Here is a 72,089-nt window from a genome sequence, read left to right as displayed (position 1 = left end):
CCCAAAAAAAAAAAACAACGAACATAAAATAATGCGCCTCTGCCCGTGCCACTAGGTATAATGGGCTTGTAGCACATTCACAGTGAAATCGTACTGTGCGTCATTAAAAAGTACCCCATGCCATATGTCCATTGCTGCCATCAACACGCACAGCACGTGTTACCGCGCCACATCGCTAATACACTGCGGCAGGCAAATGTCAATATGTCAACTTTGGTATTAGAATCAAATTTCAATTCTCTGTTTTGTATTCCGGCTTTCTCATTTAACTAATGTTACTTCTTTCACAATTCCTCCTGCAAGCTAACTGCATGTTAGTCACTGGTAGGCAAGCTGTTCATGCTAGGAAAAAACCCCGAGATCTCATGCTATCTGCAAGAGTGGAGGCGTGGGCGAGTTGGTGATGGTTCGATTGGTGCATAGCGCTAAAAAGACAAGGACACAGCAAGACACACAGGACGTGTGTCTGTGTGTCTGTGCCTGTGTGTCTCGCTGTGTCCTTGTCTTTTTAGCGCTATGCACCAATCGACCCATGCTATCTCCGAGTTATTGATGCATTCGTCGAAAATATGAATTCGCCAAACAAATACAGGAAACTTGTTCTCTCAAATGTGCACCGCCGACAAATGTAAAGTCTAAACTCTATTGAGTAGCTATACCGGAAGCACCTTTACCTCCCGGAATGACACCATTTTTTAAAAATCGAATAGTTACATATGCAGAACTAAATGTTTTGAAGGTCGAGTTTTAAGTTCGTCTTGAAAAAAAAGTTTTTTGAGATTTTCGCCGCGCGATGTAAAGCAATTTATTTGAACGCTTAATCGATTACTACTTTTGGAGCATGAAGTTAGGAACCAAGGATGATGCTAATGTCTTTATAGATGATTTAGGCAAACTACGGTGAATGAAAGTCAATTTCAGCGGTTTTCCAAGAATAATACCAGAATTTCGTAAAGACAGAGGCTCCTCCAAACTGCAAGCTTAAGGTCTAGTTGATATATGATCAGCAGAGCTAATAATAAAAAGAATTCTAGTGCATATACTACAGAAAATTGATTTTCGTTTGCAGTTATTTCGTAGTCATGTCTCTTCCCGTATTTACTCTTGATTATTATAACTATTTTTTCTCTTTTTAATGAATTCCTCTGCAATGCAGAATATTTTAACTGTTCAGGACACATAAATAAATAAAAGCGGGGAAACGCAGGGCGAATATTAGAGACACATTACGGGAGTTCATTTTTCTCTTGTCGGTCGGAAGATGTTTAACGTGGTTAACTTCCACAAACCTTGCTGAAAGGAGTCCTCTAAAAAATGTTTAAACAGATGCTTAAAAAAATATACTCAACATCTTTAAATCGATTGCTATATGTGCGTGGTTGGGAACGTTTGGAATTTTCTGATAGCATGTTTTGTTTTGTAATTTTCAGACTGATGGTGTCCGGAATAACAACCCTACTCATTGACCTCTTCGTCGAGCTCGCCTGGATAGTTGCTTTTAAGTTTCATGCCTTCGACGACCGGTTGAAACGTTACTGGACCTTACCCTTCAAGTTACCCAGCCCTGAACAACTGCGACAAATAAGGTACATTGGCGACCTGCATTTCACTTTGAAATAGTTGCGAAACAGGAATATAAGAAGTAAGATTTGAATGCGGACATCTCTTAAACGAATTTGAAATATTTTCAGTGTAAAGAGATAAGGGATGTCGCCGAAATAACAGCACAGATCTGGTGTATCCATGAAGAGACATTTTTTTCTCAAGATGCCGCGTCATAGCTTGAGAAAGTGCTATCACTGTAACAAATACCAAAACACAGGGGTAAGTACAGTAAGTTCGACAAACCGGTGCGATAGTAGCCATGCTAGGGGGGATTGGTGAGGAGCATGGATATTTGGGAGTGGCTGAGGGGTGATGAGGAGACCGAAGGGACAGTTTTGTGCGTTCTTGTTACATTTTGCAAGCGTGGCACAGTTGTTCGTTGCACTGTTTCGTGTGCTTTTTGATTCTTCATGTTTCCACTTTATTTGTTACGCGATAGAAGGAGAGCCCAGGTTAAGGAACTGGCGCATTTCATCTGTTGAGGGGATCTAATAACTCACGGACATCAATATTTTAAAACTGTTTCATTTCTGTGGCAGCAGCAGCATCCCGTTGGCATCGACGTGGCCATCACGCTGTAACCGGCCTACGTGTCCGTGGATGATGAAAAATCAATTAGTTGTGCTTAAACTAAAGGAAAAATGATATCACAAACGGATGCAATTAAGATCCAACGAATGCTACCAATGCAGTTTAAGCTCTGCCGGAACTTGATGTGAAACAGGGGCATAGAAATACAAAAGAAAAGAAGTTGGGTTCTAGTAAACGACTCAATTGGCCTGCCATCTAATGCCGCTACACTTCCTGAGACAGTTGACGAAATACTGCTGAATCATTTGGTGCGTATTTTGCCTTCATAGGCCTGCAGTTGCTGGGCAGGTATGTGCGTGCTGATGCACCAAAGGCCAAGATGCCGGCGAGTGTTAACACTTTTGCGTTGCGTACAAATCGGAGAAATAATCACAGCAGTCAGCATCCTTTCAGCTGACAAGGCATCATTACTTGATGCAATACTTGAAAAGCTTTTATATTAGGAATCCGTTTGCTATATATTGTGAGCCTTCCGTGGATGTTCTTTATTATGTACATGCCATGATCTTCCTCTTTCATTTGTGCATACCATCATCATCGTCCCGCGGCGCCGGCACGCCCCTCGGTTTTGTCATCGGATTAAAACCCTAGACAAGGCATCGCTGGCCTTGCCGTCACGACCTTGCCGTCTCAACCTAACCTTTTTTCACAAGTGGTGAAGTTGAAATTTGATCTCCTTGCTGCCTTGGATCCTGCCTCTCGCTGGAGCTACGTTACGGTCGCCGTTTGGCAGCTGCCACCATAATCATGTCCACCGAGAGCAGTCCGGACCCGGCTGGACCCTCTACCTTGGCTGCACCGACGCCTCCGACTCTGCCCACACGTCAACGCGACCCACCGCTGTTCGCTGGTCGTCGCGACGAAGACGTGAATGACTGGCTCGACACATATGAACGCTGCAGTGCCTATAATGGGTAGGACGATGCTTTAAAATTTCTCAACGTTTCCTTCTATCTTATTGAGGTCGCCAGAAACTGGTTCATTAATCGCGAACCTCACACTACTAACTAACAAGCTTGCTTCCCGCCTTCAAGATCCCAATGAATCATAAGCGTCTTACATAGAGGCTGTTCTTGCACTTTGCCGGCACATTAGTCCCACCATGACGGAACCTGAACCTGTGCACCACGCCTTAAAAGGGATCAATTCTAAGGCTTATCACACCTTAGTTGCCCAGAACCCTTCAAGTGTTGATTCAATTATTACGACCTGCCAACGCTTCGACCAGCTGCAGTCCTCTCGATTACAGCCTGGCTTCGCAACTGGTCCGACCTCCGCTGACCTTGATCTGCTGGCAATGATTCGAGCAATAATCTGCAAGAAGCTCCAAACCCTCAATCCTTTCTTTCGACATGGGTGCGATGGTTCGTCCGCACCTTCTAATGATGCCGTTATCCGCAACATGATTAAAGAAGAGTTAGCAACCATCAACCGCCCTATGACATCCGAACCTACTGCAACCCGCTCTGCGCCGACCTACGCGCACGTCGCTGCATCCCCCCCTTCTTTGGTTCCTCCGCCCTGACCGGCACCAACCTGCAATCACGTCAGTGCAATGGCGATGGCTCCCCCTACACGACCCTATTACGCAGCTTGGCGTCCCTCCCGACCAGTCTGCTATTACTGTGGTATTAGAGAACATATATCCCGCTTCTGTCGTCGCCGCCGTCAGAACGAGCGCCGTGGTTACGACACCTTCAAAAGTGACATGACTTCAACCTCATATTATTAACGCCGGTCTATTCTAAGCCCACCTCGACGATCCTCTCCACCATCTTTGTCTGAGCCTCGTGGGAGCCATGTATCCCGACGCCGGTCCCCATCCTCATACCGCCGCTCAGTTTCCCCTCTTCGCCCAGCAACCGCTCTCCCTGGCCGCCATCCGGAAAACTGTGTTGCAGTTTCCGGAGGTCAAACTGCACTCTGGGAACTTACAGTCCTCCTGATTGTCCGTATAACGTGATTGCTGTTATCGTTGAAGGTTTACCAGTCGAAGCTTTGATTGAAACAGGGGCTGCAATTTCTGTAATTCACGCTGATTTGTGCTACCGTTTGCGAAAAGTGACAACACCATATGATGGGCCTGAACTCCGTGGAGCCAGTGCCATCCCATCCCTTTGCGTCTTTCAGCGAAGCGCACCGTACGAGTTGTTATCGACGGCATCCGCCATCATGTACAGTTTGCTGTGCTCTCATCTTGTGCGCATCTGATAATTTTTGGATGGGATTTTTTGTCAACCGCTTCAGCGTTAATTTCTTGTGGTGACCGTGTTATCTATATGACAGACAGCGATACTTTTCTGAACGACATCATCCCCTCGTTTCCGCCGCTGATACTGTTTTGCCTCCTCAGTGCGAAAAACTGCTTACTGTTGTTTTCTGACCACATCACTGACGGGATGTACTCATAGCACTGTCATATAGTCATCTTGCACGCGGCATCGCCTTCTCGTTAGTCTTGTCCGGTTCCACAACGGCTCAGCGACAGTAGCGGCCACTAACACTTCACGTGAATCCCTCGTGCTCCCAAAAGAAACTTCTCTACATTGCATGGTGGATGTTCAACCTTTTTCCCTGATGGCGCTCACCGCCCCTCAGCCCCAGGAGCGTGTTTCGTCCGACGTCTCTCTTTCTGTTCTCTAACAGACTATTAATCCTAAACTCACGTCGAACCAACGCCAAGAACTGCTGACATTGCTTCAACACCACCAAGCCATTTTTGATGCCACTTCCCCACCACTGGGACGGACTAGTGTTGCGCACCATCGCATTATTACTGAAGGTAACTCTATCGTTCGCAGACGGCCTTACCGGGTTTCCCTCTCTGAACGAAAGTAATTGAAGAAAATATAAATGACATGCTCCATCGCAATATTATTCGTCCCTCAACAAGCCCATGGTCCTCTCCAGTAGTGCTAGTTAAAAAAAAAAGGACGGCTCAGTACGTATTGTGTTGATTACCGCGCACTCACACAAAATTACCCCCAAAGATGTATATCCGATGCCGCGAATTGATGACGCCCTTGACTCTCTCCAAGGCACCGAATATTTCTCGACCTTGGACCTCCGCTCAGGTTATTGGCACAAGGACGACAAAGAAAGAACCGCTTTCGCAACACCCGATGGCCTTTACGAATTTAATGTTAAGCCTTTCGACTTTGTAACGCACCAGCGACATTTGAAAGAATGATCGGCACTGTAGTTCCTGGTCTACACTGGAGAACCTGTTTGTGTTACTTGGACGACATTGTTATCTTTTCGGCAACATTTAATGACCATCTCACGCTCCTGAATGAAGGCCTCACCGATCTCGCTCGGCAGGCCTTCAGCTCAACACCAAGAAGCGCCACTTTGCACAGAAGGAAATTAGAATATTGGGACATCTGGTCAGCCATGACGGCATTCGCCCAGATCCTGAAAAAGCATCGCGGTCTTGAACTTTTCTCGTCCACAACGGACCACAGATTTGCGCAGTTTTCTCAGCCTCGCTTCTTATTTCCGTCGTTTTATAAGGCATTTTGCAACTATTGCTGCACCACTTCATGAGCTTCTTAAAGCACGCAGCCCTTTCGTGGGGACTGAAGAGTTATAAACTGCTTTTAATGACCTAAAGCACGCCCTCACGCGTCTTCAGTGACAGCGCTCCAACTATCCGGCACACTGATGCCAGTGGTCACGGTCTTGGCGCTGTACTTCTGCAGCGTGATTAAAATCGCGTGAGAAAGTGATTGCCTTTGCCAGTCGCACTCTGACTCCAGCTGAGAAAAACTACACCATTACCGAACAGGAGTCTCTTGCCGTCATCTGGGCTGTCCAAAAGTTTCACCCTTACCTATACGGTCGGCACTTCACTGTTGTGACCGACCACCATGCTTTTTGCTCGTTGTCTTCACTAAAACATTTGACAGGAAGACTTGGCCGCTGGATTCTACGCCTGCAAGAATACCATTTCGACGTCACTTATACATCTGGTCGCCAATACCAAGACGCCGACGCTCTTTCTCGCTGTCCACTTTCGGAATCAGCTTGCTGTTTTTCTTCCCAATCCATTTCCACCTCTGAACTCAGGCGACCATCTCTTTGCCCGACGTGTATCACAACAGTTTGTTTTGACGACTCTGAGAACAAGCACGCTCTCCGCTCACAGCAATTAGCCGATGCCTACTGCCGTCCTATCATCAACCGCCTTATCGGCGCTTTGGACCCGCCCATTGCTAGGCTTCGTCGACAGCTTCGCAATTTCAAGCTCGAAGATGGCATCCTACCCCGCTAAGTGTATTGCCCTGATGGAACTCGCTGGATCCCAGTCGTGCCGCGTGTGCTTCGGTCACGTGTACTGCCGGCTCTCCACGATGACGCTACTGCAGGTCACCTTCGTTTTGACAAAACCTACGACCGAGTGAGAAAACGATTATTTTGGCCTGGCTTATCTTATACCGTTGCCGAGTACATCGCATCCTGCCCTCTGTGCCAACGTCGCAAACGGCTGACTTCTTCGCCCTCTGGGCTTCTACAACCTCTTCCTTGTCCCGCCACGCCACTCGACGTAGTCGGCATCGACTTACACGGTCCCCTACCTCTCTCCGATGGGGGTAACCATTGGATTATAACAGCTGTCGACCACCTCACACGCGACGCTGAGACAGCACCTGTACCGACTGGTTCCGCTGAATAAGTAGCAAATTTGTTTTTGCAATCAATTGTATTGCGTCATGGCGCTCCTCGGGTGCTCCTAAGTGACCGCGGTACAGCCTTGTTATCGAAAGTCGTTGCCGAAGTTCTTCACGCGTCATCCACCCTTCATAAAACGATCTCAAGCTACCATCCCCAGACTGACGGTCTGACTGAGCGATTTCATCGCACCTTGTTCGATATGATATCCATGTACACCACGCCAGATCATCGAATTGGGACACTATTCTACCATTCGTCACATTCGCCTATAATACAGCAGTACAGCGAACTACCGGTTACTCGTCATTTTTTCTTGCTTATGGCCGTCCTCCCACTACAATTCTCGACACTTCCTTCTTCTTTACGCTCGACTACTCCACATCAGTACCTACCCATTTTTTATCTTGTGTGGCCAGATGCCGTCATCTTGCCCGCCTCAACACAGCAGCGTGCCAGGAAGACCGCAAGACTCGTTATGATTCTACACATCGCGTGGTCTCTTTTCGTCCTGGTGACGAAGTACTGCTTTATACACCATTGCGCACCCCTTACCTTAGTGACAAATTCCACCAGCGCTACGAAGTCCCTATGAGATCATCAGCCAAACTTCCCCAGTGAGCTACAAAGTGACGCCTGTTGATCCCCCAGCTGATCGACGCCACCGTGGAACTGTAATTGTTCATGTGTCTCGCTTGGACCGTTTGTGAGTCGCGATGCATCGGTTAGTTAGGAGCGGCCAGGCTGGCCGCTTCCGACCTCCCTGGCAGATTGTGTGAGCCTTCCGCGGATGCTCTTTAATTTGTACATGCCATGATCATTCTCTTTCATTTGTACATACCATCGTCATCGTCCCGCGGCGCCGGCTCCGGCACGCGCCTGGATTTTGTCATCGTATAAAACGCTAGACAAGGCATCACTGGCCCTGCCGTAATGACCTTGCCGTCTCAACCTAGCCTTCTTTCACAATATTTTTAACCATTTAATTAACCGTTTTAACAATTCAATCAACATTAACCGTTCTTTCCACTGACGATAAATGAGTGGAACAGACTGCCTGCTGGCATCACTGAGTGCTGCACAGAAAATTTATTTCGGGCTTTTTTATTAGATGTGTGACGTGGCACGCAGTTCTCTTGCGTGTGTTCTCTTCGTCACTTTGTCGTTGTTTACATCACTTTATTCGTAGTGCAGTTACCCCCTTTCCATGGATGTTTTTCATTCTGCATTGTCACTTTTGTCGTGTTTTCTTTTTTTATGTAGCACTTTTATTATACTTCCGGCCTTTCTAGCAATGTTATTTGTCATCTCACCCCCCCCCCCCCCCCAACCCCCCTGCAATAATGACTTTGGGCGCTGCAGGACTCTGTAAAAAACGCAAATGGAATATGTCCTGACGAGCTGAATCCTGCGAAGGTTACAGCTACTTAGAAAGGCAGTGAGCGATCTGTCCTGCGAAGCTATAGACCGATATCGGTATTCAATGAAATTAATAAAGTTTTAGAAAAGGTGTTTTGCAAACGTATACAGAATTTTCTAACTCAATATAACATCTGTCACAATCAGCACGGATTCAGGACCCAAAAGTCAGCGTCAACTGCATTTCTTGTTCTTTCATTGCTCCTAAATACTGCACCGCATAATAACATAGCCATAGTAGTATACTGAGATACATCCAAAGTACCAAAGCATGCGGTTGATCACACAAGACTACGGCAGAAATTAGCGACCTACGGTCTAACAAGAAAATCTTATTTATTTATATACCCTAAATGCCCTTTCAGGAATTGCATAGGGGGGGGGGGATTACGCAGGCACAACCGAGGGCTTTTTCCGTCGCTGACATCGTTCACAAGAAGCCACGTAACGACGAATAGAGCGTTAGAGCCCTGGCCGAAAGAAGAGCCGGCGGGCGCTGTCGTACATACGAGACACACCAAGACGGCCCGCAAAGAGGGCGTCCTGCAGCTTCTGAAGCATGGTCGGGAACTACGAGCAGAAGCTTGGCGCCATCTGGTCGCATATCCCGCCGATATAAAGTGCCGTTGTGGAGCTCAAACGAAGCAAGGGTAGCGTCAGGGTGATCAGTGCTGAGGCGGTTGATAATGCCGCAAAGCTTGGGATCTACGCGCTGCTCATGACAAATATTTAAAAGGTCAGAGATGGACAGCACACTGGTGTCATCGTCACACTCGCTGTCAGGCGGCGGATCTACTGGGTTGCGGGACAGGCAATCGGCATCGGTGTGTAGCCGGCCGCACTTGTTGACGACAGAAAAGTGTATTCCTGAAGACGCAAGGCCCAACAACCCAGGCGACCAGTACGGTCCTTTAGCGTAGAAAGCCAACATTAGGCGTGGTGGTCGACGATGACGGAGAACGGGCGGGCAAAGAAAAAAGGACAAAACCTTGTATTTGCATGCCCACACGAGGGCTAAACACTCACGTTCTGTGATCGAATAATTCCGCTCAACCGTAGAAAGGAGGCGGCTGATATAAGCAATGACGCGAGTGCGAACCGTCTGCTGTTGGGCGAGGGATGGTACCAATACCGTGGCCACTGGCGTCAGTGCGCACCTCCATTGGGGCTGAGGGGTTGATGTGTGCCAGGTTGGGCTGGCTGCTGAGGGCTGGAATGAGCACAGAAAAAGGCTTGAGATCGCTCTTCGTCCCAGCAAAACGAAACGTTATTCAGAAGAATAGTTAGTGGACGAGCCGTCTCCGCAAAGTTGGGGGCAAACCGCCAAAAATAAGAACAGAGGCCAAGAAAACTACGCACGTCCCTGATACAGCGGGATGTAGGAAATGCACGCACACCACGAATTTTGTCGGGGTAGGGTTGAATGCCATGGGCGTCGACCAAGTGTCCGAGCACTTTGAGTTCACGTCGGCCGAAGCTACACTTCTTCGAGTTCAGCTGAAGGCCAGCTCTTCAGAAGACTCCAAGAATGGAACAAGATGATGAACATAGCTCTCAAAGGTCGAAGAAACCACAGTGACGTCATCGAGATAGCATAAGCATGTCGTTCATTTGAATATTACGGACGAGGAAGAAGGACGAAGCGGGTAGTGGCGCGGGCAGCCAACAATTCATTAAAACGTCGGCTCACTGTCATCGAACACCATCTCTCAGTCCTCTTTCTCCTGTGTTCACCGGCTTGCCGCCACGTAACATTTGGTTAGAGGTGCGGGATACTTCATAATCACCTCCTCATCCTGGTTTGGAGCTTCGGCGCCCTGCTGCTTCTTGCGCCGTCGGCTGAAGGTTAACAGGCATCGCATGGCTGGTCCCCAGCCTGCCGTACCCAACAAGGCCTTGCCGTTCTTCCGCCCCGACCTCAGCCCCAACCAAAAGACCCAACGAAGGAGACTGACCCGAGACGCCACCCACACGACCACAAGACACAGAGAGAGAGCAGAAGGCTATGTGACCCTACTGAACCGATCTGCCGACCTGAGACCCCAAAGACCCAAGATGCCACCTCACATTAACACATGACCCGTGCCCATGCCATGCGGTGCGTGCCTGGGCCCCGGCCTTCGGATCTTGCAGACCAGTGGTTGGAACGCATATTGATCCGGACTTCATCAGCGGATAATCACGGCTTCAAGAAGTTGTCTTCTTCCTCTTCTTCTTCATCCATCCAGACACGCCCATCGTCATGCCGTGGACTCATCAACATCGGCAAACGTCCTCGTCCACGATCGGGAACGTCACTCGGTGGCCCCGGGTAATGTTACGGAGGAGGACGGAGGAAGAAGCGGTCAGTGGCGCGGACAGGAGCGCTCGTGCTAGGCCGGCCAATATTTCCTTAAAACGTCGTCTCACTGTCATTGAACATCATCTCTCAGTTCTCTTTCTCCTGTGTTAACCGGCTTGCCGCCACGCCCAGGATGTACTGAATATAACTGAATAATATCTGCACTAAATGAGGCTACGGCTGCCATGTTTTACAGGACCAGGGACTGCTTTGGTCTTCCAATTTTACGCATTTTGTACTTTGCTTTTGTTTACGTGCACCCAATAAACATTTTTCTTGAAAAATGGGGCAGTATATATAAAACGTATCTACATCCCGCGTTTCATCTTCAAAGCCGTGCTATTCGAATAATAAATGAATTCAAACAATACCTACTCCAAAAGGTCACTTTGTCAACAGCTTCGCATCCTGCCTCTATAAACGGCATCTATATTTAAGATAGAGGAACCCTTTGTCCCTTAGTTTGTTGAGATTACCAGGTAAAGAAACAAGGGCTGCAACTAACAATTTATTTAATTTATCCCCTTCTTATAATATGTACGGTGAAAGACTCCAAAACTAAAGTGCGAAAAGAAGTAAAAGAAAAAAACAATAACTTCTTGGTATTTCTAAAACATAATCTACTAATTTTCATGGCAATGCCGGAATGAAGAATGTTGTGTGAGTTGATTTAAAAGTATTTTTTACGACTGGCTATTTTGTGAACAAACCGAATATTCCCATAGATTTGTAATTCAGCTTTCCAGATTTTTGTTTATAACTGAAGTGTGCTGTGATTGTGTCCTGTCATTATACGGTCTGCCAGTAGTACCGTGCTTGTTTAGCATTTGGACCCATCACTAGCACCAAATGCTAGGGGTCTAACCAGATGTGTGTACTAGTTCTTAAATATAACAAAAGATTCAAAAATGTGCTGCCGAAATCTAGCACCCAGCTTTCCAGCAAAGCAAACAAAATTATTGTACCTTCATCTGCCAGAGGGTCAAAACACGCTTCAAGAAAGTGCGAATTCTTTCCAATTCTTTGCAAAAGTGTACCATGAGCATTGAGCTTTTTTCGTTTTTTTTTTTTTTTGGTGGCATGAATACTTTATCGTAAGGCACACTGTAGGCAGTGTTAAAGCATTCCCACGGCCGTGTTTACAGAAAATAATTAGATGCAGGTCTAAGTGGGTATTCTATTTGATGTATTTGTAAAGCAAAGCAGTTGTAGAACATGTTTCAAGGAGTCGAGCTAACCTCTAAAATGTTCTTCTGAAGAAAGTACTTGCGGAACATCGAGCGTTCGGAAAGGCCTCATAGCTTGCAGTCTTCCAAATAATATTATGCAGCCGAGAACACTAGCGCGATGACAGTCCACATCGGCAACGTTCAAAACATATGGGCTAAATATTTTTTCAAGCTGTTTTGCATGTTCACACTGCTCAGTGTTAGCTGTTCACTTCGGCTTGCCGGTCGAACGAGGTGCCAGCAGGATGGGAGCTGCAGCAGTAGTCGCACTAGTTATTAGTAGCTCCTTTCCTGGTTACTCTGCTCCTTGTGACCCGTTGCTCCGTGCTTAAAATCAACTCTAAGAAATGCCCCCACTAGCCTGCAATAAGGTCCTTGCACGTAGACGTAGTAGTAAAAATTACGTTAAGAGTTAGCCATAGGGATTGAGGTCGAGATAGATATGAAACTTCGAAGGTCGGTCTTTCTTAGCGCAGTGTGTTCCGACGTTATAGCAGATGTTATGCCGTCTGCGTAAATTGAGTGTTTATACTTATTTTTTTTTTATTTTCGAGTCTCCTAGTCATGCTAGTCAACGCTATATTCAAGAGAAAACGTAGGATTCTTTCATGTAAATTCATGAATTCAAAGATAGTAAAAAGAGGTGTTGCGAGGGCTGCGTTGACGCCGGCTCTCAACAAGTCCTACCACCACCATCTCAGAGAAAACTTTTTACGCCAGACTGAGAGGCTTCTGGAGGCAGAGTTTCCTGAGTATTTGCTGTGTAGCATAATAGAAAGCCTTGTGCTACCGATCAAGCGGATGATTCAAAAAGAAGACTTTACTAAAAAAAATAAGTGGCTAGTGGTACCATATATCCATGGCTTGACCCACAGTTTGATGAAGATTGGACACAAACACGGCATCCGGGTTGTTCCAACGGCACCAAACAGAGCAAAAGGCATGCGAGCGCGGGTGAACAACCAGCAGTCCAAGTCTAGAGGCAAAACCGCGTAATGGACAAGGTACTACAATTGTATCCAGGGGATTGTCTATCAGATTCTCTTGCATTGTGGAAAGCAATACATTGGGCAAACAGGAAGACGCAATAATGACAGAATTAGAGAGCACGCTGCGGCAATATCGTAGAAGTTGGGCACTAACCTCGCAGTGAACTACAAATACTGCTTTGTTTGCAGAGGCCAAAAATGTCCAGCTGACCTTCACAATGTGTAGCCTTTGAAAATGGTTCAGGACCGCTTAGAAAGGGAAATTTTCAAATCATGTGCAATCAGGAACTCGGGAGACGAATGTGTTAGTGCGCTTTTAGTGGTATTGTTAAAAGAGAAATTAGATTTTGCGCTTACTGGCAGGACAGTAAGGATAGGGAAGAAGTTGGCTGCAGACGTCAAGTGAAGGGATAAGATGTGCGGGTTCTGGTCAATAAGTTGTCAGTGCAGCGTTGTCCTTGTGTTTTGTGTGTGCTTTTTATGTTTTGATTTGTTACCTGCTCTGCTGCCTTCTTCCAGTATCGTATTCGTACTCTGTTCCTTTGTTTGGCGTGGCTTTCTTTATGACATGACATTCTTGATATCGACAGTGGCTTTTCTGCTGGATAGGAAACACTTTGCATACGAAAGGAGCGTGTCCCCGCAGTGCTTTGCAGTGAACGCCCTGAGAATGGTTTAGCGGCCGACGTAGTTGAAGGCTCCTTTGATGTCCACGGCCAAGAATCGCTTTCCAGAATTTCCGTTGTGGAGGTGCGTTTATTCAGGAGACCCGGATGGATCGAGCTGCTGAGGATGAATTTGCAGCGGAGAGTCAGGCGCAGCGAACCACAAAGACGGCGACCAACGTCTTCGTCTCCAGGAGCACCAATGCGCTGGTTCAGGCTGTAGCAATGATGATAGAACAGATTCTTGAGAAGGAAGAAAGCGATGTCGCGTGCGGAGGCAGAGGGTAACGGTGATGGTTTAGTGTACCGAATGAAATGGTCGACTGCCACAATAATTCACTGGTTACCAGCCGGAGTAGTAGAAAGAGGTCCATATAAATTTATGCCCACATGGTCAAACGGACGGCAGGACAGGATAATGGCTCCAACAAAGTATGGTACTGGTAAGGATGAGTTTTTCAGCGATGGCAAGATTGACAAGAGCGCACGAAAGGGCGTACAAAGCTGTACATTCATGCCAGTAAAACCGCAGACGGGGACGCGTGTACGTTTTCAATACGCCACCTTGGGCACACTGTGGGTCAGTATGGAAAACAGCACAAAAATTCGGCGCGAAGATGACGTGCGATGATTAGGAGCCATTTACGTCCGTCAAGCAAATAATTGCTGCAATAGAGAAGACCGTCACGAATGGAGAAGTGGCGCGTTAGGCGGACGACTGCTTTGGACGAAGGACCAGGAGCGGGGCTTAAAAGGACCTCCAGAAGTAGTTATCTACGGGTCATTACTCTGTTCAGTGGCCATATGGACAGTGGCAAGTGACGACTCAATCGTAAGCACAGACCTGGTCAGACGAAGAAGCGCAATCAACGGCAAGCGGGAAAGGGCGTCCATGACCGTGTGCTTCAGACCTGATAAATGACATGATTTTCATACTCCCGGAGACGGAGAGCCCAGCGAGTAAGGCGGCCAGACAGGTCTTTCATAAAGGCCAGCCAAAACAAAGCGTGGTGAACCACCACATAAGATGGTCGGCTGTAGACATAGGGAAGACATTTTCCGATGAGTCAAATACTTGCCAAATATTCTCTTCCTGTTGCAGAATAATTAGACATCGTTTTCGTCAAGGTCCGGCTGGATTACGCCATTACATACTCGCGGGAACCAGGTTTTCGTTAAGTGAGGACGGAGCCAAACCCAAACCGCTAGCTTCCGTGTGAATCTCCGTAGGCGCAGTCGGATCAAAGTGGCGGAGAATGGGTGGCGAAACCAAAAGGCGGTGTAACGTGTCGAAGCCGCTACAGCAGGCTTGCGTCCTGGCGGAAAAGTCGGAGCAGCCGGCAAGCAGCTCGATGAAGGGGCGATAATAGAGCCGAAATTCAATATGAAACGTCGAAAGTAGGAGCAGAGGCCGACAAAGCTGCGGAGCTGCTTCAGGCAGGTTGGCTCTGGAAACTCGGCAATGGCATGAAGAATGCGGTCCTAACAAACGTTATGGCCTGAAATGTTTAGTTGTCGCGTGGCGAAGTGGCACTTTTTCAGATTCAACTGAAGACAAGCGTCAGCGAGACACGTGAGGACATGCTTCAGGCGAAGAAGGTGAGAAGCAAATTCGGCAGAAAAGACTACAATATCGTCCAGATAGCAAAGACAGGTCTGCCGCTTGAGTTCACGGAGAACAGTGTCCATCAGAAGCTCAAAAGCAGCCTGGGCATTGAAAAGGCTAAATTGCATAACGGTGAACTCGTATAAGCCGTTGGGTATTGTAAAGGCCGTTCTTGAGCAGTCAGCCTTAGCAATCGGCCCCAGAGCGCAAATCCAACGAGGAGAAATGCTCGCCTCCTTGCACGCAGTCCAGGGTGTCGTCGATTCGCGGGAGAGGAACGACGACTTTGCGTGTGATCTTGTTTTGCCTACGGCTTTGCCTGTGAAGTAACTGACCATGGCTGCGGTCAGGCGTGCAACGCTGCAAAGGGTGCTAAGAATCTCTGGCTCCAGACAGGCCGCAATTGGAAACTGACCCTGGCAGCATTTAACAGTGGAACAGTTAGCATGCTGAGCAGTACTGTAAGAGGAATTGAAGGGCATGAAATAGGATGCAATAGGGCTTAGTGAGGTTAGTAGGTCAAATAAGTTAATACAATACTGAAGGGCGGACATGTATTTTGCTATCGAGGTTTACTGGAGAGACAGGAACTAGGGGTAGGGTTCATTTTTAGTAAGAATATAGCTGTATAGTATATATAAATTCTATGGCATTAATGAGAGACGGTGGCAACCATTGTCATTAAGCTTAATAAGCTCTATAAATTGAAGGTTGCACAGGCTTACGAGGCAGGATATAGTGATGATGATCTGACAGTCGACAGCTTCTACGAAGATGAAGAATTGGCAATTGGGAAAGTAAACACGCAGTATAATTTACTAATGTGTGACATCAGTGCCAAGATAGGGGAAAAGCAGGATAGAGATCATACAGTGGGTGACTTTGGCATTGGTTCTAGGAATAATAGGTGGGAGTTACTAGTTGAGTTTGAAGAGCGCAGTAACTCGAGAATAATGATTACTTTCTTCAGCAAACGAAAGAACTGGAAGTCGACATGTAGAATCCCTAACGATGAGACTAAAAATGAAATGGACTTTATACTGTGTTCTAACCACGGCATTATGCAGGATATAGAGGTGATCGGGAAGGTGCGATGCAGTGACCACAGGATGGTAAGATAACGAGTTAGTTGTATCTGAAGGGGGAAAGAAACAGATTCGTACGAAAGAAGTCCATCTATGAATTGGCGGCGAGGGGGAGGGCATAAGTCAGAATCTCCCAACAGAAGAGATAATCAGCTTTAAACGAGGATAATGACCTTAGCATAGAAAATGAACAATAATTTCAGAGATATTACAGTGTGCTGGGTAGATGTATATGGTAGTATAGTTAAAGAGGATACCGGTAAACTACTTAAGTAGACGACAGTTTTGATTCGGAAACGCCAATTTCAGAAAGCTTTCAACCTAAGAGACAGGATAGAACTGGCAGATATATAAAAGCTAATCAATAAGCGTAAAGTGGCTGACACAAGGAAGTATAATATAGTGAAAATTGAGCGTGCTCTAAAGAAAGAGGGCAGCCTTAAAGCGGGGAAGAGAAAATTTGACACAGCAAAAAGCAGATGTATGCGCTAAGGGACAAGGCGGGCAATGTAATTACGAATATAGACAGGGTGAGCAAAGTAACTGAGGAGCTCTATACTGATTTATATACTAGCCGAAGTAGGACAACGTTGAGGTAGGTAGTAGTGAAAAGAAGTCGGATCTATCGCCAGTCTCGAAGGATGGGTTAAGAAAGCTTTAGAAACTATGAAAAGGGGAAGAACAGCTGGGAGAATGCGTAAGTATACGTAAGTAATCTGCTATTCGCTGATGACATTACTTCGCTAAGTAACTCAGCGGATGAACTGCAAAGAATGATTTATGACCTATCAGGAATGAACAGAGGGGTTGGCTGGAAAATCAATATGCAGAAGGCTAGGGTAATGTTCAACGGCCTCGGGAAGAAAACGCTGCTCTCAATAGGTAGCGATGCACTGAAATTGTCAGGCCAATGTGTCTACTTAGGACAGGTAGTAACCGCAGATCGGGACATTGAAAGGGAAATGACCAGGGGAATAAGGTTGGGCAGGAGCCCATTTTGCAAGTATTCGCAGATTATGGCTAGCAGTTGACCGGTAATGCTCAAGAGGAAATTTACAACCGTTGTATCTTACCTGTGCTCACCTATGGGGCTGAAACGTGGATGCTAACGAAAGGGGTTCTACTTAAATGTAGGACAACGCAGAGGGCTATGCAACGAAAAATGCTAGGTATAAAGTTAAGAGATAGGAAGCGCGCCGAATGGGGTCAGAGAAATAACTAGAATTAATGGCATTCTAGGGTAAACGAAGAAGCATAAATGAACATGGGCAGTGCATGTACGGCGTGGCGAGAACAATCGATGATTGCTTAGGGTAACAAACTGGATTCCACTGGAAGGAAATAGTAGTAGGGAGCGGCAGAAGTTAGGTAGGCGGATGAGGTTAAGAAGTTCGCAGGTGTCAAGTGGATGTAGCTAGCACAGGACCGGGTTAATTGGAGGAGTGTGGGAGAGATCTTCGTCCTGCGGTCCACTTGACATCTGCAAATGACCTAATCTCATCCACTCACCTAATTTTCTGCCACCCCCTACTAGGCATGTCTTCCTTTGGAATCCAATTGATTGCTTTTAGAGACAATCGATTATTCTCTCTTCGAACTATGTCCTGCCCATGCCTTCATCTTAATTTCGAGATGAATATCAGTAACTTGAGTTATTTCTCCAAATCCAAATCCACTTTATTTCCAACCTACAAGTTGGGGGCCCCCAGGGAAAAAGCTGTCACAGACAGCTTGACTGGGCCCTGGGGGCCCAGTCAACCCACTCTGACCCACTCTGCACGTTTCCTAACTTTTAGCCTACTATTTTCCGTTCCATGGCCCTCTGCGTTGTCATCAACTAAAGTAGAACCCATTACGGTATCCTGGGTACCCTCCATGTTTCAGCCCACAGGTCAGTACCGGTAGGATGCAACTGTTATATACGTTCCTCTTGAGTGATACGGGTCAGCTGCTTTTCATAATGCTTGAGTATCTTCCAAATGCACTTCATGATAATCTTATTCTCCTAGTTATTTCCCTTTCATGGTCAGATCTGCAGTCACTTAAGTGAACATACTCGCCTCCCACTTCTAACGCTTCGCTACTTAAGTTAAAAGCTGCTGTGTTCCAAGGCTGTTCAGCACTATCTTAGTATTCTGCTGAATAATGTTTAGGCCTACGTTTCTGCTTCTCCTGCCATTATTATCATTAGTTGCTGTTGGTCCCCTGAGATAATTAAGAAGACAGCGTCATCAGCGAATCGCAGATTACTGAGATATTCTCCATCGACCCTGATGCCTAACTCCTTAAGAAAAGGACTAGCGCATTTAACACGGACACAGACATAAAACCAAATAGAAGCAGTTTTTTTATTAATGATGACACACCAACTAGCCCAGCTTTCTACCTTGACTGCCTAACTGCTCCCATTCCATGCCTTTGAATACATTCTCTAAGCAAATAGCACTGGGGAGATCGTGTCTCCTTGCCTAAATCCTTCTTAATTGAAATTTCATCACTTTCTTAGGCAGAACTATGGTTGCTGCGCAGTCACTATAGGTACTTTCGAGTACTTTAACATATAGCGTACCTACACCCTGATCTCGCAAAGCCTGCATGACCGCTGAGGTTTCGATCTAATAAAATGCTTTATCGTAGTCAATAAATGCTAGGTATATGGGCTGGTTATAATCCGCACATTTTTGTATCACCTCGTTTGTACCATACGAGGAGGCAAGCCGATAAAGGAGACGGAACATGACCAATGGCGATGGTAGAAGGCGTTTTTTGTGAAAGCTGGTGGACCTAGTGCGAGTGGAATAGGGCTGGCTTTCTCTTCATCGCCCGTAAAGCTACTTGGGTTCCATCGAGAGATCGTCCTGATCGGTGGACGAAAAAGTCTAAGTCGATCTGATTTAGAACATAACGATTATTTGTGGATCCGTAAAGACAGAAAAGTAAGATGGTAAAGGCTTACCACCATGATGATCGATGAGGCCCGGCCCAGGAAGCTTTTAGTGCAATGGGCGTCGGATTTGACGGCTTGTACCAGGCGTTCATCAAACGGCAGTGGCGGGGGTGATGTCTTCAGTCATATCCTCACCTGATACATTTAGAGCACTGAAGAAATGTTTCCTCCATACAGAAATGTCTTAATAAAGTGACTATTTGCATACTGTACTTGTGGCGTAGTAACCTGAAATTGTAATCACCTTTAATTTTTCTCGTTTCGTTGTTTTTGTCAGGCACTACAGTTTCAGTTTGTATAATGTTGTTTTGTATCGTAGTTGTTTCACTTGGCATTGGTAAATATGTGTTTTGTTTTCTTCCTGAGTTTCCAGTAGACATACTGGTATCCATTTTGGGATCCACGACTAGCCTCTGGCTAAGGATCCTTCAGTGTCTGATGTAATCCAATGTCTACTTTGAAAATAAAGAAAGAAAGTGTAGTGGTTGTAATGGTTTGGCTTGCTGGGTTTGTCTGGGCGACGTCTCGGGTAGGTCTTGCCCTTTGTTCAGGTCTTTTATGCGCTGTGTCTTGTGATGTGTTCTCGAGTGTTCGTGGCGTCTCGGGTCGATGGGTTTTAACGTCAGCCGGCTTGTCTTTCTTCGTGTCTTGGGGTCAGGGCGGGGGACTCGGCGGAGGGTGAAGAACGGCGAAGTCGCGTTGGTGCCGGCAAGCTGGCGAACGGCCAGGCGATGCCTCTTCCCAGGAACCCACTGCCGGCGGCGCTAGAAGACACAGGGCGCCGAAGCTCCGGGCCAAGATGATGAGTGATGACGTGCCCCGCGCCTCCAACCAAAATGTTACGCGGCGGCAAGCTGATGAAGGAAGGAGACAGAACATGACCGATGGCGACGACATTTTTATTAACGACGGCGGACCTAGCGCGAGCGCGCATGCCTACTCCAGTGCGCGCTTCTTCTTCATCGCCCGTAACAATATGATCGATGAAAGAGTACAGTTTCTGAAATCCTGCTTGATCCTTTGGTTAATTAAAGTCTAAGGTTGTCCTGACCCTATTAGATATTACCTTGGTAAATACCTTGCGCGTAAGTGATTGTGAGCTGGTTTATTTTTAATATTTCAAGTCCTTTGCGTCCCCTCTCTTATGAAATAAGTTATGTTAGCGTTCGTCCATGATTACGGTACTTTCGAAGTCACCATGCATTGTGTATATAGGGTGGCGAGTTTTTCTAGCACAATATCTCCTCCATCCTTCGTGATGTTCCCTCTCGAACAATCACAGCGCAACCTCTGGATTGCACCTTGGGTTCTGCTGAAGCGAGGAGACTCCAGCCAAGATGCAAAGTTCTCCGAAACTTTATCTTTGCTCTGCCCGGTGGAGAAGGCTGAAGGTGCACTCGCCCACTGGCTTCTTGGACGAGTAAGTCAGGACCCTGTGCTCGCTCTCTTCAGGCGGGGTGGCGTTCTACTCGTAGACGCTGGTGGCGGGCTTGGCGTCGGACATGATCGCTTTTTATTTCTCGGGGCGTCTCGGCGGGAGTCGATGTAACGGGTCGGGGCTTCGGACTTCTTGGACGTATGGCTCGCGGTGAGTTTACAGCGGCTCCTGGGAGTTCTGGCGTCGCTGATTCGAACAGCGCGATCTTGCGTCGTTCTTCTTCGGCCGTCTCTGCTCGAGTCCCCGTATGTCTTTTGCGCTTCGTAGGCGGCCGCATCGTCTCCCTTTCCGGCATCCGTCGCCACCACCCGCTACAGAGCGGCGGTATCGTATTGCCGCGGCTAGCCTCTGGTCAGCCTCTAGTGCGCACCGCGGTCCTTTTCAGCGGCATGTGCAGCGGTTTGCTTTCTTACGAACGGAAAAAGCACAACGACTGCTCCGTGCTCCTGCCTGCCGGCCACCGGCGCCGTCAATGACGCAAACAGGGCCATAACTCACGAATCCCGGCGGGCCTAGTCACCACATGTCGGCAGAAGTTCTGGGAAACCCAATGGGCACAACCATGTACTGAACAAGGAAAAACCCGTTCAGGCCACGGAGATAGAAGGTTCCAGGCCTTCACACTTTCAACAAATTTACAGTTACCTGATCTTCCCCAGCGCCTTTCCCTCTTTTCATAGCTTCTAAGGCTTTCTTAGTGAGCGGTGGCGTAGCGATAGAACATCCGCCTCGCATGCAAGGCCATCATGCGCCAAACTCGGGGTTTACATATCGGTTTGGTGAAAAGAATCAAGCGGTTATTTTAATATACTATAGTAGGTTTTGGACGTTGGAATCTTTTAAGAAATCAACGAGAGAAGACGTTTTAACCAGTGAATTTTCTCCTAAAAGTAAGCTAGGGTGTAGGGGAATGCAGTTGTCATAGAACCGTGGAAAATGCGTTTTTCTAAGTTGATCGAGCTTTATATAGGATATTAGGATGTGGTTTATGGTGACCACCTCTCCGCAGTGTTCGCATATGGGTTTGTCTTTCTTTGCTAGGATGAAGTTATGAGTGTAGGATGAGTGTAGCGTGTGTTCACACGCTACACTTTTCAGGGCATACAACTAAAGGGGCATACAACTAAAATTGTATTCCTCTCCTGAAAAAAAGTATGGTTTTAAAAGTGCACAAAAACCGGTTAACGCGTGAAATAGTTGAAGCTGAATGGATTACTCTTTTGAAAGATGATTGTATTAGTAACCCTTCTGTCGCGTTGTTGCCAAAGGAGATTGCGTATCTGAGGGACACGACTTGCTAGCGCATGTTCTTTGGCGCATGTGATACGCGGTGGTATAAAACCATGCTTTCTTCCTTGAATAAACATTAGTTGGAAGTTAGCGCTGTGTGTGTATTCTTTCTCTGTCCTTGTCTTGGTGCGCTACATTTTGTTCCCTTCGATCATGTACCAACAAGCCCAAGTATCTACCCTTCTGAATGGCAGCACTCTGTACAAATACACTATTACATGAAAGCGTTTTGTGTTTCGTAGAAGGATTTGTTGAATAATAGTAATCAAACATTATAGTGCATACACATGCACCCATGTGACGAAAACAAAGCTCCTTGCTTCTTACTAGTTCAAATATTTAAATAAAACTTCATTTTCTATAGGGAACATGTCCTAAATCAGAGCCAAATGAAAAACAGTCTAAATTATCTGTAGTTCTTTTGGGATGGAAATGAAGCTTCACGGAAAATTCTTTGCTATAGCTGCTGCAAATGCAACCCCAGCGTTTAATATAGCTGAACTTGAGCTGAGCTTTAATAATTGAAGCAAATGACGACGTTACATTTCTGCATATATCATTTACTATTTCGGCCCCGCTTCTTTGTTGACGTCGGTGTGCGGATTGCTGAAGTTTCTGGTTGTGCTCTCGAAGCAGCTGGTACGTGTTTTTTTTAGGTTGGGGATATTCCTGGTGGCAGAAAGGCGGCTAGTACGGCAAGCTGCAAGATGCATTACAAACAATTGAAAGAAATGAGTGTCACTTTCCATCACATCTGCGGTGAAAACCGAGTAGGCATAACTGACCGGGCCTTTGCCTCTATCGGTATATTTCAGGTATAGTGTGCGTTTATCAAGTCGGTAATAATTACCTCTGTAAGGTGATGAATAGATGCAATAAAAGAAAAGTTGACATTTTAAGAAACGCTAATGAAGGCCTATGTTACTGATCGATGTGGACAATTCACTTACAACTCGTGTGCTGTGTTTAAAGTTCTATCTGGCAATACAATATGTGCTATAAAGTGCCAGAGGAGCAAGGGTATTCTATCAAAACGTAGCAGAAAAGAGCACTGAGGAACTCCAAAGAGGAATTCAGAGCATGCTGCTGGACTCGCAGAGCGTGAGACATCGCCGTTTCGGCAGCGTCATTTATCAGCAACACTTCTTTTGAACATAATATTTTAATGCAGCCACTTAAATCATGTAAAACTATCGTACACCCCCCCCCCCCCCATCGTCAGTAACAACTTCTCCACAGAATTCATGCAGCTAACGCCGGTTAATTCGGCATAGTAACCGAAATGAGCCTCTCTCGGCCATTTAGTATCCGCTGCGTAGTTGCCCGAAACCTCAAATCCCGCAGATTTCTCAGACCGAAACTACAATTTTCACGCGGGATGAATGCGTCATCGGCCCCTGTTCAACTTTTGACGTCGCGTGCTTCCTTTTGCAATCGTCTGCGTGCAAAGTGGGTTTATTTGTGTTGAACAGTGAGTATTTCGTTCTGATGGTCGTGTCAGAGTTTTGCAGCAAGACGAAGACTATCATTGAGGAACGGATTGACGCTGCGTGTGCGAATGTTTGGACGATGTGAAAATTCTGCGTCACCGCTCGGCGGCTCGGCTAGCTAGGTCTCCCGGCCACGTCGCAAAAGTGGCGGCTCGTTGTATGGATACCCGTCTGCGCAAACGGCGTCTCGCTGTATCTTTTCTAACTGAACGGTGAAGGTGTCATTTTATTGCTCTCATGACGCGTGTCGCATTGCGCAAAGCAATCGGTCAGCTTCAATTACTGAGTGCTTTGCTTACTGCGTCGCATCACGACACCAATGATCGCTGAATGTGCTTTTGGCTGGTATCACAGCGAGGTTAAATGCTGATATGTTAAATGCTGAAGTTGTAAATGTTTAGCGTCACATTGACTTGTCTCAGCGGCAAATCAAGTGCGAGTAAAGCAGTAGAATCGCGAACAGGGCGAGATTTTAGTTGTAGGGTGCGAAACTGCATTGTAGTTATCTTCACTTCTGAGACCTATTACCTTCTATATAGTAACAATCCCTGTTCGAATTTTTTACACAAGTTCTTATAGCTAGGTGTTCTAACGCTAGCGTTACAGCTATTCCGTTCGTTTTTGTTGTTCTTTGACACTAATATGCACTTTGGTCGCAAAATCTCTTCCTTTTTGTAATCGTACTACGTCTCGTTTTGTTATCACGAGGATTTCATGAAGATCGTGACGAATGAGCGGTGGTCGCTTTCCTACACTTAAAGATTTCATTGTCGTGAAGCGTCTATGTAAGTAATCGTGTATTAATAAAGCCTGGCTTTCAATGCAGCACAGCTTCACTCATTTATGCCCTTAGTGAAATGCCTCAAGCCATGTGATTCTTATCCATGTGCTTGCCGAATTCACTTGAAGGCCCTTTATGTTCAGAAACGCACCAGAAGAAATAAGCCCCAGAATGCTTTTACATGACGCACGGCGAAAGACTAAGCTAACGACGATGGAGCCAGAACGATTCTGATAAGGTGGTTGAGGATGCCGTAATATTTCAGCTAACGTAAAACTTAACAGCAGAAATCAATGTTAAGTAAAGTTGGCTAAACTGTTTAACAAAACTTGAAATTGGGCTAGATGGTGCACTGCCTGACTAAAGATAAAGCGCACAGGAAGCGCACACGAGAGAGAAGCAGACACAGGACACGCGCTGATCCTGTGTCCTGTGTCTGCTTCTCTCTTGTGTGTGCTTCCTGTGCGCTTTATCTTTAGTCTGGCTAAACTGTAGTTACGATGGGGGTGGTGGTGGTAGGGACTTTATTTCCAGGGGATACAGACGAGCGACCAGAATGGCCGCCCCCCGCTTAAACAACGGCTGCTATCCTTTGGGCAGCGGTGGCGTTTTCAACCAGCTGGATGAGCTTCTGTGTCCCCGGGTCGGGCTGAGCAGTAGAGCCTCCCAGTGATCAGAGTCGCGTATGAAGTGGCTCGCAGGTAGCGATTGGGGGCATTTGGATATGATTTGGATCGGCTTTATCATCACAATTTTTGCATTTGTCTGAATAAAGTCCTTCCGAACATATGAAATATAATAGAGGATTTGGATAGGTTTTAGTTTGAAGTTTACGCCATGCTTTGGCCTAGCGTTTGAGAGCGTTTTGTCTGCAGGGGGGAATCTGAGTGTGGAAAACCTGTAATGCTGCAGGATTTCTCTATATGAAATAACATGTCCTTGCCAGAGTTTATAGCGGGTGGGCTACATGACCCAGCTTGACGGGGCAGGTTTTGAGCTAGGTACTGATGCATGATTAAGAAAACGTTCCAAAGATCTGGCGCTCTCTGCACGATGTTCAGCGTGGAAATCTGGGAGCATGTTCCGAGGTATCGTGTCCATTTTCCAGCCTTATACGAGCATCGTTCTGCCTCCATTGTCGTGTTCTATGTTTTTCGCTAAAAGGTCAAAATTCCGCCCCCCCCCCCCCCAGTGTTACGTCACTATGACGTCCCAAGCTTTTGTGACATCACAACTTGACGTGTTTGCTTTGCCGCACAGTTCACAGGGGGCGCGAAGAAACTAAAGCCTCGTCCAGAGTTGACACGAAAGCTTCTATGCGAGTTTCGCTACCACTTACTCTTTATATCATGGCTGAACCCTATCTTCCCCGTACGCAAGCCCATCGCGTTCGTGAAGGTTCCACCGTGTTACAAGAGAAAAAAGCTGATAAAAATAAGGTGAACTAATAATACTGCACAATAAGTATGCTGTGTTCCTTTCATAAGAAAGGTTAATCTCTCAACATAAGAACATGAAAACATTATTTTGTATGTGCTTTTACGCAGTAGTTTCCTAATTTGGGAGTCATTGCGAAGATGTCCTTTCAAGCGATTGATATCGCTAGTAGTATAGATTTCCGCGCCAATTCTGCTCCAAGTAACGAGATCATGAAATGGGCCATGCCGAATGTCTTTGTCACGTGGTATTTTTTTGTTGTATTTCGCGGGCTTTCTTTAGAGCTTGGAAAAGAGTTGTATATGAGGCTTTCTTTATCGGAAATAAATAGAATGGGGTTTCAGAAGCTGTTGTAAAAGTCTGCAAATCACATGTATTTTGTAACTGCAATAGTTACCGATTTAGAAAAAATTACCTCAATTACAAATGAGGTAATTGCAAAACAAAAGAATTTCCGTGGTGCGCCAGATGGCTGGTAGCTGTATTCAGTTCAGTTCAGTCGTTCAGTCATGTCCGACGCTTCGTGACCCTATGGACCATATCACGCCACGCTTTCCGGTCTCTCACTATCTTCCTAACATCACATAACTTCATCTGCAGCGCCTCGAGGATGCCATCTAACCATCGCGTTCGCTGCCTACCCCTTCTCCGGTGACCCCCAACCTTTCCCAACATCAAATCTTTCTCCAGCGACTCCTCTCTTCTCATCAGATGACCAAAGTAGTTGAGCTTTAACTTTAGAATTTGACCCTCCAATCAGCAGTCAGGGTTTATGATCGACAATATCGACTGATTTGATCTTCTGGCCATCCAAGGAACTCTCAAGACTCTCCGCCAGCACCACAATTCAAACGCGTCAATTCTTCGGCGGTCAGCCTTCTTCACAGTCCAACTCTCGTATTCATACATTACAAGTGGAAATACCATAGCACGAGTTATACAGATCTTGGTGTCCGTATAACTGTATACGAAGGTGGATTTTCTGGTCTACCTCAAATGTTTAATTTCTTACATCTTGGTTAAAGTTATCTTGGACACTTTGTTTGTTTCGGGCCATCAGAACGCAGAAACAAAATGTGTTGTGAGCAGTTGGTGGGCAGGGCCAGAAGTTCGACGGCAACTGTTGTAGCTAAGACTGTATATCCTGAGTAGGGACTGCTGTCATGCATGGTTGCCACTTTCTAGTGAAATTCACTCTGAGTGATGCGTTGCGTATCAATAAAAATGGCAGTGTGTTGCATTGTCAGTGCATATTTCCACGTACCCGTGACCTCTACCAGTGGCGCCACGTGACATCGCTTTCGCTTACAATACCGCAAGGCAGGAAACAACCAGATTTAGCCCGTTCCGCCTCCTGTATTGTGATGATGATGTTAGACGCTCTGCTACCTTACGAGAATGACGAAATCAGACGCTGACCGGAGCAAGCACGTTAGTGAGCCCGCTTGCACATCAAGGATAACAAGCGGCCGATTCCCGATATTACAACCATCGCTACAGAGATGTACACTACGAGCTGAGTGACCAGATGTGGGTGTGGACCCCCGTGCGCCGAAAGGGCCTGTTGTGTGAAAATCTCCTGCATCGGTATCTGGGCCGTACAAAGTCCTCCGCCGCGTTGGCAAGGCCAATTACGAAGTTCCTGACGGAACTGTGACAGTGATAGGTGTCAGCAGCCGGAAGGCGTGCACGTAGGGAGGCCTAATGTTTCTCGTGACAGAGCGTCCTCGACGCTGTGTTTGCTAGTCATCTCTCTATTTCTCATCTAGCCAAAACTTTGTAGTGCTTCTTTGTCTAGTGATTGTATAGTTATTTTTATATGTTCCTTTATTTTGTAGATGACTCTTCTCGTATCGAGGCGATGCTAACTTCTCGCGGGGAAATAATCGCATGTGCTTAGCACCGCGCGGCTTCAGCGCTGGGTCTCAGCGATGATGAAGTGGCTTTTGGCGCGTAAGCAGTGCTGTGGCGCTAGACCGAGTTCGAATATTAAAGACAACGATTCTTGTATCGGCTGCGCATCCCTGCACGTCTGCACGACCCTACGCACACGTCTGTGGCACTTTGGGTAGTGACAATAATAAAGGTTACTGAGCGGTCCAATTGCTCTAAACTACGGCCTCCCTGAGGATGTTCTGGACGTCAAATCTTGAATGCAATGCTATTATAATTTTTCTCTCTGCATTGACGCAGATTCCAACATGCCGACCTCTGCCTCATAGTTCAAGACATGGACGACATCTTCTCTCCGCTGGCTTTCCTTTGGCATGCGATGCTTGTGCTCGGTTCCTGCAGCGAGGTCAGTGGCTGAAACATGCTCTTGTAGTAGAGGAGGAAAGCTGTCTATAGTTACTTAAACCACGAGAGTATCGACAGAAAAGCGCTGCGGCGGGTAGGTAGCGGCGTTTTATTCGAAACGCTGTGCAGGTTTGTCTTGGGGTGAGAATGGCGCATATATACATGGCAACGAACGAGGCGCGGTACACTTCCAGGAGACCTGGTGCTGCCTCCGTTAAAACAGATCTCTTTGGGACAAGAACTGAAGAGAAGTTTTGTTAGCTACAGTACTCGCATGGACTTCGGTTGAAGATGAATAAAGGATGGTACATTACTTTGGGTTAGGCGTATAAACATTTTTTTAAAGCATAGTCAGTTGGAAGTCCGCCGATTTTCGAATTTTCATTCTTTTCGAGCGAAGTTGACCTGCGCTGGTATCGGCTCTTTTGTGGCTAATGTATTTTAATTTTTCTGTTCGCATTTCATTGTTGAAAGGGCACTGTAACGGCGCACCTTATATCAGCACTGATCCAAACACTGTCCGAGGCCTGTGTCGACGCACACGTGCTTCTTGAAAACGGATGTGAATTATTGTCGCGAAAACTTCAATTCGTTCTTTTTCGGCAGCCGCCAGCATGCGGTCGTATCACTATGATTCGAACGCATCAATCAAGTCTCTATTCTTTGCCTGTTTATGTTCGTTATCGCAAGACGCGGCTTTATCATGTACTTTGTGGCGGCATATCATTCGGGATGTGTCGAGGATATGCTCGTCACCGTACGCGGTTTTTATCTAGATCTTTCTTCCACGACTTTAAATTGAACACTGACGAGTGAAACTGCATTTTTAGTTCGACGAGCAAGATTGCTGTTATCGTTGCCTTATCTTACTATTATTTTTACGGGCGCAATTCAGCCGAATAATGCGTTTCAATCAAGTGCAACGCCAGTGCCTGTGGTTACCAGATTTGTCCTCACTACATGACATCTGGCGGAGGTACTGCCCTTTGAGATCCGGCCTACCCCTTCAAGGGAAGATCTCAGCATCGCTCTGTCACCGTGGAGGACCAGCCTGCAGGTCATCGAGCCAGCCGCCGACTTCATAGCTCCAGCCCCTACACGGTTGGCTGCCGGACCCCGTTCGATTCCGGATGAAGGCCCCCACACTGACAATATCCCAGTCTACAGCACCGGTTGTCTTCGTGCAGCATTGAAAGGAAACCAGTGACATCAGGCGCAGGACAAGAGCAAAGAAAGCACGCACCACAACGCTGGACTCACAGCTGATCAAATGATCAGTTGTAAGTCCAGCGTTGCGGTGTGTGCCTTCTTTGCTCTTGTCCAGCGTCTGATCTGGCTGGTTTCTTTTTTATGCAGTATGAACCAACTAGGTCAGAAGCCTACACTCCTGAACTCCTTGCACCCTTCGTGCATCCCCAGGAGCCCGCCACCTTCCACGGACTGCCTACAGAAGATAAGGAGGACTGGATGGACCATTTCGACCGCTTGACAGCATTCAATGGCTGCAACGACGATTCGGAACTCAGGCAAGTCTTCGTTGCTCTTCAAGGAGCTGCCCGAGCCTGGCTCGAAAATAATCAAGACTTCTTTCAATGACATTTAAAGCACAGTTTATGACGGCCTTCGCAAGTTCCGTCCGAAAAGAAAGAGCCCAGGTCCGCCTCAAATCAACAATTCAGCTTCGAAGTGAGTCTGTTCTCGTTTACGTCGAGGAAATGAAGCTCCTCTTTCGCCGCGCTAACCCAAACATGAAAGCGAAACTGCTGATGAGAGGTATGAAGGAATCGCTTCTTGCAGGCCTTGCTAGGAATCCACCGACAACAGTAGCGGAGTTCGAAAAAGGATTGCCCATCGAGAGGACTAATGAGGCCCGCATGCGCCAGTACAGTTGCCCACTTGAAGCGGTCTACGGAAACCCCTGCGACGGATCATATACAAGCGCTGACAGTCTGTGAGACCTTATTTGAGAAGTCGTTCGGGGAAGGCTTCACCGGCTTCTTCCATCATTCCAGCAACCTCAAGTAGCGACACTTAATGAGATAGATCGTCCGTGAAGAAGTGCAGCAGGCGCCTGGGAATCCTACCTTGACAGGTACATTGAAACAACCCCAAGCTACGAAGTACGCTACAGCCGCACGCCATCCTGCCCCCCGACGCGACCCACCGAACCCCCATCGACGCGAACAAGCTCTACCCGAACGCCACTCCGTGACCCCCGCCCGCCAAGTCTGCGAAGGACAGTCTAACCGAAGGAAATGCGACGCCTGGAGTCCGATAATCGACTAGTATGCTTCTATTCCGGTGAGGTTCGACGCATCTTCCTTCACTGTCCGTACAGGCGTATCGGCCTGCGCGGTTTCGCCATCGACGCCCTACGACCACGTCCTGGCGAGCGACCGCAGGAAATCGACGACTACTTGTGCAGGGCAGCGCCACCAAGCAGGCGGTATCGCCCTCTATTGCCGTAGAGCACCCGACTTGCGTCTCCGGGCCGCAATTACGTACAAGGAAGGTCCCCTAGCCCTTTGTAGGGGAAACTGAAGCAGCAACCTTTGGAGGCGAGGTTACTCAACGGTGAAAAATGGAAGACCCTCCACCGCCGACGACGAGTAACGACGATACCATTATTATGCCGACGCTCCTTATGAAGATGCCCTCGACGATCACGCGCCCTGACTCCAAGGTGACACCACCCCTACGCGCGACGGCAACGTCGACGACCGCACGACCAGACTGCAAGTTGACGCCTCCTCCCAGTGGAATGGCAACGCTGTGCCCTGGTCGCAACCTGAGCAAACGACGTAGAGATCGAACACCAAAGCCAACATGTAATACAAGGACACGAATAAGTGAAATCGCCATTGTTGTCAGTTGGTCGCACGGTTACCGCACTAGTGGACACTGGAGCTGACTATTCTGACATCAGTGGAATTTTCGTTACGCAGCTCAGGAAATTAATGCCACTCGGGATAGCCCACTGATTCGCACCGCGGTTGGTAACCTCCTTACTCCGTCGAGGCGATGTACTGCAGGAGTAACCGTAAATGGGCGTACGTAACCCAAGAGCTTCGTGGTTTTACAGCAGGGATCCCACGGCGGATCCCGGGCATGGGTTTTCTGAACGAACATCGGGCGATCATCGACCTCCGCTCAAAATGATCAAGCTCTCGACGAACATAGCCATACCTTCCACAACAACATCGACGCATCACATCGCTCTAAACGTTCTTTACGGAGACCTGACCGTACCGCCACGATCAAGCGTCGTCGCCTGCGGTGCACGCAGACATTGAAACCGCCGAAGGTGTCGTCGAAGGAAGCCCCCAGTTGCTTTTGGAAAGAGGGCTCGGTATCGCAAGAGGTGTCGTCCATATCCGAGCAGGACCGGCTCAGGTGCTGATGACGAACTTCACCGAAGAATACTGGTATCCGTACAAGGGCACGACGATCGCTTTCTTTGACGAGGCAGCCGACGTCGAGATGCGTTAGCCCTTTACGACCGACTCGAAGACGATACACCCAACCTTTCTAAGCTGCCAACGTTCGACATCAACACAGCGCTAGCCCAAGACAGGCAAAACCGGACTCGCCGTCTTCTTGAAAGCTATAGCGAGTGCTTTTCTTCGGCGTCAAAGATGCGACAGACTCCGTTGGCAAAACACCGCATAATATTACAGACGAACACGCCCGACCTCTACGTCAAAGGGCCTACCGTGTATCGTCACGCGAACGCCATGCATCCGGGATCAAGGTGAGGAAATGTTTCGCGGAGACATGAGTCAGCCATCGCACAGCCCCTAAGCGGCACCAGGTATCCTACTAAAGAAGAAAGACGGCAGACTTCATTTCTGCGTTGATTACCACCGTTTAAAAAGGAATAAATCCGTAGTATGCATAAAGAAAGTAACAAAATTCCCATAAAGAAAGGTGTTAGGCAAGGAGACATGATCTCCCCAGTACTATTCACAGCTTGCTTAGACGAAGTATTCAGAGACTTGGAATGGGAGCAGTTAGGGATAAGGGTAGATGGAGAATACCTCAGTAAACTGCGATTTGCTGATGACATTGCCTTGCTAAGCAATTCGGGGGATGAACTGCAAATATTGATTGGTGACCTAGACAGGAAAATTAGAAAGGTAGGTTTGAAAATCAATATGCAGAAGACTAAATTAATGTTCAATACCCTCGGAAAGGAACAGCAGTTTACATTAGGTAGCGAAGAACTGGAAGTAGTAGGCGAATATGTTTACTTAGGACAGGTAGTAACCGCAGATCCGGACCATGAAAAGGAAATAACAAGAATAAGACTGGGATGGAGCGCATTTGGCAAGCACTCACAGATTATGACTAGCAGCGCACCGCTATCGCTAAAGAGGAAAGTATCTTACCTGTACTCACCTATGGGGCTGAAACGTGGAGGCTAACCAAGAGAGTTCTACTTAAGGTGAGAACAACCCACAGGGCTATGGAACGAAAAATGGTAGGGGTAACATTAAGAGATAGGAAGCCTGCAGAGTGGGTCAGAGAAATAACTAAGGTTACCGACATTCTACTGGAAATTAAGAAGAAATGGGCATGGGCGGGACATGTAGTGTGAAGAGAAGATAACCGATGGTCGCTTAGGGTGACAAACTGGATTCCAAGGGAAGGAAAGCGTAGCAGGGGGCGGCAGAAAGTTAGGTGGGCGGATGAGATAAAGACGTTCGCAGGGGTCAAGTGGATGCAGCTAGCACAGGACCGGGTTAAGTGGAGAAATATGGGAGAGGTCTTCGCCCTGCAGTGGGTTCAGTCAGGCTGATGATGATGATACAACGTAACAAAGACGGATTTCTATCCGCTCCCTCGCATCGCCGAGGCTTTAGACCGCCTCTACAATGCTAGATATTTCTCGGCCATGGACTTGAAGAGCGGTTTCTGGCAAATAGAGGTCGACGAAAGAGACCACGAGAAGGCGGCGTTCATAACACCAGACGGCCTGTCGATTTCAAGGTAATGCCATTTGGCTTGTGCTCCGCACCAGCCACGTTCCAGCGAGTAATGGACACTGTCCTGGCTGTCTTGAAGCGGCAGATTTGCTTGGTATACTTGGATGCGTCGTTCTCATCTCGTCAAATGTTTAAGACCACCTGAAAAGGCTGCGTACAGTGCTGCATGCCATCAAGTCATCAGGACTGACATTAAAATCAGAAAAGTGCCATTTTGCATACGAAAAGCTGTTATTACTGGGCCATATTGTGATCAAGGATGACATTCGCCCAGACCTGCAGAAATCTGCTGCGATCGCCAAGTTTCCGTAGCCTTCCGACAAGAAAGCTATGCGCAGATTCTTTGGGCTATACGCTTACTACCGACGATTTGTCAGAAACGTTTCGCGCATAGCCGGACCCTTGACACAACTTAAAAAGGCTGATGTGCCTTTCAAATGAGAAGCGCCGCAGGCGCAAGCATTCAAGGAACTTCAGCGTCGCTTACAGACCCTTCATCTCTTCGGACACTGCGACGAAAACGGCGAAACAGGAATACATGCAGACCTAAGCAGCGGTGGCCTAGGCGCAGTCCTCGTTCCAAGAATTGAAGGACAAGAAAGAGTAAAAACGGACGCCAGCCGTTCGCTATCAAAAGCTGAAGCGAATTACTGGACGACCGCGAAACAGTACCTCGCGATAATCGCGAGCGCCAGCAAAGCAAGACACCCCAGACGATACGTGCTGGTCTACTGAACCCGATACCACCCCCCACTAAGTCCTTTCAACAAATAAGATGAACCTGCTCGGATCCTTCTCAACGTGCGACGACGCGACGCAGAATACAAGCGACGGGACCAAGTCTGAGTATGGAGGCCGATTCGTCATTGCGGACTGAGTGAAAAGTTGTTACAACGATACTTTGGGCAGTACAAAATCCTTCGCCGCATCGGACAACTGGTCTATGAAGTCATTCTCGATTGTACGACAGCATTAAAACGGCGACGCGCACGCCCAGAAATCGTACATGTTGTACGTCTGAAAACGTAATACAAGTGTTAAAAATTGCATGATGTTTAAACTTTCTAATGCTTATGTTTATTTTTCTTTGTTTATTTTGGGACTCGAGGCGATGTTTTTCTTTCAAGGGGGAGTAATTCCGCCAACTATTCAAATGTATATTTGTTCTATTTCGGCAGCAGCCGGCATGCCACCTTATCGCGGTGATGCAAACGCACGGATCAAGTATGAATTCATTGCTTGTTCATGTTCGTTGCCGTAAGATGCGGCTTTATCATTTCCTTTGTGGCGGCAGGTCATTCGAAATGTGTTTCGAAAGATTCCAGCCACGCACGTGTGCTGCTACAATGTTCCAGGGTATGCTAGTCATCGTACGCAGTAAGGCCTTTAAATCGAGCACCGATGCGTGAAACTGCATTCTTATTTCGACGACCGACGAGCAGGATTGCTGCTGTCACCACTGCCGATTCACTTAGTTTTTTTGGCGGGCATATGTCAGCCCAAGAAAGAGTTTAAGAGAGTCACCACTACGTGACATTATATAACTTCCCGAGTAGCATTCGCTTTTTAAAGGAGGGAAGGGGAGGAGAAAGAACTGCTCAGCTATGCTGGTATTTTGAAATAGCGTCAGAAAAGTCAGAGAGCACGACTGCCGAGCAGATGGCGAGGCAGGTAATGCAATTGGTTACATTTTTAGCTATTTCGGGAAGCTATGTGAAAAACGCGGTACTCCCCGGACGATGCCTTGCAATCACGGGAATGCAGTAAAAGTTAGGTCATACGAGTTAAAGCTAAGGCAACGTCAGGCCTTTCTTAAGACCTCTGTCCAGATTCCAGACAAAGAATATGTTTTTGCAACACACTGTGCAGTTCTATGCCGACCTTAAGCAGCGTAAAAACTTGTGTTTCGTACCTTGCCCAAGTGCGCAATGTTTAGCAGCCATAGGTAGGCCATCAGTATAGCTCATTGCGCTTGTGTGGTTAACTACCACAAGCTGAACGGTTGAAATTGTAAACTGCGAAGTGCAAACAGTTCTTTGTTTGCAAATTGCAGTGAAAGCGGCCGTACTCAAATGAGTTGAAACCGTGTTTTGCTTAGCAGGGACTGGTTTTTAGTTAACCAGCATAACAGAAAAACATGGCGTTACATCTTTGGCTGCACGATCTAGATTGCCGCAGTTCTTGCAGTGTGATATCATATATTACGACTAGTACTAGCAACAGAGTGGTAAGGAACCAAATACCATTTGAAGGCCTCACCTTCAAAAAACGGGTCCGCGAGCCATGGTGCCGCCCCACGAGTGACAAATCCAGTCTCTTAAAACACCGGTTTATTCAGGATAAACGAAAATGCATTAAATAAAAAGAAAACATCAGGCGGTGTTGCGTTGAGAACATATTGTTCATGCGCGCGACAATAGAACACAAGTGGGAAGCATGTCAAGGCTTTACCGCGGCGAGACGAAACATTCTGCAGAGCGAATAGGGCGAACAATAGAGCCAAAGCCCTAGTGGCGGCACAAGAAACATTGCTCCTCACGTTGTAGCAACTCACGCGAATACGCCTAGGCTGTTCCTGCAGGCGCTCCTTCAATCTGCGTGTCGCCGGTCTTCTTTCCGTCGTCCGTGCACACCCCGCTGGCCCATGACGCTCGCTGCCTGCCCCACCGAGGCAAAAGGGCCGCGCCTTGCATCCGACGCGCTTACCAATCTCTTTCTCTATGCTTATCTACCCTTGTCTTTCGACGCTAACATCCCGCCTCTAAGATTATCTGATCGCTCATGCGCACTCGCACTGCCCGCGCAAACACAATTCAAATAGGAAACGCGCGCGCGGTTTAAAACATTTAAAGGGGCTGCGGAGCCCCACACATTTCATTACAAAATCTAGGTAACGTCCTGGCAGGACGCCTTCATGGAAACAGGCTCTTATCAAAAATGCAAATCAAAAAGGGAAGAAACAACTTGAAGTAAACTTTAAAAGTACACCATGCACCCCCGCCCCCTTTTCCAAATAAGGGGAAAAAAGAAAACGAATTCATTGCCACTACTGTGCTGTGCAAAAATAAGTGGTAGGACGAATAATGGCTACTAGGACTATCGCCATATTGAATGTGTTGTGATAGGAGTGGTAGTTTTCTTACTCTTTTTTTTGAAATAAACTTGATGGCTTGCTTGACATATCGCCTGAATCACAGAATGTTCACTTGCCTATATTACGCATTATTATTTTATTTTAGACCGGCAGTTTCATATAGCTATGTCTGTTGAGTGCTAGGCGAATTAAGCTTATGTAAGGTGTAAGTACTTGTATGTTCAAAATTTGCCACATTTTTGCGCAATTTACCGGACACTATTGTTTGTTTTATTTGTTTCATTACGATTGAAGAAATATTTTCACCGTAATACTTTACGGTAATTACAGTGATAGAACAATAAAAGTGCGGTTGATGTAGCTGAAACAAAAATGATTTCAGTGATCCAACGGTTTGCTGTAAAGAGAGCGTACTTCCATAGTAAGGCCAGAAGCAGCGTATTCCTTAATGCAGAGTACACCACTTGGCACCATGATACATGGATTAACTTCATCAGGGCAGATGTTCTTTTGAAGTGTTTGGTTATAATTGAAAATGTAACACTCCAAAGTCACAGAAAATATGACAAGGTATACCTTGCTCTGAAAGTTCAATTTGATTTTAATTGCTTTGTATTGGCAGAGTCCTAAGCTTTGTGGATTCTTTTAGGGGCACTACAGCAATATGATTCCATGAACGGTGTCATTCGCTCTCCGTATGTCTAAGAATGCATCCTTATGCATCCTCCCGTTTGTGACACTTGTGGCAAGTAGCAGCTGGCATGACACATGGCAGGGCGTTGATTGGCCGACGGGTTGTAAGGGGTCACTGGAAAATGACCATGTTGACAGGATGGCCATGTTGACAGGAGCTGCAAAACTGTGCTGCTGCTGTGAGAATGAAATCGAACTCCGAGTGAGACACGCAGGAGCGTTCGTGAGGCTGGCCTAAACAAAGAATTTATTTCTATGTCAGATGCTGTTGTACATCCCGTAATATCCGAGCCTACCCTCGCGCCAACTGAAATTCATCGAAAAAATGAAAGATGGCTTAGCTCTGGTATGCCTGGATATACGTAGCGAAACGTTGTGCATACCTCTGGGTCAGAAGTAGTTATTTATGCAGTCTTCTGCGCCGTTCGTCAGCAGCTCAACTCTCCTTGGCTTCCATGTTGAGCGCGTTCAAGTTCACTGGCGTTCTATAATTCGTTTACAGGAAAGGAAAGGCGCAGCATCTGTCACTTGCGGACGGCAAGAACCGCCGCCCGGCGTCGTTGGAGCGCACTCGTTCCTACTTGGTCCTCATAGCTGAAGGCAGATGAGTGAATTCACATCCAAGCTATAGAGGTAATCGGGAAAGTGCGATGCAGTGACCGCACGATGGTGACGTCCCGAATTAGCCTAAATCTGAAGAAACGCAACAGATTAGTAAGACAGAAACCCATCAACGAATTAGCGGTGAGAGGGAGGGCAGAAGAGTTCAGGATCTAGCTACGGAACAGGTATTCAGCTCTGAGGACGAGAACATTACCCTAGAAGCAGTTAACAATGCTTTCAGAGATATTATTACTGAGTGCGCTGCAGAAGTAGGCGGTAGCATAGTTAGAGAGGATACCGGTAAACTGTCTAAGGAGACAAATGATCTGACTAATAAACGCCAGAGTATGAAAGCTTCCAATCCAACAGACCAGATAGAATTGGCCGAGATATCAAAGATAATCAATAAGTGCAAGGTGGCCGATATAAGGAAGTATAACATGGATAAAATTGAGCATGCTAGCTTAAAGTGGTAAAAAAGAAATTGGGCATAAGCAAAAACTAGATGTATGCGATAAGGGACAAGGCTGGCAACGTGATCACGAATATGGAGAAGATAGTCAAAGTAGCCGAGGAGTTCTATACAGATCTGTACAGTAGCTAAAGTAGTCAGTACCGTAATGAGATTGGTTTTAGAGAAACGCAGTCAGACGTTCTACCAGTGACAAAGGACGAGGTCAAGAAAGCATTAGAAACTATGAAAAGGGGGAAATCAGCTGGAGAAGATCAAATAACTACAGACTTGTTGAAGGACGGAGGGGATATCGTCCTAGAGAAACCGGCCACCCTGTATACGCAGTGCCTGGTGTCATCGACGGTACCGGAACCATGGAAGAATGCTAACATTATTCTCATTCATAAAAAAAGGGGACTCTAAGGACCATAAAAAGTACAGAACAATCAGCTTACTATCTGTTACGTATAAGGTATTTACTAAGGTAGTCGCTATTAAAATCAGGACAACCTTAGTCTGCAATCAAGCAAATGATCAAGCAGGTTTTCGGAAACGGCACTCTACATCGATCATATTGTTACGCAGCGGTAAGCCGATGAAGACAGGGACAGACAGAACATGACCGATGGCGATGGTAGATGACGTTTAATGAATGTTCGCGGCGGGCCTAGCGCGAGCGCTCCTTCCCGCGCCACTGCCCGCTTTTTCTTCCTTGTCGTCCGTAACATTACCCGGGGCCACCGAGCGATCGTCCCGATCGTGGACGAGGAAGTTTAGCGATGTTAATGATTTTATGGCATGATGGGCGTGTCTGGATGCTTGAAGAAGAAGAGGAAGAAGGAAGAATAGAACGGCTTGCCGGCATGATGTCTGATGCGTGGGTGATCCGCCTCCCTTGGAGCTGTCAACCATCCGTCACCAGAGTCCATGGGACCGATGGCTCGAGGTCAGGTCGGGCAGCTTGGGCGGGGGTTGCGTGTTCGTGTCCATCGGTTCCTTCGGGTCATTCGGGTCTTTCGGGTCCTTCGTCTCGGTTCTGATTCGTATGTCTGTTCTCCTTGTCTTCAGGTCCGGGCTGGGGGCTGGGCGGTGGTAGTTGTTCAGGTCTGGGCTTGAAGGGCTGGGGCGAACCTGCTCGGCGATGTCCCTGGGCCCTCGGTGATGATCCCGGCTTGAAGATGGCCTCGATGCTCCAAGGCGAGGATGGGGATGTCGTACGCCGCACCTCCAACCAAATGTTACGAAGCGGTAAGCCGATGAAGACAGGGACAGACAGAACATGACCGATGGCGATGGTAGATGACGTTTAATGAATGTTCGCGGCGGGCCTAGCGCGAGCGCTCCTTCCCGCGCCACTGCCCGCTTCTTCTTCCTTGTCATCCGTAACAATATCCATACCATCAACCAGGTGATAGAAAAATGCTCAGAATATTGCCACATGCCTAGCGCCGCGCGACAGCCGTGTTTGGTGCTGATGACGACGAAGCGGTGGTTGGCACGAGCGGCGCGCTGGTGCTGGACTCTGTGACTGTGTGTTCGGAACTAAAAGCCGACCTTATTCTCGGGTCCTCGGCTACGTGTACCTTCACGGCTCCCTCTGACTTCAGTCGTGACACTGGTGGAGGTGCCATCGATGATCCCTTCTCCTGCGGACGACCCTACGCGGCCGCCTCTCGTGACCACTCCTGTTCATTGTACCAGCCGACGGCTCCAGGGCTTGCCCCCGAGGCCTTCCCTCTTGACGAAGAAACTCTGGCTGTGGCAACGACACCGCCCGCCCGTACCATGACTGTCCCTTCCACCCCTTCGTCCTGTCTCATCCTTCAGACCCCACGTACCCCTAAACCATTTCACGCTGAGCAGTTTGAAGACGCCGAGGACTGGCTAGCTCACTATGAAAGGGTCGCGACGTTTAACGGCTGGGACGACGCTGCGAAAATGCGGAACGTCTACTTCAGCCTTGAGGACGCTGCTCGGACATGGTTCGAGAAACGCGAGGCCACATTCTCTACGTGGCCGGCCTTCTGAAGTCAGCTCCTCGGTGCGTACGCCAACAGTGACCGCCGAGAGAATGCCGAGCGTGCCCTGACCTCTCGAGTTCAGCATCAGAAGAGGGGGTCGCAATGTACGTTGAAGACGTCATGCGCCTTTGCCATCCCGCCGACCCGTCCATGAGTGAGGAGAAGGTGCGGCACCTGATGCATGGCGTCAAAGAACAGCTTTTTTCCGGCCTCGTGCGGAACCCGCCCACCACCGCCGCGGCGTTTCTGGCTGAAGCTGTGACCATGGAGAAACTGCTACAGCAGCGATGCAGCCAGTACGGTAAGCCGCTTAATTCCATTTCCACACTACCGCCGTCTGACCGAACCGACTGCAATCCCGGGGCAGATATGAGCTCCCTTCGCGACCTCATTCGCACCATGGTTCGCGAGGAGCTCCAGCAACTTCATGGATCATTTACTCCTGGCGCAGCTTCCCTGGCCAGCATCATCCGTGAGGAGGTCCAGAACGCACTCACGTCACCGACAAGTACAGTCGTTCCACCACCACCCCCGGGCCCCACCCAGCGGATGACCTATGCTGATGTCACACGCCGCCCAGCCCTGCTACCTACCCCTTTGCCTTACACGCAACCTCAGGTCGCTGTGCACGCTGCGGCACCGCTGCCCCTTTGGGCAGGTCGGCGCTAGGCGCCCCGGAAGACTGATCTCTGGCGCGCTCCAGATAACCGCCCTCTCTGCTGCCACCGTGGCGAGGCAGGTCACCTCTACCGGCAGTGCCCTTATCGTCAGATGGGCCTTAAAGATTTTCCCCCGACAACCCTCGTCCACGGCCTGGTCAGCGGCCTCAGGACATCGCCGAGTACGTCAACCACCAGTCTGCCACATTCTCCTCGTCGCGAGTCGCGCTCGCCTTCGCCTCGTCGCTCTTCGCCCTCTGGGCCACGGTATACCGCTGGACGCCATGGTTCCTCTAGCCCTCATCGGGAAAACTAGCTCCGGCGACCTTTGGGGGCGAAGCCGCCGCACACCGATTCGCCGTAAAGCTTCCACCGCCGCACCGCTCGATTCGCCCCGACGTCGAACGCCAAATTCCTGTCCAGTTTTCGCCGCACAGACCAGATCGCCCCGACGTCGTCCGCATCGCCGACCAGTTATCACCGCCGTGTCGCTTAAATCGCCCCGACGCAGACCACACAACTGCCGCCCCGCTTCCGTCGCCGCACCGCTTGCTTCACTCCGACCTGCCGTCGACATTGAATTGTCCCGACGCCGACCACCCAACCGCCGTCCAGCTTCCGCCACAACACCGCTCACTTCACTCCGAACCGACGTCGTCAGGCCCTGTTCTTGGCCGGGTCTCCCTGGACATCCCTATTATCGTCGACACGAAGGAGGTCAGCCCTTTAGTTGATACGGGAGCCGATTATTCTATCCTTAGCGGGCGGCTTACAAGGACACTGAAAAAGGTGATGACGCCATGGAACGGACCAGACATACGTACGGCAGGCGGACATGTGGTTGCACCACTGGGTATGTGTACAGCCCTGGTTACGGTGCGAGGCTGCACATTTGTTGCGACTTTTCTTGTTCTACGCGAATGCTCTCGTGATGTTATTCTTGGCATCGACTTCCTTCGTGAGAACGGTGCCACTATAGATCTACCGAACCGCTTGGTGACGTTTTCCGCCAAACTGGCCACTGAAAAACATGAGTACCGCGGGTCCCACTCCACGCTGCGAGTCGCCGATGATAGCCTCACAGTGCCACCACGTGCCAGCATCCTCGCCAGAGTTACTTGTGACGAGCCACATCACGGCCTCCGGGTTGTTCAGCCTAATGTCTCCCTCTCACTCGTCTTGGGAGTTTTTGTGGCAAGAGGTCTTTGTTTCCTTCGTTGAAGAGAGACGGAGGTACTTGTTACCAACTTCTCCAATGAACATCGACATCTGTTCCGTGGCACTGTCATTGCTTACGTCGACCATCTGCACGAAGTCGCCGAATGTTTTGCTTCAGAGGAAGCTACGCCTAGCACTGAACCGGATGATGCCGTACACGCTGTCGACATCAATTTTAGCCTTTCCTCCGTCGAAAAGAGGCAACTCCAAGATCTATTGCTGGAGTTTCGTGTGTGCTTCACGTCTTCATCTAAAGTGCAGCAAACGTCGGCCATTAAACACCGGACTATCACGGATGAAGGCACTCGATCCATCCATCAGTAGCCCTATCGTGTGTCTCATCGGGAGAGAGACGCTATCCAACAGCAAGTCAAGGAGATGCTCGCCGATGGCGTCATTCAACCTTCAAGCAGCCCGTGGTTGTCGCCTGTAGTCCTCGTTAAAAAGAAAGACGGAACACTTCGTTTCTGCGTTGACTATCGGAAACTTAACAGTATGACAAAGAAGGAATGTCTATCCGCTGCCACGGATTGATGACTCTCTCGAGCGACTTCTCCGAGCCAAGTACTTCTCCTCCATTGACCTCAGGAGTGGTTATTGGCAAATTGAAGTTGATGAGAAGGACCGTGAAAAAACTGCCTTCGTAACACCAGATGGCCTCTATGAATTCCGCGTCCTCCCATTCGGGCTCTGCTGTGCTCCTGACACCTTCCAGCGGATGATGGACACTGTGCTCACAGGTCTTAAGTGGCAGACATGCCTTGTTTATCTCGAAGACGTGATAATTTTTTCACCGACTTTCACGGAACACCTGCGCCGCCTGAGAACTGTTCTCGAAGCTGTCCGGTCTGCCAACCTTTCTCTCAAGCCTCAAAAGTGCCACTTCGGGTTCACCGAATTGAAGTTTCTTGGGCACATCGTGAGTGCTGATGGCATCCGAGCTGACCCTGAGAAACTTGCTGCCGTTGCTGCCTTTCTCATCCCCGCCCACAAAAAAGCAGTCCGACGGTTTTTGGGGCTGTACTCCTATTATCGTCGCTTCATCAAAATGTTTGCACAGATGGCCAGCCCTCTGACTCTCCTGACTCGAGATGACGCATCATTTTCCTGGGGCGCCGAGCAGCAGATGGCTTTCGACGAGTTACGACGCCGGCTCCAGTCACCCCCGATCCTGGCACATTTCGACGATGATGCTAACACAGAATTACACACGGATGCGAGCAGCGTCGGCCTTGGTGCCGTTCTAGTTCAGCACCAAGACGGAGTCGAGAAAGCAATTGCCTACGCCAGCCGTGCACTTTCCCGTGCTGAGTGTAACTATTCCACACTGAAAAAGAATGTTTGGCGGTAGTATGGGCCGCTGCCAAGTTCCGCCCGTACCTTTATGGCCGACCGTTTCGCGTCATCACTGACCATCACTCGTTGTGTTGGCTGAAAAACTTAAAGGATCCTTGTGGCCGTTTAGCACGTTGGGCATTGCGCCTACAGGAGTTCGATTTCGATGTTATTTATAAGTCTGGCCGGAAGTACACCGATGCTGATAGCCTGTCCCGCGCGCCCGTCGGCCCTCCTTCGTCAGATGCCACCGACGACGATAGCTTCCTTGGAGCAGTCACTACGTCCGATCTCGCCTCCAAACAGCGTGCCGACGGCGAGCTGCGACTGATTATTGACCATTTTGAAGGTGGGCATCCTACAATACTCCGGTACCTTGCTCGGGGGTTGTCGTCGTATTGCCTCCGCAATGGGGTGCTTTATAAGAAGAATTCTACGTCGAGTGCGCAAACATACCTGCTAGTCATACCGGCTGATTTAAGGCACGAAATCCTCCTGGCCTGCCACGACGAACCAACTTCAGGGCATCTTGGCTTTACACGCACCCTAAACCGAGTCCGGCAGAACTACTACTGGCCGCATCTTTCTCCGAGCGTTAGACGTTACGTACAGGCTTGTCGACAATGCCAGCGGCGAAAAAAACCCACGCTTAAGCCATCCGGTATGTTACAATCTATTGAACCACCCCTCACACCCTTCGAGCAAGTGGGCATGGACCTTTTAGGCCCATTTCCTTTATCCTCGAACGGACACAAGTGGATTGTAGTCGCCACAGACTACTTAACACGCTACGCTGAAACGAAGGCCCTTGCCCGAGGTACTGCCGGCGAAGTTGCTCGATTCTTTATGAACGACATTGTGCTCAGACACGGTGAACCGTCGACCATCATTACTGACCGACGAAAGGCGTTTACAGCTCGGCTACTGCGGGACACCTTCACTCTCAGCCATACCGAGCATCGCACAACAGCGTATCACCCTCAGACAAATGGATTAACGGAACGACTAAACGAAACTTTGGCGGACATGATCTCAATGTACATCGACGTTGAGCATAAAATGTAGGACGAGATCCTGCCGTATGTCACCTTCGCCTACAATAGGGCGCCGCAGGAAACCACGAAGATTACGCCGTTCCGTCTCGTATATGGCAGAGAGGCCCGCACGATGTTGGACGCGATGCTCCCGTGCGGGGAAGAAGCGGTCGAACCCGACGCCGCCCATTTCGCAGAACAGGCCGAGCAAGCCCGTCAGCAGGCCCGCTTGCACATCAAGGAGCAGGATGCCATCGACGCTCGACACTATAACCTTCGGCACAGGGAAGTCCACAACGAACCAGGGCACCAATTGTGGGTGTGGACCCCCGTGCGCCACAAAGGCTTGAACGAGAAACTACTCCACCGCTATTTCGGACCCTATAAAGTCCTGCGCCGCTTAAACAGCGTTTATTACGAAGTCATTCCAGATGGAACTTTGACCGTCAGTGTTCGACGCCAGCGGCCTGAAATTGTGCATGTGGTGCGCTTAAAGCCGTACTTTCCGCGTGACTGAGCGTTCCCTGCAAGTGAAACCTTGCGTTATTGTACAGTTCACCTCACGCCTATTTTTTTTCTCCTCTAACCTTGTCATCGGGACGATGTTTTCTTTCACGAGGGGGAATAATGCCACGTGCCTAGCGCCGCGCGACAGCCGTGTTTGGTGCCGACGACGACGAAGCGGTGGTTGGCACGAGCGGCGCGCTGGTGCTGGACTCTGTAACTGTGTGTTCGGAACTACAAGCCGACCTTATTCTCGGGTGCTCGGCTACGTGTACCTTCACGGCTCGTGACAATATAACCAGCCCTTATAAATAGCATTCATTGATTAAGAAAAAGCATTTGACTTAGTTGAAACCTCGGCGGTGATGCAGGCATTGCTAAATCAGGGTGTAGATAAGCCGTACGTGAAAGTGCTGGAAGATATATATATATATAGTGGCTGCATAGCAACCATAGTTCTGAGCAAAGAAAGTAACAAAATTCCCATAAAGAAAGGAGTTAGGCAAGGAGACACAATCTCCCCAGTACTGTTCACAGCTTGCTTAGAGGAAGTATTCAGAGACTTGGAATGGGAACAGTTAGGGATAAAGTTAGATGGAGAATACCTCAGTAATCTGCGATTTGCTGATGACATTGCCTTGCTAAGCAAATCGGGGGATGAACTGCAAATAATGATTGATGACCTAGACAGGATAAGTAGAAAGGTAGGTTTGAAAATCAATATGCAGAAGAATAAGGTAATGTTCAACAGCCTCGGGAAGGAACAGCAGTTTGCATTAGCTAGCGAAGTACTGGAAGTAGTAAGCGAATATGTCTACTTAGGACAGTTACCCAGGTAGCACATAATGTGGGGCCCCATTAGGTCCGATGTAGGCAAGTGGGGCTGGGACAACCATCATAAAACCTGCCTCGGTCCCCGCTGGGGCAAATGTGGGCAAGCCACATTTGGGCTTCCCCTGTTCCTTCTGCATGGGTCCCATAGCGGCGTTTCTCGGTTTAATGCAGAGCACATTAATGCATTCAGACCGCAAGGGTCCTTTGTCGGATATTTAAAGGCAATCCAACCTAAATGTGGGCTCTTTATGGGAAAGCCCTCATAGATCCGAAATGAGGCCACCCCGATAAAATCTTTGTCAGACCTACATCGGCGGTAGTGGGGCAAAAAATGGATAGCCCACATGCTGCCCCAATCGGCCCCTTGTAGGTTTCTTGAGGGCAGGTGAAATATTAATAAGAGCTCAATTGGGGCAAGCCCTCGTGAAGCCCAAATGAGGCAGCCTTAGCTAAACCGCTTTAGGTCCCACATAGGCTGTAATGGGGCTGGAAGGCAGCCGTGCCCGCATGGTACCAAAATTGGTCCCTTGTGGGAAATTTGAAGGCACGTGCAACCGCATGTGGGCTCTAGGTTCAAAAACAACACCCAGCCCAATTGGGGCGGCCCGCACAAAACTGCTTTATATTCCACAAGGGCTGTAATGGGGCTGGAAAGCGGGCAGGCCTGCATGATACCAAAATCGGTCCCTTGTGGGGAATCGGAAGGCACGTGCAACAGAAAATGGGCTTTAGGTTCATAAACAACACCCAGCCCAATTGGGGCTGCCCACACAAAACCGCTTCAGGCCCCACATCGGCCGCAATGGGGCTAAAAGGCGTGCGTTCAATTGTGTAATGATTCTTTCCAACCTTTACTTGTATTAGATGCTGCCCTATATAACTATTAGAGATGATTTGTATAAGAGTTGTTGCCATGTTTAATCGGTTAGAAATATTATGTGGTTCTAGCTCTCGCGCTCATGCAAATTGTGCTAAAAATACTAAAACATACTGATTGCTAACTGTTGCTCTTAATGTGGTTGCTGTGGATAGCCTGCAACACTGCACAAAACTGCTGTTCAAAGACACATCTCCATAGCCTGAATAAGTGTACACGAATACATTAGGCTAGAATAATGTTAAGAATTTTTGTAAAATTTATTGTGGCTCTTTAGAAAGGACAGACATGCATAAAGTAATTACTTAATTATGTGCATAAATAATGACTGGCAAAACTTGGACAAGGGCTTCCCATCAATTTCCTGAGTCAGACCCATATGAGAATAATGTGGGCAAGCCCAATTGCGGCTTGCGCTAGAGAGCCCGCATCGGTCATATGTCATTAGCTGAGGGGCTAACCGGAATAAAAAAATAAATGTTCATCCAAAGTGGCTGCCCGAATCTGTTCAAAGTAGGACCTTCGTGGGGAGTTGGAGGGAGTTGGCGGATGTGCCCTTTTGGCAATGCGGGGAAAATTGTGGGCAGCCCCGCATGGGCTACCTACATCGGTCTCTAGTGAGCCCATCGAGGGCTTTGTCAACAGCCCCCTTCAGGCCTACGTCGGCCGCTCTTGCAGCACCCACAATGAGCCCACCGGGGCTGTCCTGCATTGCCTATATCGGACCCACCAGGGGCCCCCTTTCATAGCTCACTTTGTGCTACCTGGTAATAACCGCAGATCCGGACCATGAAAAGGAAACAACAAGAAGAATAAGATTGGGACGGAGCGCATTTGGCAGACACTCGCAGAATATGACTAGCAGCTTACTGGAATCGCTCAAGAGGAAAGTATACAACAGTTGCATCTTACCTGTACTCACCTATGGGGCTGAAACGTGTAGGCAAACCAAGAGGGTTCTACTTAAGTTGAGGACAACTCAGAGGGCTATGGAAGGAAAGTGGTAGGGGTAACATTAAGAGATAGGAAGCGTGCAGAGTGGGTCAGAGAAATAACTCAAGGTACCGACACTCTAGCGGAAATTAAGAAGAAGAAATGGACATGGGAAGGACATGTGCTAAGAGAGGATAACCGATGTTTGCTTAGGGTAACAAACTGGATTCCAAGGGAAAGAAGGCGCAGCAGGGGGCGGCAGAAAGTTAGGTGGGCTGATGAGGTTAAGTTCGTCGGGGTCAAGTGGACGCAGCTAGCACAGAACCGAGTTAAGTGGAGAAATATGGGAGAGGCCTTCGCCCTCCAGTGGGTATAGTCAGGCTGGTGATGATGATGACAGCCTTGACGTCACCCAAATTGTGTGACTTAACTATTTTAGTCTGCGGTACTTTCAAATTGCGCGCCAATCGCAGTATCTGTCACTCGCGGAATCCTGGTACGGTGTCATGACCTGGGGCGTGGCACAGTGATAAAGCGCTCGTGGATCCAAGGGATGTAGGTCTGATAACCACATGGAGACACTTTTTAACGCGGTAGCGTTAAGGAGCTCGTGTCGCAGAAAAGCCGGTGTCGTCGGCGTCCAGTGAGCGATAAATCCCGGCATGCACTTCATAAATAAACATGCACTTCATAAATAAAAAGCAAGTTCCAAGATGGGCTGGATGGGAATTGAACCAGGGTCTCCGGAGTGTGAGACGGAGACGCTACCACTCATCCACGAGTTTTTTTTTCTTTATTGCCTGTTTTGAGTTCACATCAATTCAAAAAGGATCCACAATAATGGTAAAACTCGCAACAACCAGACTTCGGCTGTCACGAAAGGTTTAAAATTTTTTGACGACAGCCAGTTCATCGAGCCCACTGATCCAGTCAGGTGGATCAGAAAGTACCCGATACGTTTCTCTAAGGAGCAGCGCACTCTCGATAAAGTTCTCGCGTACAGAACACGTGTTGACATCTGCATGTTGCACTTGCATCCTTCTTTTCCACAGGCTGTGGAGGCCCAAGACCATTACTAAATCCAAAGGAATACCCTCACTCTCGACTGGAAGGAACCGTATGCCATACGGATCTAACGGAAGGTCTTTCTTTAGTGTTCTCTGGCGAACATCCCAGTGAAAGACTGGGTCCCAGCAATCCAGAAAGACGTGCTCGATTGTCTCTGGTTTTTTGCAAAGGAGACAGTCTGTTGTCCAGGGAACGAATAAGCCTCTTTCATGTAACCTGGTTTTAACAGGTAATGTGTTGGAATGTAGCTTAAAGAAGAACGTTTTAACTGAAGGTCTAACTGGCATCTTTTTCACACGCTTTAAGACATCCTGTCCGGGGCCTCCCCGATGCAGTGCACGGTAAATCGGCAACGGTATCGTCACATCCAGAAGATCTTTGTACAGCTTCTTCTTACACACTTTGCTCAAGTATTCCATTGAAAAACGCGCATGCAACATTCTGAAAGACAAGACAACTTCGCGCATGTACCCTTTTAAAGCGCCACTCATATTCTCACCAGAACAGACAACGTATTCTGGAAGCATTTTACACAGTCGTACTTGCATGACCGTCCTCAAGAATTTGTCGTTTTGATCACGAAGGAAAAAAAAAAAAACGCGAGACAACCTGTCGCAAAAAGAGATGCACAAGGCCCAAGCCCCCCGCCTTAACAGGAAGAAAGAGGTTGGTTCTGCTGCACTTTTCCCATGTTGATGCCCACATGAAAACGGCAAAGACACGATGAATTTTTTGAATGCTAACACGCGTCGCCGAAAGCACATTCATTACGTACCATATCTTTGCCACAAGGAAAACATTGCACACATAAGCGCGTGAGAACATTGACAACGGCTTGCCCTGCCATGAATCAGCTTTCTCTCTCGTTCTCTCTGCTTGGCCAGCCCAGAAAGGGGTGGGATCTTGGTACGATTCAAGCGGCACGCCTAAATAATGGGTCGGCAATTTTGACCATTGCAAACGAGAAAAGTATTCAGGCGTAACATCCCAGTCTCCATGCCAGAAACCGGCACTTTTTTCCCAATTTACTTCACAGCCTGTCTGTCGGCAGAATTTTTCAACAAGGGAAGTAACTTCTTGAATGCTTTCTCTGCTTGAACAGAATACAGCGATGTCATCTGCATATGCCAGCATTTTGACCTGTGCTGACTGCAGCATAAAACCAGTTATACGTTCATTGTTTATGATAGACCGGCAGAGAGGCTCGAGGTAGGCCGCAAACAGTAGGGGTGACAGGGGGGCAGCCTTGCCTCACTGACGACAGCACACGAATGCTGTCAGTGAGCTCTCCATTCACAATTATCCGTGTCGTGCAGTTCGCATACACCATTCGTACACCTTCCTCAATCACTCGCCCTATGTTTGAGTGTGTCAATACTTCGAACAAGGCATCGTGCGAAACGCGATCGAATGCTTTGGCGAGATCCAGCTGTATCATTGCCGCTCGAGATCCAATCGCGTCACAACACTCCAAAACAGTTCGTACCACGTGCACATTAGTTGCGATGCTTCGACCTTTAATGCCGCACGTCTAGTGTGGCCCAACCAGACTCGGTATTACACTTTGAAGCCTTTTCGCCAGCACTTTCATGTATATTTTGTAATCCACGTTGGTGAGGCTTATCGGCCGATAAGAACCGACAAACAGGCGTTTTCCTGGCTCATCATACTTCGGAATCAAAACAATGTGCGAGGTGGAAAACGAAGGTGGGACCTGCTTACGTTCGTATGACTCGTCTAGCACTTTAAACAAAATCTGGGCTGTGTAAACTTTAAATGCTTTGTAGAAAGCAGCGCCAAGCCCGTCAGGTCCTGGCGACTTTCCCATTGGAAGCTCGTCTATCGCACTTTCTATTTTGTGTCAAACTTATGGGTCGTTCTAGGCGCGTTTTAACATCCTCATCGAGCTTTGGCATTTGGCGCAAAAATTCTGCCTGAAAGCCATTTTTGACTTCGCGTTTACGGCCAAGCAATTCATTGTAGTGTTCTATAAAGGTATTTTTGATAGTAGCAGGGTCACTAGTTACAGCACCTCGGTAGTCAATTTGCCGTATTTCCTTTTGATACGCGTGCCGTTTCTCATCTGACAGCGCTCGCTTAGTTGGCGTCTCCCCTGCCCAAAAGTTTTCAGACCTTACTCTTATCACTGCTGCCTTATACTTTTCAGTGTCAATGTTTTCAAGTTGTCGTTTCAAGGCTTTTATTTCTTGTGCATATCTTCCCGGCTGGATGCTATCCATGTTAAGCAAAAACTCAAGCTCCTCGTGCATTTCTTTCTCTTTTCTTTTTTCGTCATATCGAATTGCGCTTGCAGTTTTGATAGCTAAAAGCTTTACTCTCTTCTTTAGCCCCTCCCACTCAACTATATAGCTTTCGGCCTGCGTCGAAAGTAATTTATCGAGTTCTTTCGTTGTCTCTCTTACAAAACTGTCGTCCTCTAAAAGCTTCACGTTAAATTTCCATAGGTGCCAGTTAAATCGTGACCTCCGCTGTTTCCTGCCAAATGTTCCAATTACTAAGCAATGGTCACTGAAGCTTACGGGCTTAACGTCATACTCTGTGCACAATGAATCCAGTTCAACAGAGACATAAATTCGATCTAATCTGGCGTGGCTATCCCTTTGAAAATGCGTGTATTTAGGGTGTGCGTCGTAAGAGAACAAATAGCCAACGTCTTCGAGATTACACTCATTAATTAAAGAGTGCAGCAGCTGAGCACTCTTATCCCTCAGTGGCAAATTTTTTGCGCGGTCCTGAGCGAAACAAACACAGTTGAAGTCTCCTATCAATATTACTACCTTGTCGCACCTAAGATGCATTTCGATACTTTAGAAAAATGTTCTGCGCTCGCTCACCGCGTTCGGAGCATAAACACAGACAACACGATAACTATAATTCGAAAACGAAAAGTCAACAACAAGAAGGCGACCGCATTGGGAAGCCACAACGGAACTAACGTTGATGCCTAAACTTTTACGAATAAATAAAACGCAGCCACTCGACGCGCCGACGGAATGGCAGACGCATACGTCATACAAAGAAGAAAAGGACGACGCCATACGATCAGTTAGCTCTTCGCTTTCAATCTTAGTTTCTTGGATAGCGATTAGGTCAAGGTCATTTTCAAGAATTAGGCGTCGCAGCTGGCTTTGTCGTCTTCTTGCTCCCAAACCCCGGACATTTATAGATGCTAGACGAAGTGTTACATCGAGATTAACCGCCATGTTTAGTAACAAAGGCCCCGCTAATAAGAGTTCGTGGCGGGTAACAAAACATTAAACTCACAGTGCATAAAGCCTCCATGCAGCATTCCCCAATCCAGTCTTTCGCAGACGCCGTACAGATCACAGCCAGCACCGTCTTTACTGATTCCACCTGGCCACACAGGCCAAAGGATTATGGAGGCAGTTTCACCGCCTGCCTTGGCTCGGACGGGACGTTGGGGTTCGGCCGCGATTTGACGGCCGGCCGTCTCCTCCCGGTTGTTTTTGGTGGCGGCTCCCCGCTGCCACTGCCGTCCAGTTGCTCACTCTCGGTATCTTTCTGGTCACGCGGCCGCTTTCCGGGAAGTATACCGGCACCGACGCCAGCTGCTCCCTGAGTAACTTCCACTGCGGGTGCTTCGGCGTCCTCGATGTTCGATTCGGCGTCGTTCGTCGCGTTATCCAACGCAGATTCCTCTTGGTCGGTAACATTGGTTTGCTCGGTGGGCTAGCATGAACACTAGGCATCTGCGGCACAAGGACTTGAAGATTAGGCTGCAATACTTCCTTGACCGCTGGTCCTTTTCCTGCTTTCGAAGTCTCCTCAGCGTCCGCCTCATCCATGTACAGCTCGAACGCTTCATCGCTTTTGCCGGGACCGGTGACGCTTGCGTATGTGCGAGTGCACCGACTCTCTTCGTGTCCGAACCGACGGCAAGAGCTTAAGCGTCCTCCAAATTTTTTTCTAATGAGGAGGATCATCATCATCAAAACGTTTTATTTCTACCAAAATTAGACCCCTTTTTGAGCCCCCCCCCCCCCGGCCGGCACGCAGGATTAAGAGAGTCCTACTCAGAAGCCTCGCAAACTAGGGTCTGGTGAAGGCACATTGTTGCTTCACGGCCTCAGCCGCCAGGCGGATGGCTTGTTGCTGTTAAGCGCGGTTCTCGCTCCGCAGCAAGGTCTCCCAGGCTTCTCTATCTATATTTCGCTCGGCGCCCGGGCTGCCAGCACATTCCCAAATTACGTGGTCTAGAGTGTCCCTCTCCTCGCATGTTACGCAATACTGGTCTTTCTCCTCTTTAGAGATTGTCACGTATACCCAGAAGGGGCTTATAGGATTTCCCCCTTTTAATCTTCTCCACGCAATTGCTTCCTTGTCTCCGAGGGAACGGTCGGGCGGCGGGTAAACCCTCTTGCTCACCTTATCATGTTCTCTGATCTCGTTTTTTTGTGTAGAATGTCATGTTTTAGTCTGAAGATTACATCATGCGTGCTGAGCTTAGGTATAAATCCCACCATCTTATGCGGCCACATGTTTCCATCTTCTATGCATCTGGTTAACCTCATCTGCACTACGCGCTCCATGCGTTTCCCCACCCACGATGTCAGCGAGATCGGTCTTAAGTTTTACAATTTTTGTTACTTCCTCGGCTTGAGGATGAGAACCACCTCTGCCTGTTCCCATTCCTCCGGCAATTTACCATCCTTCCATACTTTGATCAAGTATCGTGCAATCGCCTCTATCGAGTCGTCGGCTAGGTTCCTGAGCATGAAATTGGATATTTTATCCGGGCCACGGGCCGAGCGAGTTCTTAGCCCAACAATAGTTGCTCTGATCTCTCCAGCTCTTCATTTTCCGCTCCTCCATATTCTGCCTGCCGCACACCTCTTAAGCGTTGCTAGGTAACGCCGGCAGGGCTAAGCAAGGGGGCTACGCAGCTGGCCTTGACTTTGACGTAACTCGGTCGCGGTATACGTCACTCGGTTTCGTGCATGCGCACAACTGGCAAACCTGTGCACCGGCTCACGCGAGGCTCCGACCCTCGTAGTGAAGCTTTTCGCTTCAAAAAGTGTGATGTGTCTCGGGGACGCGAAAAACAAAAAAGAACAAAGCTATAAAATATGCGTTTTTGCTTCTGTCTCCGTGGCCTCACATTTGACGCTCAACTTAAATCACTCGAGGTTACCTTGTTTGCAATACTGTCACGTGGTGGTGACAAGGTCGATGACACAAATGAAGAGTCGGTGATTGCACTGAAGAAACTCGTTATTGGGCAGACGTGCATCCGCAAAAGAACTAAGCAACTCGGCGGCGGCGGCGATGTTCGTCGGGGTCAAGTGGACGCAGCTAGCACAGAACCGAGTTAAGTGGAGAAATATGGGAGAGGCCTTCGCCCTCCAGTGGGTATAGTCAGGCTGGTGATGATGATGACAGCCTTGACGTCACCCAAATTGTGTGACTTAACTATTTTAGTCTGCGGTACTTTCAAATTGCGCGCCAATCACAGTATCTGTCACTCGCGGAATCCTGGTACGGTGTCATGACCTGGGGCGTGGCACAGTGATAAAGCGCTCGTGGATCCAAGGGATGTAGGTCTGATAACCACATGGAGACACTTTTTAACGCGGTAGCGTTAAGGAGCTCGTGTCGCAGAAAAGCCGGTGTCGTCGGCGTCCAGTGAGCGATAAATCCCGGCATGCACTTCATAAATAAAAAGCAAGTTCCAAGATGGGCTGGATGGGAATTGAACCAGGGTCTCCGGAGTGTGAGACGGAGACGCTACCACTCATCCACGAGTTTTTTTTCTTTATTGCCTGTTTTGAGTTCACATCAATTCAAAAAGGATCCACAATAATGGTAAAACTCGCAACAACCAGACTTCGGCTGTCACGAAAGGTTTAAAATTTTTTGACGACAGCCAGTTCATCGAGCCCACTGATCCAGTCAGGTGGATCAGAAAGTACCCGATACGTTTCTCTAAGGAGCAGCGCACTCTCGATAAAGTTCTCGCGTACAGAACACGTGTTGACATCTGCATGTTGCACTTGCATCCTTCTTTTCCACAGGCTGTGGAGGCCCAAGATCATTACTAAATCCAAAGGAATACCCTCACTCTCGACTGGAAGGAACCGTATGCCATACGGATCTAACGGAAGGTCTTTCTTTAGTGTTCTCTGGCGAACATCCCAGTGAAAGACTGGGTCCCAGCAATCCAGAAAGACGTGCTCGATTGTCTCTGGTTTTTTGCAAAGGAGACAGTCTGTTGTCCAGGGAACGAATAAGCCTCTTTCATGTAACCAGGTTTTAACAGGTAATGTGTTGGAATGTAGCTTAAAGAAGAACGTTTTAACTGAAGGTCTAACTGGCATCTTTTTCACACGCTTTAAGACATCCTGTCCGGGGCCTCCCCGATGCAGTGCACGGTAAATCGGCAACGGTATCGTCACATCCAGAAGATCTTTGTACAGCTTCTTCTTACACACTTTGCTCAAGTATTCCATTGAAAAACGCGCATGCAACATTCTGAAAGACAAGACAACTTCGCGCATGTACCCTTTTAAAGCGCCACTCATATTCTCACCAGAACAGACAACGTATTCTGGAAGCATTTTACACAGTCGTACTTGCATGACCGTCCTCAAGAATTTGTCGTTTTGATCACGAAGGAAAAAAAAAAAAACGCGAGACAACCTGTCGCAAAAAGAGATGCACAAGGCCCAAGCCCCCCGCCTTAACAGGAAGAAAGAGGTTGGTTCTGCTGCACTTTTCCCATGTTGATGCCCACATGAAAACGGCAAAGACACGATGAATTTTTTGAATGCTAACACGCGTCGCCGAAAGCACATTCATTACGTACCATATCTTTGCCACAAGGAAAACATTGCACACATAAGCGCGTGAGAACATTGACAACGGCTTGCCCTGCCATGAATCAGCTTTCTCTCTCGTTCTCTCTGCTTGGCCAGCCCAGAAAGGGGTGGGATCTTGGTACGATTCAAGCGGCACGCCTAAATAATGGGTCGTCAATTTTGACCATTGCAAACGAGAAAAGTATTCAGGCGTAACATCCCAGTCTCCATGCCAGAAACCGGCACTTTTTTCCCAATTTACTTCACAGCCTGTCTGTCGGCAGAATTTTTCAACAAGGGAAGTAACTTCTTGAATGCTTTCTCTGCTTGAACAGAATACAGCGATGTCATCTGCATATGCCAGCATTTTGACCTGTGCTGACTGCAGCATAAAACCAGTTATACGTTCATTGTTTATGATAGACCGGCAGAGAGGCTCGAGGTAGGCCGCAAACAGTAGGGGTGACAGGGGGGCAGCCTTGCCTCACTGACGACAGCACACGAATGCTGTCAGTGAGCTCTCCATTCACAATTATCCGTGTCGTGCAGTTCGCATACACCATTCGTACACCTTCCTCAATCACTCGCCCTATGTTTGAGTGTGTCAATACTTCGAACAAGGCATCGTGCGAAACGCGATCGAATGCTTTGGCGAGATCCAGCTGTATCATTGCCGCTCGAGATCCAATCGCGTCACAACACTCCAAAACAGTTCGTACCACGTGCACATTAGTTGCGATGCTTCGACCTTTAATGCCGCACGTCTGGTGTGGCCCAACCAGACTCGGTATTACACTTTGAAGCCTTTTCGCCAGCACTTTCATGTATATTTTGTAATCCACGTTGGTGAGGCTTATCGGCCGATAAGAACCGACCAACAGGCGTTTTCCTGGCTCATCATACTTCGGAATCAAAACAATGTGCGAGGTGGAAAACGAAGGTGGGACCTGCTTACGTTCGTATGACTCGTCTAGCACTTTAAACAAAATCTGGGCTGTGTAAACTTTAAATGCTTTGTAGAAAGCAGCGCCAAGCCCGTCAGGTCCTGGCGACTTTCCCATTGGAAGCTCGTCTATCGCACTTTCTATTTTGTGTCAAACTTATGGGTCGTTCTAGGCGCGTTTTAACATCCTCATCGAGCTTTGGCATTTGGCGCAAAAATTCTGCCTGAAAGCCATTTTTGACTTCGCGTTTACGGCCAAGCAATTCATTGTAGTGTTCTATAAAGGTATTTTTGATAGTAGCAGGGTCACTAGTTACAGCACCTCGGTAGTCAATTTGCCGTATTTCCTTTTGATACGCGTGCCGTTTCTCATCTGACAGCGCTCGCTTAGTTGGCGTCTCCCCTGCCCAAAAGTTTTCAGACCTTACTCTTATCACTGCTGCCTTATACTTTTCAGTGTCAATGTTTTCAAGTTGTCGTTTCAAGGCTTTTATTTCTTGTGCATATCTTCCCGGCTGGATGCTATCCATGTTAAGCAAAAACTCAAGCTCCTCGTGCATTTCTTTCTCTTTTCTTTTTTCGTCATATCGAATTGCGCTTGCAGTTTTGATAGCTAAAAGCTTTACTCTCTTCTTTAGCCCCTCCCACTCAACTATATAGCTTTCGGCCTGCGTCGAAAGTAATTTATCGAGTTCTTTCGTTGTCTCTCTTACAAAACTGTCGTCCTCTAAAAGCTTCACGTTAAATTTCCATAGGTGCCAGTTAAATCGTGACCTCCGCTGTTTCCTGCCAAATGTTCCAATTACTAAGCAATGGTCACTGAAGCTTACGGGCTTAACGTCATACTCTGTGCACAATGAATCCAGTTCAACAGAGACATAAATTCGATCTAATCTGGCGTGGCTATCCCTTTGAAAATGCGTGTATTTAGGGTGTGCGTCGTAAGAGAACAAATAGCCAACGTCTTCGAGATTACACTCATTAATTAAAGAGTGCAGCAGCTGAGCACTCTTATCCCTCAGTGGCAAATTTTTTGCGCGGTCCTGAGCGAAACAAACACAGTTGAAGTCTCCTATCAATATTACTACCTTGTCGCACCTAAGATGCATTTCGATACTTTCGAAAAATGTTCTGCGCTCGCTCACCGCGTTCGGAGCATAAACACAGACAACACGATAACTATAATTCGAAAACGAAAAGTCAACAACAAGAAGGCGACCGCATTGGGAAGCCACAACGGAAGCAACGTTGATGCCTAAACTTTTACGAATAAATAAAACGCAGCCACTCGACGCGCCGACGGAATGGCAGACGCATACGTCATACAAAGAAGAAAAGGACGACGCCATACGATCAGTTAGCTCTTCGCTTTCAATCTTAGTTTCTTGGATAGCGATTAGGTCAAGGTCATTTTCAAGAATTAGGCGTCGCAGCTGGCTTTGTCGTCTTCTTGCTCCCAAACCCCGGACATTTATAGATGCTAGACGAAGTGTTACATCGAGATTAACCGCCATGTTTAGTAACAAAGGCCCCGCTAATAAGAGTTCGTGGCGGGTAACAAAACATTAAACTCACAGTGCATAAAGCCTCCATGCAGCATTCCCCAATCCAGTCTTTCGCAGACGCCGTACAGATCACAGCCAGCACCGTCTTTACTGATTCCACCTGGCCACACAGGCCAAAGGATTATGGAGGCGGTTTCACCGCCTGCCTTGGCTCGGACGGGACGTTGGGGTTCGGCCGCGATTTGACGGCCGGCCGTCTCCTCCCGGTTGTTTTTGGTGGCGGCTCCCCGCTGCCACTGCCGTCCAGTTGCTCACTCTCGGTATCTTTCTGGTCACGCGGCCGCTTTCCGGGAAGTATACCGGCACCGACGCCAGCTGCTCCCTGAGTAACTTCCACTGCGGGTGCTTCGGCGTACTCGATGTTCGATTCGGCGTCGTTCGTCGCGTTATCCAACGCAGATTCCTCTTGGTCGGTAACATTGGTTTGCTCGGTGGGCTAGCATGAACACTAGGCATCTGCGGCACAAGGACTTGAAGATTAGGCTGCAATACTTCCTTGACCGCTGGTCCTTTTCCTGCTTTCGAAGTCTCCTCAGCGTCCGCCTCATCCATGTACAGCTCGAACGCTTCATCGCTTTTGCCGGGACCGGTGACGCTTGCGTATGTGCGAGTGCACCGACTCTCTTCGTGTCCGAACCGACGGCAAGAGCTTAAGCGTCCTCCAAATTTTTTTCTAATGAGGAGGATCATCATCATCAAAACGTTTTATTTCTACCAAAATTAGACCCCTTTTTGAGCCCCCCCCCCCGGCCGGCACGCAGGATTAAGAGAGTCCTACTCAGAAGCCTCGCAAACTAGGGTCTGGTGAAGGCACATTGTTGCTTCACGGCCTCAGCCGCCAGGCGGATGGCTTGTTGCTGTTAAGCGCGGTTCTCGCTCCGCAGCAAGGTCTCCCAGGCTTCTCTATCTATATTTCGCTCGGCGCCCGGGCTGCCAGCACATTCCCAAATTACGTGGTCTAGAGTGTCCCTCTCCTCGCATGTTACGCAATACTGGTCTTTCTCCTCTTTAGAGATTGTCACGTATACCCAGAAGGGGCTTATAGGATTTCCCCCTTTTAATCTTCTCCACGCAATTGCTTCCTTGTCTCCGAGGGAACGGTCGGGCGGCGGGTAAACCCTCTTGCTCACCTTATCATGTTCTCTGATCTCGTTTTTTTGTGTAGAATGTCATGTTTTAGTCTGAAGATTACATCATGCGTGCTGAGCTTAGGTATAAATCCCACCATCTTATGCGGCCACATGTTTCCATCTTCTATGCATCTGGTTAACCTCATCTGCACTACGCGCTCCATGCGTTTCCCCACCCACGATGTCAGCGAGATCGGTCTTAAGTTTTACAATTTTTGTTACTTCCTCGGCTTGAGGATGAGAACCACCTCTGCCTGTTCCCATTCCTCCGGCAATTTACCATCCTTCCATACTTTGATCAAGTATCGTGCAATCGCCTCTATCGAGTCGTCGGCTAGGTTCCTGAGCATGAAATTGGATATTTTATCCGGGCCACGGGCCGAGCGAGTTCTTAGCCCAACAATAGTTGCTCTGATCTCTCCAGCTCTTCATTTTCCGCTCCTCCATATTCTGCCTGCCGCACACCTCTTAAGCGTTGCTAGGTAACGCCGGCAGGGCTAAGCAAGGGGGCTACGCAGCTGGCCTTGACTTTGACGTAACTCGGTCGCGGTATACGTCACTCGGTTTCGTGCATGCGCACAACTGGCAAACCTGTGCACCGGCTCACGCGAGGCTCCGACCCTCGTAGTGAAGCTTTTCGCTTCAAAAAGTGTGATGTGTCTCGGGGACGCGAAAAACAAAAAAGAACAAAGCTATAAAATATGCGTTTTTGCTTCTGTCTCCGTGGCCTCACATTTGACGCTCAACTTAAATCATTCGAGGTTACCTTGTTTGCAATACTGTCACGTGGTGGTGACAAGGTCGATGACACAAATGAAGAGTCGGTGATTGCACTGAAGAAACTCGTTATTGGGCAGACGTGCATCCGCAAAAGAACTAAGCAACTCGGCGGCGGCGGCGATGTTCGTCGGGGTCAAGTGGACGCAGCTAGCACAGAACCGAGTTAAGTGGAGAAATATGGGAGAGGCCTTCGCCCTCCAGTGGGTATAGTCAGGCTGGTGATGATGATGACAGCCTTGACGTCACCCAAATTGTGTGACTTAACTATTTTAGTCTGCGGTACTTTCAAATTGCGCGCCAATCACAGTATCTGTCACTCGCGGAATCCTGGTACGGTGTCATGACCTGGGGCGTGGCACAGTGATAAAGCGCTCGTGGATCCAAGGGATGTAGGTCTGATAACCACATGGAGACACTTTTTAACGCGGTAGCGTTAAGGAGCTCGTGTCGCAGAAAAGCCGGTGTCGTCGGCGTCCAGTGAGCGATAAATCCCGGCATGCACTTCATAAATAAAAAGCAAGTTCCAAGATGGGCTGGATGGGAATTGAACCAGGGTCTCCGGAGTGTGAGACGGAGACGCTACCACTCATCCACGAGTTTTTTTTCTTTATTGCCTGTTTTGAGTTCACATCAATTCAAAAAGGATCCACAATAATGGTAAAACTCGCAACAACCAGACTTCGGCTGTCACGAAAGGTTTAAAATTTTTTGACGACAGCCAGTTCATCGAGCCCACTGATCCAGTCAGGTGGATCAGAAAGTACCCGATACGTTTCTCTAAGGAGCAGCGCACTCTCGATAAAGTTCTCGCGTACAGAACACGTGTTGACATCTGCATGTTGCACTTGCATCCTTCTTTTCCACAGGCTGTGGAGGCCCAAGATCATTACTAAATCCAAAGGAATACCCTCACTCTCGACTGGAAGGAACCGTATGCCATACGGATCTAACGGAAGGTCTTTCTTTAGTGTTCTCTGGCGAACATCCCAGTGAAAGACTGGGTCCCAGCAATCCAGAAAGACGTGCTCGATTGTCTCTGGTTTTTTGCAAAGGAGACAGTCTGTTGTCCAGGGAACGAATAAGCCTCTTTCATGTAACCAGGTTTTAACAGGTAATGTGTTGGAATGTAGCTTAAAGAAGAACGTTTTAACTGAAGGTCTAACTGGCATCTTTTTCACACGCTTTAAGACATCCTGTCCGGGGCCTCCCCGATGCAGTGCACGGTAAATCGGCAACGGTATCGTCACATCCAGAAGATCTTTGTACAGCTTCTTCTTACACAGTTTGCTCAAGTATTCCATTGAAAAACGCGCATGCAACATTCTGAAAGACAAGACAACTTCGCGCATGTACCCTTTTAAAGCGCCACTCATATTCTCACCAGAACAGACAACGTATTCTGGAAGCATTTTACACAGTCGTACTTGCATGACCGTCCTCAAGAATTTGTCGTTTTGATCACGAAGGAAAAAAAAAAAACGCGAGACAACCTGTCGCAAAAAGAGATGCACAAGGCCCAAGCCCCCCGCCTTAACAGGAAGAAAGAGGTTGGTTCTGCTGCACTTTTCCCATGTTGATGCCCACATGAAAACGGCAAAGACACGATGAATTTTTTGAATGCTAACACGCGTCGCCGAAAGCACATTCATTACGTACCATATCTTTGCCACAAGGAAAACATTGCACACATAAGCGCGTGAGAACATTGACAACGGCTTGCCCTGCCATGAATCAGCTTTCTCTCTCGTTCTCTCTGCTTGGCCAGCCCAGAAAGGGGTGGGATCTTGGTACGATTCAAGCGGCACGCCTAAATAATGGGTCGGCAATTTTGACCATTGCAAACGAGAAAAGTATTCAGGCGTAACATCCCAGTCTCCATGCCAGAAACCGGCACTTTTTTCCCAATTTACTTCACAGCCTGTCTGTCGGCAGAATTTTTCAACAAGGGAAGTAACTTCTTGAATGCTTTCTCTGCTTGAACAGAATACAGCGATGTCATCTGCATATGCCAGCATTTTGACCTGTGCTGACTGCAGCATAAAACCAGTTATACGTTCATTGTTTATGATAGACCGGCAGAGAGGCTCGAGGTAGGCCGCAAACAGTAGGGGTGACAGGGGGGCAGCCTTGCCTCACTGACGACAGCACACGAATGCTGTCAGTGAGCTCTCCATTCACAATTATCCGTGTCGTGCAGTTCGCATACACCATTCGTACACCTTCCTCAATCACTCGCCCTATGTTTGAGTGTGTCAATACTTCGAACAAGGCATCGTGCGAAACGCGATCGAATGCTTTGGCGAGATCCAGCTGTATCATTGCCGCTCGAGATCCAATCGCGTCACAACACTCCAAAACAGTTCGTACCACGTGCACATTAGTTGCGATGCTTCGACCTTTAATGCCGCACGTCTGGTGTGGCCCAACCAGACTCGGTATTACACTTTGAAGCCTTTTCGCCAGCACTTTCATGTATATTTTGTAATCCACGTTGGTGAGGCTTATCGGCCGATAAGAACCGACCAACAGGCGTTTTCCTGGCTCATCATACTTCGGAATCAAAACAATGTGCGAGGTGGAAAACGAAGGTGGGACCTGCTTACGTTCGTATGACTCGTCTAGCACTTTAAACAAAATCTGGGCTGTGTAAACTTTAAATGCTTTGTAGAAAGCAGCGCCAAGCCCGTCAGGTCCTGGCGACTTTCCCATTGGAAGCTCGTCTATCGCACTTTCTATTTTGTGTCAAACTTATGGGTCGTTCTAGGCGCGTTTTAACATCCTCATCGAGCTTTGGCATTTGGCGCAAAAATTCTGCCTGAAAGCCATTTTTGACTTCGCGTTTACGGCCAAGCAATTCATTGTAGTGTTCTATAAAGGTATTTTTGATAGTAGCAGGGTCACTAGTTACAGCACCTCGGTAGTCAATTTGCCGTATTTCCTTTTGATACGCGTGCCGTTTCTCATCTGACAGCGCTCGCTTAGTTGGCGTCTCCCCTGCCCAAAAGTTTTCAGACCTTACTCTTATCACTGCTGCCTTATACTTTTCAGTGTCAATGTTTTCAAGTTGTCGTTTCAAGGCTTTTATTTCTTGTGCATATCTTCCCGGCTGGATGCTATCCATGTTAAGCAAAAACTCAAGCTCCTCGTGCATTTCTTTCTCTTTTCTTTTTTCGTCATATCGAATTGCGCTTGCAGTTTTGATAGCTAAAAGCTTTACTCTCTTCTTTAGCCCCTCCCACTCAACTATATAGCTTTCGGCCTGCGTCGAAAGTAATTTATCGAGTTCTTTCGTTGTCTCTCTTACAAAACTGTCGTCCTCTAAAAGCTTCACGTTAAATTTCCATAGGTGCCAGTTAAATCGTGACCTCCGCTGTTTCCTGCCAAATGTTCCAATTACTAAGCAATGGTCACTGAAGCTTACGGGCTTAACGTCATACTCTGTGCACAATGAATCCAGTTCAACAGAGACATAAATTCGATCTAATCTGGCGTGGCTATCCCTTTGAAAATGCGTGTATTTAGGGTGTGCGTCGTAAGAGAACAAATAGCCAACGTCTTCGAGATTACACTCATTAATTAAAGAGTGCAGCAGCTGAGCACTCTTATCCCTCAGTGGCAAATTTTTTGCGCGGTCCTGAGCGAAACAAACACAGTTGAAGTCTCCTATCAATATTACTACCTTGTCGCACCTAAGATGCATTTCGATACTTTCGAAAAATGTTCTGCGCTCGCTCACCGCGTTCGGAGCATAAACACAGACAACACGATAACTATAATTCGAAAACGAAAAGTCAACAACAAGAAGGCGACCGCATTGGGAAGCCACAACGGAAGCAACGTTGATGCCTAAACTTTTACGAATAAATAAAACGCAGCCACTCGACGCGCCGACGGAATGGCAGACGCATACGTCATACAAAGAAGAAAAGGACGACGCCATACGATCAGTTAGCTCTTCGCTTTCAATCTTAGTTTCTTGGATAGCGATTAGGTCAAGGTCATTTTCAAGAATTAGGCGTCGCAGCTGGCTTTGTCGTCTTCTTGCTCCCAAACCCCGGACATTTATAGATGCTAGACGAAGTGTTACATCGAGATTAACCGCCATGTTTAGTAACAAAGGCCCCGCTAATAAGAGTTCGTGGCGGGTAACAAAACATTAAACTCACAGTGCATAAAGCCTCCATGCAGCATTCCCCAATCCAGTCTTTCGCAGACGCCGTACAGACCACAGCCAGCACCGTCTTTACTGATTCCACCTGGCCACACAGGCCAAAGGATTATGGAGGCGGTTTCACCGCCTGCCTTGGCTCGGACGGGACGTTCGGGTTCGGCCGCGATTTGACGGCCGGCCGTCTCCTCCCGGTTGTTTTTGGTGGCGGCTCCCCGCTGCCACTGCCGTCCAGTTGCTCACTCTCGGTATCTTTCTGGTCACGCGGCCGCTTTCCGGGAAGTATACCGGCACCGACGCCAGCTGCTCCCTGAGTAACTTCCACTGCGGGTGCTTCGGCGTCCTCGATGTTCGATTCGGCGTCGTTCGTCGCGTTATCCAACGCAGATTCCTCTTGGTCGGTAACTATTGGTTTGCTCGGTGGGCTAGCATGAACACTAGGCATCTGCGGCACAAGGACTTGAAGATTAGGCTGCAATACTTCCTTGACCGCTGGTCCTTTTCCTGCTTTCGAAGTCTCCTCAGCGTCCGCCTCATCCATGTACAGCTCGAACGCTTCATCGCTTTTGCCGGGACCGGTGACGCTTGCGTATGTGCGAGTGCACCGACTCTCTTCGTGTCCGAACCGACGGCAAGAGCTTAAGCGTCCTCCAAATTTTTTTCTAATGAGGAGGATCATCATCATCAAAACGTTTTATTTCTACCAAAATGAGACTCCTTTTCGAGCCCCCCCCCCCCCCCCGGCCGGCACGCAGGCTTAAGAGAGTCCTACTCAGAAGCCTCGCAAACTAGGGTCTGGTGAAGGCACATTGTTGCTTCACGGCCTCAGCCGCCAGGCGGATGGCTTGTTGCTGTTAAGCGCGGTTCTCGCTCCGCAGCAAGGTCTCCCAGGCTTCTCTATCTATATTTCGCTCGGCGCCCGGGCTGCCAGCACATTCCCAAATTACGTGGTCTAGAGTGTCCCTCTCCTCGCATGTTACGCAATACTGGTCTTTCTCCTCTTTAGAGATTGTCACGTATACCCAGAAGGGGCTTATAGGATTTCCCCCTTTTAATCTTCTCCACGCAATTGCTTCCTTGTCTCCGAGGGAACGGTCGGGCGGCGGGTAAACCCTCTTGCTCACCTTATCATGTTCCCTGATCTCGTTTTTTTGTGTAGAATGTCATGTTTTAGTCTGAAGATTACATCATGCGTGCTGAGCTTAGGTATAAATCCCACCATCTTATGCGGCCACATGTTTCCATCTTCTATGCATCTGGTTAACCTCATCTGCACTACGCGCTCCATGCGTTTCCCCACCCACGATGTCAGCGAGATCGGTCTTAAGTTTTACAATTTTTGTTACTTCCTCGGCTTGAGGATGAGAACCACCTCTGCCTGTTCCCATTCCTCCGGCAGTTTACCATCCTTCCATACTTTGATCAAGTATCGTGCAATCGCCTCTATCGAGTCGTCGGCTAGGTTCCTGAGCATGAAATTGGATATTTTATCCGGGCCACGGGACGAGCGAGTTCTTAGCCCAACAATAGTTGCTCTGATCTCTCCAGCTCTTCATTTTCCGCTCCTCCATATTCTGCCTGCCGCACACCTCTTAAGCGTTGCTAGGTAACGCCGGCAGGGCTAAGCAAGGGGGCTACGCAGCTGGCCTTGACTTTGACGTAACTCGGTCGCGGTATACGTCACTCGGTTTCGTGCATGCGCACAACTGGCAAACCTGTGCACCGGCTCACGCGAGGCTCCGACCCTCGTAGTGAAGCTTTTCGCTTCAAAAAGTGTGATGTGTCTCGGGGACGCGAAAAACAAAAAAGAACAAAGCTATAAAATATGCGTTTTTGCTTCTGTCTCCGTGGGCTCACATTTGACGCTCAACTTAAATCACTCGAGGTTACCTTGTTTGCAATACTGTCACGTGGTGGTGACAAGGTCGATGACACAAATGAAGAGTCGGTGATTGCACTGAAGAAACTCGTTATTGGGCAGACGTGCATCCGCAAAAGAACTAAGCAACTCGGCGGCGGCGGCGATAGCAACAAACGTGCTCGTCGATCGTCGAACAAGGAATGCCCGTCACACTCGTCAACGCTCAATTTAAAGGCTGCTTAAAACAATCTAGATAACGTCGTAAACAGCTACCAGCGCAAGCTGGAACATTGTAGAAAGACACACGAGTGGCCGGAATCTTCGAGACAGATCTCGGTGCATCTTATGCTACAACGAAACTGATAAAGTTGCGACTCGCGACATCGAGCATTAAAAAACAAAAAATACAGAACTGATACGCGATCCAGAATCAGAGTGATAAGACCGTACGCCGGCGGCTGTTAAAAAACAACAAATAAAGTTTGAACGTTTCGCAACATTACTCCCCCCTTAAAAAAACATCGCCTCAATGTTCCAAAACAAAGCAATTTAAACAAACATTACAAAGTTTAAACACCACAGCTTCTTTAACGCGCGTATTATGGCTTCAGTCGTACAACATGTACAATTTCTGGGCGTGCGCGTCGCCGTTGTGATGCTGACGTTTCGTCGGGAATGACTTCATAGTCCAGGGGTCCGACGCGGCGAATGATTTTGTACGGTCCAAGGTATCGACGCAACGACTTTTCTCTTAGTCCGCGATGGCGAATTGGTGTTCAAACCCACACTTGGTCTCCTGGATTGTATTCTACGTGGCGCCGTCGTAAGTTGTATCGTCGTTGAGTTGACAGTTGACAGCCGTGTGGTGCGGACGCGTGTTCCATCACTCCTCCGAGTGCACGTGGCCACCGGAAACGGGCGGACTGGCGAGAGCGGGAGCTTCCGAAGCGTCAAATAGATGAGTTATTTCTTTTATTACTTTATTTCGTTTTCAGCTAGTTAGGTTAGGTGCAGTCTAAAGAATAGATTTTAGCTCTTGGTCCTAGCGGCCTGGTTTTTCGTGCCGGCAGCTAGGTTTTCTTGGCGTTCATTATTTAGCTATCTTGTTTAGATAAATATTTTTTTCTAGGCTATTGGCATTCGCAGAATTGGTTTTTAACGTGTGTTTGCTAGTCGTTTCTGGTGTCTTCTTTTGGCAGTTTGTATATTCTGAGAATTCGTAATAGATATAGTTCAGTCGATCAGCGCTTAAGATGTGCAATCAAAAAAAGGTAGTGTACTCAGTGTGAGGCGCAGGTTAATCTCAAGGAAACATGTTTTTACTCTGTAGGTGAAGCGGAAGGCAGCGACTTTTTGTGCCGGTGTTGCGTACTGAGTGCGCGTCAAGATAGATTTGATCAAGAAAGGGGCAGTTTAGTGCCTCGTGTGGATGATTTAGAAAATTAAGTACGTTTGTTAAGAGCGGGAAATCAGAAGCTGCTTGGACAGCTTACTCAAATTGAAAAACAAGGGGCCGACTTTATCCTTGGAACCAACGAGGACAAACATTCCAATGCGGGCCACGTGGCTGGGGCCAGCAATGGCATGGAAGGCATAAGCAAAGTAGGTCAGGCGAATCCGAACCGTCAGAGGTATTTAGAAGCAGCTAAGACGCCGGAAAAAAAAGAAAGAAGTAAGGAAGAATGAAAATCCAGGAGATAAGGACACAGATAACCGAAAGCAGAGGCCAACAGTTGGGAGAGGGAGAGAGAAGGCCCAGGTGCTTATCGCTGGAGATTCTAACATGAACAGGTGCAAGCGAGATATCTTGGAACGTGTAAGGGGTGATATGTGGGTGTTGGTTGGAGCCTTCCCAGGGAGAACAATGAGGGCAGTGCTAAAAGAGAGTAAAAATAGGCTGTTGAAGAATTCCGCAGTATGGTAATAGTAGCCGCGGGGCTAAACGATGTCCTAAATGGTGACGCTGCAGGAGTGGTGGAAAGTTTAGCTAAGGGAGTTGACAAGATCAGGGAGATAGCACAGCAGACTAAGATAGTTGTATGCACAGTACTGGTACTGAACGATTGAACGGAAAGATGGAAAAGGACGTGGCGACAGGTAATCAGGACATAAAAAAGTTAAGCCTGGAGAAGCGTTTCGAAGTGGTTGAGGTAAACAGGGAGGTACATAAAGCAGGTTTTGGTAGGGCTTTTCAGCGAGATGGCATTCATTTTAACAGAAGGGGGGGGGGGGGAGCAGAGATCGGCTGGCGCCTGGCAGGCAGGGCTGTAGCTTTTTTAGGGGGTCCGCGAGGACTCCGTGCACAGAGGTAGTTAGAAGTGAAGCAGAAGAAAATGTAATAAGGGAGGCTGAGCCCCCCAAAATGGCAAAGAGTAGGTCGAGAAAGAAAAGTACAAAAAAGAAATTTAGCACTAGGATCAGCTACATCAACATGCAAGGAGGTAGAAAAAGAGCGAAATGGATAGAGATAGAACAGCAGTTAAAGGATGGCAAAATAGATGTGTACGCTCTTTGCGAGACTCATCTCAGGGATCTAGCAGATCCGCCGTTTATAGAAGGCTACGTCTGGGAAGGGTGCAACAGAACGAGAACGGAAAAAAGGGTGGAGGGGTAGGTATGTATATACACCAGGGAACAAATTGGCAAATAATTAAATCATCTTCTAAAGAACATATCTGGGTTTCAGGAACAATTGCCGGCATAAGGACTTGGCTAGGGGTAGTTTATTTAGGAACAGGACATCAATGCAGGCAAGAAAACATTGATCTTGATGGATGTCTCAGTGACGATATAAGCCAGTTTGGAAACGGGGCCAATATTATTCTACTGGGGGACATGAATAGCCAAATCGACGATCTGGATGGATACACGGATTGTAACGACAAGCTAATGCTAGATTTCTGTGAGCGACATGATCTAGTTATAGTAAATAGAGAAAAAAATGTGAAGGCCAAATCACGTGGGAATTCCGCAACAGGCAGAAGACCACTGACTATTGTCTAATGTCGCAGGAAATTTATAGCAAGGTCACAAAAATGGAAGTAGACGAAGGGGAGTGTAGTCTTGGTAGTGATCATAAACGTATTAGTCTGCAGATGGGGCCCTTGATGAACAGAGAAATGGAACTTAGACAAAACGTAAACGCAAAATTAAACGACGATCAAATAGCGCAGATAGCAGCAGACATAGAGGAAGCAATAGAGAAAAGCCCCATGGAAGACTGGGATTATGAACAGGTAGAACTACTCATAAGGAGGAAAATTCAGGAGGTTAAAGTAGCAAACCGCTGGAATGGAAAGAGGAAGCCACGCAGCTGGTGGAATAAAGAAATCAGGGAAGCTATTGAACAACGACTGGCTGCTTCAAGGGAACACCGAATGGCAAAGAAAGCACAGGTATCTCAGGAGGAAATCGACCAAAAATGGGAATCATATCGACAAAAGATACTTCAGGTGCAGGCCCTCGTCCAAAGTAAAATAAGACAGTCCACCGGTCACTGGATGGCTGATATACACGATGCCTCTAGAGGCGGAGCAAGAAAAGTCTGGAACCATATAAGCTGGCTAGGGAAGAAGAATCAAAGAAAGCAGGATCGGATTCAAGATAACGAGGGAAATTGTTTAATGGGAGATAACGCAGTGAACTACATTACATCAGCTATAGCCGAGTCATTTAAGAGCGACGATAGGGTAATCTCCGCAAATCAGGAAGCAGCACAAGGTAGCAGAATACAAAGCAGCTTAGAACTGACCAATCTAAACTGGAAAAAGGCAGAAAAAAATATTCCTAAAAACACATCTACAGGAATAGATGGAATTCCGATCAAGCTGATTAATGAACTCGGTCCAAAAAGTAAGGAAACGTTGTTAAAAGCTCTGGAAACAGTCATAACGAATAAGGAAATTCCGGACAGCTGGCGGCAGAGTAAAATGAATTTGATTTATAAAGGGAAAGGAGACAGGATGCACATAAAATCCTACAGGCCGATTACCATAAATTCTGTTATGCACAGGCTAGCCATGCAGGCGGTGAAATTAAAGGTGCAAGCATGGGTAGAAAGTAACAAGATACTCGGAGAACTTCAGAACGGCTTTAGAAATGGTAGGCGCTTAGATGATAGCCTGTTCGTGCTTACAAAATGCATCGAAAGTATGGAAGTAAAACCAGCCGGTTTTACTTCCATAGCTGTTATTTTTATTTCTTTTATATTTTTGCCACTCTGCCATGACTTATCTGAATTTGTTACTCTTGTCTCTTTCACCTTTTTTTTTTACCTGCCGTTTCTATTTTGTGTCTTTATGTTATCTTGTTATTTGTTTTTTATATATATATATTTTTTTCTATACCTCTATATTACTTTTATATTTTTATGATCATGTATGACTGCTGAATAACCCTGTACTACCCCCCCCCCTTATGTAATGTCCCGAACGGGACCTTTAAGGGTTAATAAATGATGATGATGATGATGAAATATCTAGAGTGGAAAATAGACCTTTGTATTTGGCCTTTCTGGACATAAACGGGGCGTACGACAACGTAAGCAGGGAACTCCTGTGGAACATATTAAAAAAAGAAGGTATCGGTTATGAGATAATAGAGTTCCTACAGGAAATATACCGGGATAACAAAGTAGAAATTACGTGGGAAGGGATAAGAAGTACGGAGGATGTCAAAGTATGCAAAGGATTAAGACAAGGCTGTCCTCTATCAACGGTGCTGTTCATGGTTTATATGATAAACCTGGAACGGAGGATACAAGACAGTAACCTAGGTTTTAACCTCTCATATAGATTAGGTGGAAAGGCGGTAGAGCAGCGCCTACCCGGTTTGATGTATGCAGACGATATTGTGCTGCTAGCTGAGAGTCTGGAAGAATTGCAAACTCCAGTTAAGTATTGCGGAGACGAAGGAGACGCTCTAGGCTTCAGTTTCAGCGCAGTTAAGTCGGGGCTGATGATTTTCAACGGCTCAACTGATCAGGGTCTTAAAATACAAGGCCTTGAAATACCTATAGTAGCAGAATATAAATATCTGGGGGTATGGCTAAACGAAGGATTGACATACATTGGAAAGCATGAGCAATCACTTAAGGCCAAAAGACGAAGGAATGCCGGGATAATGAAGCATAAGGCAGTGTGGGGATACAATAGGTATGACGGTTTGAGGGGTATTTGGAAAGGAATTATGGGGCCCGGACTTACTTTCGGAAATGCGGTTTTGTGCCTAAAATCAGAGGTACAGGCGACATTAGAAACAAATCAGAGATCCGTTGGACGATTAGCACTAGGTGCCCACGGCAAAACTACAAATGAGGCAGTACAGGGAGATATGGGCTGCGCATCTTTAGAAGTACGGGAAGCTCAGAGTAAGATATTATATGAGGAACGCCTGAGGAAATTGGACAGTAACAGATGGGCAGCTAAAGTATTTAAATACCTCTACCTAAAAAGCGTTGACTCACAATGGAGGAAAAGAAGTAGCAAACTAACTGGTAGGTATGCTAGTAACAAGGACGGAGAATAAAGAGCAATAAGCAACAGGTGAAAAACACAGAAGGTAAAAATTGGATAAATGCGATGGAAAAAAACAGCGTGGAATTATACCGAAAGTGGAAAATGCAGATCAGGAAGGAGGATTTCTTTGATAACTCAAGAGGCAGTGCCCTACTTTTTGAAGCTAGATCAGGGTGCCTTAGAACACGCAGCTACAAAAAGAAATTTAACAATGGGGATGACGCATGTGCTGTATGTGGAAACTCCAGCGAAACAATTGACCATATTATACTCGAATGTAATGGTATCCATCCGGAAGTTCAATCACTGTTCCTGAAGCTCTGGGGTTTAGGGATAACAGTGACCGGGTGAATAAACCGGCGGTGGAAACTAGCAAAAAACGACTGGAAGATTGGTGGCTTAAAACCAGAGAAGTGACATAATGTTAGTAATGTAGGAACAAAATTAAATAAATAGAATGATGGTTTAATTAACCATTCTAAATTAGTAATTAAGATATAGGGAGAAAAATGAGCATGATAGCTACTGCTACCACCCCGTTTCAAAGGGGACGCTCCTATATTCCATCCATCGATCCATCCATCCATTCGTCCATCCGTCCATCCATACACCCATCCATCCATCCACCCATCCATCCATCCATCCATCCATCCATCCATCCATCCATCCATCCATCCATCCATCCATCCATCCATCCATCCATCCATCCATCCATCCATCCATCCATCCATCCATCCATCCATCCAACCATCCATCCATCCATCCATCGTCGGCTGTCGGTGCCCTGTTGGTCTTTGATACGCAGCCGTGCGAGTAGTCGGGCTTCCTCTGCACGCTGCAGGTAGGCGGCGACGTCAAGGTTGTCCTTGTTGGTTACGTGCGGCAGCATTGCGCCGAACGTCGTCGTGGCCTCCCTGACGTACACAAGCTTGAACGGGGTCGCTCTGGTCGTCTCCTGGACTGCCGTGTAATACGCGAAGATCACGTACGGCAAGATGGCGTCCCAGGTCTTGTGTTCAGCGTCGACGTACATGGCGATCATGTCCTCGATCGCTTTGTTCAGGCGCTCTGTAAGGACATTGGTCTGGGGATGGTA

Source organism: Amblyomma maculatum, chromosome 1 (assembly GCF_055883805.1).
Source record: "Amblyomma maculatum isolate TAMU_Amacu chromosome 1, ASM5588380v1, whole genome shotgun sequence".
In the NCBI taxonomy this organism is placed as follows: domain Eukaryota; kingdom Metazoa; phylum Arthropoda; class Arachnida; order Ixodida; family Ixodidae; genus Amblyomma; species Amblyomma maculatum.
The sequence above is the reverse complement of the archived record's forward strand: the minus strand, read 5'-3'. Positions refer to the sequence as shown.